This window comes from Pygocentrus nattereri, chromosome 23 (assembly GCF_015220715.1).
Source record: "Pygocentrus nattereri isolate fPygNat1 chromosome 23, fPygNat1.pri, whole genome shotgun sequence".
Classification (NCBI taxonomy): domain Eukaryota; kingdom Metazoa; phylum Chordata; class Actinopteri; order Characiformes; family Serrasalmidae; genus Pygocentrus; species Pygocentrus nattereri.
In genome coordinates this window covers 29,406,739-29,472,885 of record NC_051233.1, presented here as the reverse complement: position 1 = coordinate 29,472,885, position 66,147 = coordinate 29,406,739, and the positions used below count along the sequence as shown (strand labels likewise).

The following is a 66,147-nucleotide window of genomic DNA, read 5'->3' as shown; positions in this document are numbered from 1 at the left end:
CGTGTCACCACTAGACTGGACCGGGGCAAGTCTGCTGAAGGAGGAGGAGTTGAATGCTGTTATGAGGAAGCCTTGAATCTCCAGACTGGATATAATAACTTTATAATAGGAGGGAAAAAACAGTAGGCCTGCAACTAGATTTTTGAGATTATTCCCCATCATGCACCTGGTGGAAATTTACAAGCAGATAAACACTTTTCCCCGTCCACTCTATAGCGGTGCAGATGGGAAGACACGTTGGCCGGGTGTATAAAGATCTGGGGCTCAGCTCAGTTCACTGTAGAGCTGTATACTCTGGCAGATCATCGCCCAGAATCTTTTTAATGAACCTGTAAAACGTGCAGTGACGTTCTAAATTTGATATAAAGATTTACACATCAACACAACATGCAGAGATTCAGCATTGCTGATGGACTAAACCATAAAAAAACAAACCAAATAAGAAACCACTGAAACAGAAAGGAAAAAAAACACTGATGATTCTTCAATAATGCCACTCTTATAAAACTCTGTTACACTCGGTCAACCTGAAATATAAAAGCAGTCAGTTAACATTTTCAGTTCATTTGATTTTTGTATTAAAACCGGGCAAATTTGCAGCTTTTACAGAGATTTCAGGCACTCATGCCTGCATCTCTCTCTCACTCGCAAGCACTCATGGGCACCCTGGCCTGTCACTATTTGCATGGGCCAAGACTCAAAACTTACAATAATATTAAACATGTTTGATTTTGTCGCAGCGCCAGGACGAGAAAAGGACTTAACTGACACCACACACTAAACGAGAGAGATGACGCGAGCACAATACGACTCTCGTGATTTTATTCCGATGTTGGATATTTGTCTGCGACAGTGAAATCACTAGAAAAAGCTTGGTGTAAGGCCGGCATAAGACAGTTTAATAAGAACGGTTGGTGAATGAGGCCCAATGCTCTTCACTTGTAAGTTAATGTATATGATATGATGTTTCACACCAAGCATTTCTGGACCATTTCTATTGGTCCATTCTTAATGAAATACACAATATAAAGGACAGGAACACTCCAGATCAAAGGTCTTCCAATCTGGACCTTGAATCTAGTATCCAGTCCTGGATTTTGCAGCCACTCATAGGTATGACACACGGAGGCCAATTAGTTACATTAATAGTTCAATTATCTACTGTTGAATACAAAACACAGGAGCAGAAACTGGATTCGAAAACCTCTCCTCTACAGGAATCCGCTATTGCTGAGGTATTGAGGAATTGAGGAATTGAACTGCGGGCCTTTCATTCATTTTTACACGGTACTGGATTTTGTAATCACTATTAGGTGAGATACCAGACGGCCAATCAAGAACAAGAACACTGACTGTTAGGGGTGGGCAGTAATAAATAACTGTCGCATCCCCCCACTTTAAGGCACATGATGCCCGACATGTAACCAAAGCCCAGCAGTGAGGAGCTGAACTTTACCCTCCTCTGCTGTCCCTGCAGTCTGGCAGAGCGGCGCTAGGAGCTGTTAATGAAGTGATGCTCTGTTTATTTCCGGGTTGTTTCATTTCGTAGGGAAGATTTCAGCCACTACAACTGGTTACTCAGTTCCAAGGGGCAAGAGAGACACTTGAAAACAAGGGGTAGTAGGAAAAAGAAGAAATGAGATCGGGCCAGTTTTCATGTCAATCAGACAAGCTCCACCCACATTTTCAGGTGGGGGTTGGAAAAAGTTCCGATATGGTAATTATTAAAGTTCAGCTTCTTAGGCTTCTAATGATGACAGATTTGTGCAGATTCTGTGAAAACTCAGGAACTAGTTCACACTCAAAAATTGTAAAATCCGTAAAATCTATAGAGATTTTTAATATGGGCAAAATGGCTGTTTTGTGAGCCATGACATAAGTAATCAGGAGAAGGAATTTTGTCTCTACGACATATGGTACAGAATCACCTGCCGAAAAAGAAGAAGAAAAAGGAGAAGAAGGAGAAAAATCCTAAGAATTACAATAGGGTTCCAGCACTTTGTGCTTGGACCCCTAATGATAATGTTACTAATACATTTTTATTTTCAACACTTGTTGTCCAAAGATGCTTTGATGGCAGAAAACAAGAGACTTAAATCGACAATAAAGACAATATTCAACTTTTTGAGCTCACTAACTTAACGAATTCTGGTCTTTTGTCCCTAGAAATGATCCAGGTACTGTCCACAACAGGACGATTCTATTAATTATGTATGGTAGTGAGCATGTTTTACACTAATGTTTCTATTCTCTGGTGTATATCCATGACGGCTCATCGCCACTCTCAGAACCGTAGACGTCACTTTTAAAGTAATCTAAAAATACCAGCTGCTGTTTACATTGTGTGAACAACTGACAATAAACTGACCAATCAAAATTGCTCAAAATTGCATGAAATAAAGTCTCTTTAATTTAAAAGTTATGAACCTTGGTTCCTCCTGTGAAGTTAACACTTTGGAGATTTGAGCTTTGGTTCTGCCGGTGATGATACATGTATGTAGTGTGTATTTGTATAGTACCTGGTTGAACTCTGGCTGTAGGAGCTATAACAGGTTGGGGTGTATGTGGTGCGGGTATTTGGGGCAGATGGTGGTGGATGTAGAATGGGATGATGGCTGGAGCACTGGGCAGTGCCTGGATGTCCACATATGAAGGAGGGGGTTCATTCGGCTTCACCACAGAGTAATACGGAGGGGGATTTTCTTCACACTAAAAGGAAAACAAATCCATTTTTAAGATGTAATGTTTTCCTGCATGCTCTGTGTCCATCAATACAATACAACGTTCAAACGTGATTTTACCCCAATCTTACATTAGCAGTGTGGAGAGGGAATATTGCATGTAGGTTGCCAATGTAAAAAAAGCACGTATCATATTTCATTAATCCACGATGACGTGTTTCTGTCCTGCCATTACTGACATTGGCGTGCATGTCTGTTGTTACAAGTCCAGTCTTGATTTGGAAATAAACAAACCTGTATCATGTTCATTGCACTGATTCATCCTGAAGGTAAAGTGTATTTACAGTAACAACGTAAAAGGTGTGTTCAGAACATTTTGTGTTCACACACCCGGCATAATTACTGATTACAGTTTTTGACATAATTTGAAAATGCCTGTTCTTTATATTGTGTGTAAGTTTCATGATAAAAGGACTAAAAGAAACATCCCAAGATGATGATATAAAAACAGAAATTATATATATATATATATATATATAAAAGCAGTAATTAAGTTTTCATGTTCATCACTGATGTTGCCTTGCTGTAGGCGAACTGGTCTTGCACTTGGTTTCTGCATGGAAGTGTAGTGTTGCGTGTTGCATTGTTTGTAAGTTTAACATTTACACATCCAGAAAACTAATTTTGATGTGTTTGTGCAGTTCATTTTATACATTTTATGTTAACGTACAAATCAGTGTGGATAACAGATTCGCAAGAAACATACAGTATTAAACAAAAGAGACCAAGCATTGCTTCTTAATTTTTTTGTAAGCCAATCACATCAGACCTGTAAATTGTAATCCATTCATATCAGACCTTGTAAGTTGTAAGCCAGTCACATCAAATCTTGTAAAATGTAATCTAATCACAACAGACCTCATAAATTGTAAGCCCATCATATCAGACCTCATAAGCTGTAAGCCAATCATATCAGACCTTGCAAGCCAATCATATCAGATCTCGTAAGCCAATCACATCAGACCTCATAAATTGTAATCCAATCATATCAGACCTTGTAAGTTGTAAGCCAATCACATCAAATCTTGTAAAATGTAATCTAATCACAACAGACTTCATAAGTTGTAAGCCCATCATATCAGACCTCATAAGCTGTAAGCCAATCATATCAGACCTTGCAAGCCAATCACATCAAACACACATACCAGCTGTCATAGGTTGTAAGCCAATCATATTAGGCCTGGGGGATATCTGCTTTTATTTTCTGTGCAATTTATCTAACTTTGAGTTACATGCAAAGACACCAGTACTTGCCATATATGACATGACATATTCTTGTTTACAGTAATGTATTGTCAGTGAAAAGGTCATATATTGTTGATCATAACACAACCATATCTTCATATTCCTCAACTTGTTGATGGAAATTAAGAAGCAGCAGCTCCATCAAAGGCCAGTCAGATGATAAGATTTTTACCAGTTTAAAAATGAATCAACTGATCGCTCATTATTCCCTTGATTTCTTGTAAATCTGACTTTATTAAAGTTATTGTATCACTAAACACAAAGAGCTGAAGCAGACTGACAGGACTGAAGGAGCAGATCTGATGGAGGTTAGTGATCAAGACATAAGTGAGGGAGAGTTTTCTAAGCTTTCAGTTAAAATTAATACTAAAATCAACACGTATCACTATGAACATGAAGTCTGTCATCCAGCTTATTGAACATGTCAACACAGCAAAATGACACTCTAATTGTACCAACTATACTAAGGTACGATACTGTCACTGTGGTGGTACCTTCAGGAGTACATCCCAGTACCTTTAGTCAGGGAACATAATTGTACCAGAATCCTTTGAAATTATATTTTCTAAGTTTTATTGATTCCACACACCCCGTCTCATCTCCAGGCTTTTTTATTGTTCTGATTTAAAACATTTGGTTATGAAAAGGTACAGATATCTACTTTCCCACTGGGAAAAACTCATGTAAGGTTCACCGCTGGACCTTAAAACCACTGTTGTACCTTTGAGGGCACACTTACATTGTTTGTACCTTGATGAACGAATCATGTTACTGCATGGTACATTTATTTCTAACAGTGTAAGACTGAACTGAGCTATAATCTCTATATTTGAATAATATGATTAGCATCTTGCAGCTTATCTGAGAGAGAGGAGAGAGCAGTGCTTGACTTCAGCACCTTTGCTCAACCCGTAAGTGGACAGATATGGTGCTTAAGTCATCCTAGCTCTGCATTAAATACAAGCAACAAAGAGGCATGAAGTGGGCCAATTTGATCGTTTTTTGACACATTTTCTGGTTGTTGCTGCTCTAAAAGTTCATGATGACTAGACATGATGACTGCCAATAAAAAGGTTCTCCTGGGGAACATGCCTCTGGACCCTACGGTACAAGCTTAGCCCCCACCCCCAAGTGGACCCTCTGAACAGCATACGCATTTCAGCTGTTTCCAAGAGCCCAAGCATGACCTCCCAACAGTAATAACACAATAAAGAGTGAGATCTACCTGCACGTTGTGTGTCTGTGTGCCGTCCATCAGAGACTCAGATGAATAGAAGTTGAAGTTTGAATGTGCCGTGCCAAGAGTTACCTGCTCCGTCTCTCTCCGTCTCTGTTACTTTCCAATGTCACCCATCCCTGTTATCACTACAGCAAACCCAAACTTCCTTAATAACCCTGGTCACCTGGCCTCCTCTATCTGCGCGTCCCTATCCACCCCGTTCCTTCTCGTCCGACTGGTTTGACAGCCGCCACTTAGAGACAAAATTTGCTTCATAGTGCAAAAACAACAGATCATGTGCACATCTCTGCTCATATGCAGTGAAAGGTGATATTTTTGAGTGAACTGTTTTTCTTTCAAACACACAAGCAAGCATACATACCAGTATGATCTTTTATCCTGATTGACCTGTAGTTTTTCTGATGTCAGGTCAGTTTTGTGGCGTCTACCTGCTAAAACACATCATTCCATACCAACTCACCTAGCCCTCCCAGTTCAGGTCACGGATTTAAGAAAAAAATAGTGTAAAAACTTCTATGAAATCCACATAAGCTTGCAAAACCCTGTAGCTCTACTCCAAGTACTTTTTCAGTTATGAATTGTTTTGAAATTTGGCCTTTTTGCGATTTTTTGTACACGCCCTCCGAGCTTCACCAATCACTTCTTGTTCATCGGATTGGGTTGAAATTCGAACTGAACATCCAAGAACCCCTGAGGATAATTTGCAACATCCATATAAACAATTTTTGTTGAATATTTCAGTTTTCAAATTATAAAAGTAAATATTGTGCACCCAAACAAATAATCTGTCATTTTTTTTATTTAAATTTACTTTTCAAAAAGTAATATCTCCATTATTTTTTTACTTCCTTGCCACCAGATTTTGATTCAGTGTAGTATTAATGGAGCTCTCTCATTTCGGGACATTTGGTCCTGCATTGAAACTGCACACGACAGATCTTGCTAAATATAGCTTTAGAGCTGTTGCTATGGGGTGATGTTAATATTAATTGTAGATATATACACCTTTAAAGACATTATATTACTCCTATATCACTCAATTTATTGAAAATGGATCAATTTTCCTGTAATACCACATACAGCATACGTATTGCACAGGTGGATATTTGTATTATTGTTGTCTTTGAGGTTTTCTACCTCTGTGATACCTGACCTGGGTTCATTGGGTTGAGGAAATTGGCCAGTGACAGTTCTAGTGTCTTGATTTGTTTATATACTAGGTGATGTCATCTTGCATGTGCAAGGAGAAATGACCCAATGATAACGGCAGTCAGTGCTGCTTTCTTGTTCAGGCCTGACTGAAACCTCTATGTTCATTTTCCTAAACAGAGTCTACAAAACACTCTTTTTAACCTGGAGAGAGTAAGCAGAGTCCCTTAAAATGTCTTTGGTTCTTTTTACATTTTCTAACTTCCACAACAAAATTTTGAATGAATAATTAAAAAAAAAAACAAAAAAAAAAACAATAGATCAATCACAAAAATGGACACAAGGTTTTATTTCCAACAGCAGCGCTTTTCTCCATAGCTACTCAGCCGGGACCCCGTCTGAACAGGGGCGTTGCTGGAGTGTGTAATGACCCGCGGCTCAGGCCAGTTCACTGTAGGAATGTTTGGGTGTCTCCACTACCAGACTTTATGAATGATTAACCAGTAAAATGTGAATTTGTTTACTTTTTTTTAAGGAACATCAACCACACATGGAATTCAGCACTGATCATTATAAACAGTCAGAAAAAAAAACAAGGGAAGAGTGAAAGTACAGCTTGTGACGGGAAAAAAAAGTGTCAAAAACAGTAAAGTTTCTCTAATAATGCCCTTCATAAAACCCTCTCCCAACCAACCACCTCGTCTGCATGTCTCCTCTCAAACGTCTGCAAACAGAGAAACTACTTATCTAGATTTTTTACATATTTCACTGATACTTTAAGATGCTAGTCAATCAGTAAAGCTGCTAACAGCAAACTAGAAACAATATTTAAAAAATAAAAAGCATGGTAAAAAAAAATATATATATATATTCCATCTAGGTAAACTTTGGGCGTCTTGGTTTTACTTTACTTGCATGTGCCCCGTGTCTAAACTTGAGTAAATAAGGAAAAAATAAATTGGTGAACGAGTCACCTTAAGAAACAATCATATTTCACCAAATATCCTCTGAATCAGATTAATTTATGTTAAACTGATCTGAGATCAGTGCGCTTAACCTTGCAAGTATGAAACACACAAATCCAGGTGTACTGCCATCTGCTGGTGAGACGTTATACAGAACCAGGTCTCTAGGCAGCTTTTCCAGCCAACCTCTTTTTATGCATGGACACTGCAGTGCTGTCAGTCCACCGTTTTAAACAATATACCATTTTCTGGTAGCAAATCAGGGCCATTGACCATGACGGTTGTAAAACGAGGCAAGGATTCAAACAGGGACTTGTGTTTGGGAAACTGGCTTCCCAGTGGACCACAACCTGGTTGCAATACAAGCGAGTGTGGGCCAGGCTTAAAAGATCTAGAACTGGAAAAGTGAACAAAATTGAAGGGCCAATGTATTTGCAGTAGTATCTCTAGTGTCGACATGCAGATAGGTATTAGACATTTAGCTGATTGCAGTTCTGAGATTTCTTTTGCCTTTTAATATAAAGTCAGCAAACATGAAACTACACCTCAGGAGGAAAGCCTTAAACAAATACTGCATCTCCTATTGACAGTGCTGGACAAAGGACATAAACAACGTACTTAAGTTAAAGTAGAGATACTCAAGGTAAAATATTACTCCAGTAAAAGTAGAAGTTCCTCCCTTTAGACCTCCAATTGAGTAAAAGTATTTGCCTCCAAAATGTACTTAAGTGATACTTTTTAAATCCCACTAAACAGGGAAATTCCACCTATGCATTTAACCCATCTGTGAAGTGAAAACACCAAACACACTAGTGAATATATATACACACACACACACACACACACACACACACACACACACACACACACACACACACACACACACAGGGGCAGTGAGCAGCCCTATCACGGCACTGGGGAGCAATTGGGGGTTGGGTGTCTTGCTCAAGGACACCTCAGTCACAGACTGTCGGATCGAACTGGCAACCTTCCAGTCACAGGGCCAGTTCCCTAACCTCCAGCCCACGACTGCCCACCCAGGTATCAAAAGTAAAAGTACTAAAAGAGTAATTCTGGCTCTGATGTCCTGTTATCATTTTTATAACCAGACTGGCTTCATGAACTCATTTCAGGTGAAAGTCCTCCAGCGTCTCTCTTGGTAAACCAGTCTTTTAATAGAACGTCATTAATTAGTGACGCTGACGTCTATTAAAATGATCAGAAGCACAAAACACTGAAGGTAAACAGTTTCCATCAGGGAGAACCGAGTGGCTCTGAAATCACTTTTTACAAACAAGCAAAGTTTCAGTTTCAGATTTATTTACAACTTAGTTCCAAGTTTAAGTTGAATAAAAACTGGCTTTAAACTCAGGATCACAGATGAGCTCCTTTACTATGTTGATCTGTAGGCGTCTGTTCATAAACATAAACCAGCCCAAACTCATTTACTATAAAATGAAATGGTGTTTGTAGAAATTCAGAAAAAAGCCGCGTCAGTCTCGACTGCATATGTGGACATATTTCTATATTGAGCTCTATTTACACAAAGTTAGGTTAGTTCATCATTTATGTTGAACAGACTCTCCCAAAGTTTTACGCTGCTGCGCTGACGTTGAACCGCGTGCTGCACTGGGTCGGTATGACCAACAGGTCAAAACCAGCTCTAAACAAAGTGACCGCTGGGCCCTGATTGGTGCTCTGGCTTTGCGCTTCTTTCGTTTTGACATGTTACGTTTTTATACACACAGAAACCAAAAGGAACGACAGATTTCGTAAAATGTAGGAGGAAAAAGTCAGATATTAGACTCTGAAATGTAGGAGTGAAAGGAAAAAGTCGCCCAGAACGGAAAAACTTCAGTACAGATACACCAAAAATACTAAAGTACAGAAACTAATTACATTTACTTCATTACTGCCTACCACCGGTTATTGATGAATGAATCAAGCATGTTTTCAAAAGAACACTCACATTCATCATTTCATCTCTATCCTCGTAGAGAAATAAATATGAATCTGTAGCTAACACCAGCGGCTTATTTCATGGACCATTTGGGTGACAGATAAGTAAAGAAACCAATGCAAGCATGTTCTGGTAGGCCTCTAGTACTGAAACCGGCATAGAGAAAGCAAAAAACTAGCCTCAACAGTCTAAGAAAAACTCTGAGTAAAACATTTTCCGTTACCCAAACAACAGTTCTCTCACTTTTTCCTTTAAAACTACCCAAATCTTCACAACTGGACCACAAAAGGCAGAGAAACCCAGTTTACTTCACTTACACTTACATCACTGCTTTACTCCAACCACAGAACACAGAACCTGAGGCTTGTGTTTAAACCACCTCGAGCAATCAGAACTCATTCAGCTCAGCTGGGGAGGGTGATGTCATAGGCCATCTGTGTCTGCTCATTGGTCAGGAACGACGTTCAGGTCAGGAAGATAGATCCAGGTTCAATCTGTGATTCCAATGTTCTCAACTGACTGACACACAGGCTCAGCTACAGAAGGTGAGTGTGCTCTAGTGCAGTGTTTCTCTTCTGATGATCGGCTTTTCCTGCCTTAAACTCAGCCACTTTAACTCAATGATGGGCTGTCAATGAGCTGATTGGTTGGATCAAGTGTGCTGGGAGCAGAGAAGACACTAAAGTACTGGGCCTCCAGGACCAGGGCTGAGACACCATGTAGTACATACTAAGACACAAATGTATCAGTGCATCAATTTTTGAACATTGAATATCAGTAAATTAGACAATTGATGTTCACTGATGTTTTTAACAATCTAGTTGGTCCAGAGTTAAACGTGAGGCCAGAGCTCATTAGACTTGCCCTCCTTGTATGGACACTATTACAGATTTGACCTTCTGAACTTCACAGCCTTGACCAGTTTGACCTCCCTCCCCAGGCCGAGGCAGAGCAGCCATGCCCCTGAACTCGAGGAGGCTGCCGAAGTTACAGACGGAGAGGAGGGAGAGGCGGAGGCTGGCTCTGGTCACTGTGTGCTGTGTGCTGCTAACACTATCATTACTAGCAGTGGGTCTCTACTACAGTAAGCATGCTAACGGCTAATGCTAAGCAGCGTGTGAGCTGTAATAAGAGTCACCCAGCAGTTAGTGTGAGATGTCACTGCTTTAAAGAAAAGCATAAAACTTCAAATTTACTCTGTTGCCTCATGTTTTGTGTCTGATGTTTGCTTCTTCGGTTTTGCGCTGGAGCTACAATGCTATGCTAAGTAGCTACAATGCTAATGTAGGTTCTAAGTGCTGGAAGCTTAATGGATGCATTGTCCAGACTGCACAGGGGTGGGCAATATGATGATCTTGAGCATTATTGTGATGAATTGCATCATGATGTGCTTTTCTGATCATTGTGGATATAGTTAGTATTGAAAAATGCAACTTTTGTTTCATTTAGAGGCTTAATTTGTCCTGTTTAACTGGATTTAGTGCAGTATATGGAAGGCTGAGTATAAAAGCCATTGTATTCACTTTTTGATGGTAGTGTTTTTTTTTTTTGTTTTTTTTTTTTAAAGTGGCACTACTGGGGCTTTTTTGGGATCTATTTGAACTTCTCAAGCCTAGAAAAAAAATCTATATTGTGTATCAAGAATTCCTGAAGAATTTCATACATCGCTGTTGTCAGAATGAAACCTCATATCTCCATCTTTTGACGCAATTTGAAAAGACATGTTACCCTTTACATTGTGTGTAAATTTCCTGATGAGTTGACCCAAAATGACTTGGAGGGAGGAAAAAAGTCTGGTTCTGTTGACTTACACTCAACAGCCAATTTATTAGCTGGCCACAACTACATGCCTAAATGCATTGACAGGTGGTCAAGACAACTTTCACAACGGGGAAGAAAGGGGATTTAAGGGACTTTGAACGTGGCGTGGTTGTTGGTGCCAGACGGACTGGTCTGAGTATTTCAGAAACTGCTGATCTACCGGGATTTTCACACACAACCATCTCTAGGGTTTACAGAGAACGGTCCGAAAAAGAGGAGATATCCAGTGAGCGGTCAGTTGTGTGGACGAAAATGCCTTGTTGATGTGAGAGGTCAGAGGAGAATGGGCAGACTGGTTCCAGATGATGGAAAGGCAACAGGAACTCAAATCACCAACCAGAATCTCTGAGGAACATTTCCAACACCTTGTTGAAAGTCTGCCACGAAGAATTAAGACAGTTCTGAGGGCAAAAGGGGGTCCAACCTTTTACTAGCACAAAGTGAAGTGAGTGTGCATTACTCACACTGATGTCTGTATGCCTGTCCATGTAAGCAAGTCTACTTGAGACCTATTAGGAACTCCGCATAACTTGAGGCAAGATATGACGTCTTCGACACGCAGTCAGCACAATGGGTCTCGTTCACTAACCGTTCTTAAGTTTCTTCTTAAAACCCACGTTTTCACCAAGATTCTGATGCTCAACGCTTTTATTATTTGGGGGTTGTTCTTAAGTAAGAGCAGAATCTACACACACTCAACAGCACAAAGGTGTCATCAATCCTGCGGTTTAAAAACGGGTCATGACTCTGATGTAGACATCTTTAGGACGTTTCCCGAGAGCAGAATTAAGGAAAAACAGGAAGTGAATGAGACACATTGATGATCGATTGTACATAAGCTTCCATTACTTGCTGGCTACATTTGCCTCATAGCTGCAGTGCAATGCAAACTTCAGACTCCAAGTCTTGACTGACTGTTTCAATATGTCTGTATATTTGTGGGAAATGTTGACGTGTTTCTCGCTCTCGCTCTCTCTCGTGTCTCTCGCTCTCGCTCTCTCTCAGTAATCAGGCTGATAAGCACGAGGTTTTATTTCTGTTCTGGGTCTCTGAGCTTTGTTCCTGCACATAAAGCATGTGATGGGGAGGCTGATTGTGCTGATGCAGAGGATGAGCTCACCTGTGTGTCCAACCTGAGCATTAACGCTCCCTATCCAGGTGTGTACACACAAAAAAAAAACAACCAACCAGGTTGTGCACATACAAACTTAGAACTGTACCCAGCTTTTCATTTCCCTGTCTAAGCCTAAACAATCAGGGGAAAAATATTAAAGTGTGAGATTTTTTTTTTTTTTTTTTTTTTTTCTTCTGACCAATATTTTGACAGTAATTGCTCCCGGCCTCGTTTTTATGGTCACGAATGGCAGCATGTTCATGTTTTCTAGCTTGAATGCTGAACGTGCTGAGCCAGACTGCTTATAACTGTTATGTACACGACACGTGGGGATTTGGTTGCTTTTAGCTCCATATACAGGCAGTCCACAAGATCAGCATCGTTTCCCAATTAAAACCTGCTAAGGCAGTGTTGATAATGTGTCCTTTAAAAAGATGGTTCTTCAAGGGTTCTTTAGTAAAACACAATGGGCCTCATTCATCAACTGTTCTTAAGAAGAAACTTCTTAAAACCAGCTTGTGCAGGTTTCACATGTTCTATCTCCTAACAGAATCTACACACATCCAAGAGCACAAAGGTGAGAACAGTTCTGTGGTTTAGGAACACGTCGTAGTCTCACGTTTTCCTAGGACGTTTCTCAAGAATAAAATTAAGAAAAAGACATAGGAACATAATGGAGAATGAGGCCCCAAGGTTCCATATAGAACCACTTGCGTGCTTAAATGGTTCTTTGCATGGTGAAAAGGTTCTTCAGATCGATGGGACAATGTGTTGTATAGGGTTCTTGGTAGAACATTTATATAGCGCCAAAAATGGGTCTTCTATTCTTACAAGCTTGACATTGTAACAATAGAAGAACCCTCTATGTTAGGTAGAACTGTAAACACATGCAGTCTAAAGGACGGTTTGCATGCTTATATAGTTCTTTGCATTGTTAAAGGGTTTATAGGGTATTTATGGTTCTATATAAAACCATTGTTACTAAAGAACCCTTGAAAAAACATCTTTCTTTTTTAAGATTGTAGATTGTAAACTTTTTTTCTTTTTATATAAATATAAAACCAAAATGTTGTGCCTCACCACTACACTATCCAACATGTGCCTGTCTGCCTGTCTGTCTGTAGTGCGATTGGTGGGTGAGAGTTTAATCTTGCAGGTTTTTGATGACCACAAGTGGAGAACTGTGTGCGCGGACAACTGGAGAAGCCAGTACACCCGGGCAGCATGCCAGCAGCTGGGCTACACACAGTAAGTGCACACACATGCACCCATGTGTGCTGAATATTGTGTCCATCCAGCACACTTGGCTACACAATGCAACATCACCATCCATCTTCTGAGCGGGAGTGTTATGCCCTCAGAGCAGGCGTGTCAAACTGGGGACCTTCTGGGCCAAAGACGTTCATTAGAGAGAATTCTTCGTCATGTTTACGGAATTTTCCTTATATCCCAAATAAAGTTAATCAGCCAAAGACATGCTTGCTTCCTCAGTTTTACGCTGTAGCTAACAGGTAATGGAAACTTGGCGCACCAGTTCACTGAAACACTAGCTTATGTGGTTTCTGACACTGTGACACGCTGTTGTCTACAAACTTGGAGAAAAGCCTAGCATAGCTAAAAACAGAAGCTGTGAAATGTTGTCCACACTTTTTAATCCAAGTTTATAGGTGACAAATGCACTCATCAGGCATAACGTTATGACCAGTTCCTCATTTCTACGCTCATTGTCCAATTTATCAGCTCCACTTACTGTATAGCTGCACTTTGTAGCTCTACAGTTACAGACTGTAGTCCATCTGTTTCTCTGATACTTTGTTACCCTGTTCTTCAGTGGTCAGGACTCTCATGGACCCTCATAGAGTAGGTACTATTTTGGCAGTGTTGTGATGTGTGCTCTCTTGTAGCAGCCCACGGAGTGTTCAACTGCCTGTGAAGAGTCTACAGCCTGTCATAGGGACGACTTTTGCCGTTATCAGTACTGAAACTCAAGAAGCAAGTACCACCATTCAGAACGTACTCGATGTGAGGTAATACAAGTGTGTACAAATACATTAACGTGCCTGATCCTTCACTGCATACGCATGTTCAAAATGTGGTCACGCTCTTTCTTTCAAAATTTGTTCTTTCAGAGATCAGTGTTCGTCCGGCTCAGTAATCTCACTCTCTTGTTCAGGTAAATGAGCGGTCATTTTTCAATTTCCAGACTGGACAAAGACATGCATGAAACACAAAACTGTTACTTTGGATAAGTGAATGTTTGTCTTGGAGAAAGAAGATCCAGTGCCTGGCAGTTTGGGATAACTAAGCAAGCCCATTAGCTTACCATGATCATTAGCTACATTAGTTGGGTAACCAGCACAATACACTGTGCTGTGCAAAAGTCTGAGACCACGCTTTGTTCGTTTAATGCAGTTTGAACAGCGGTCAAAGTTCTTTAAATTTTCAGGAGATTTGAATGAAGAGATTGGATACAAGATAACCCACTGCACAAGAAAGGAGAAAGTCAAAGGAAAATAAGTGGGGAAAAAATGGGAGTTTCTGAAACTGAAACATTTATGCTAAAACACAAAGTGGACGTCTGAGTAAGATTTTATGGACTGTAAACTTTTTATGGATTCAATTTGCAACTGAGATCACTGTGATCATGAGCAGAAGGAAATGCAACCAACTTCTAAGACTGAACTTTGGAGGTTTGGAAAAATATCTCTACAGGTTTCTTTTGAAAAAACAAAGGGAGTCTCCTAAAAAGAACGGAAGGTGTAAATGAGGTAAAAAGTGGACACAAATATGGACAGAAAATAGATGGTTGGTTTAGTGTAGTGGTTAACACCTCTGCCTGGGGTTCACTCCCCCACCAGGGCAAGCACCCTACACTATACCAATAAGAGTCCTTGGGCAATACTCCTAACACCACCTTGGCCTACCTGTGTATTGTAAGTCGCTCTTGTAAGCGTCTGCCAAATGCTGTAAATGTAAAATGTAAATTATATTCAGTTGTTTTTGAGGGTTCTCACCAATAACCAATAACTCTAACAGCTGTTTTTACTTGATATTAAGTAACGTACTTATTAAGGTACTGCCCCTGCAACAATTTTTGCTTATTTGTTTAATATGGAGCAAGTGTGCTTGTTATTCTAAACTGACAGTTAAATGTAAGGAGTCGTTATTTAGCTAAGGTCAGGTTTGAAGCCATGAGAAGCATCTTTTTTTCTGTTTTTAAGTGTGTTCTTAAAAATAAATAAATAAGCTGAGTATAAATAAAAGTGCTAATAAAACGTATGTGTGCATGTTCAGACTGCGGAGAGGTGGCTGGCTTGAGTCGTATTGTAGGCGGAGTGGACACAGTAGCAGAGTTGTGGCCGTGGCAGGTCAGCGTGCAGCGGGACGGATACCACGTGTGTGGCGGAGCACTGATCTCCACACGATGGGTCATCAGCGCTGCTCACTGCTTTACTGGGTGAGTCTGTACACACGTTTGTGCTCATAGATGTGCAAAGATGCACCAAGTACTGTCTCATAAGTTTGGACATCCCTACTATGTTCCACATTTTATAAAGACACTGGGAACAGTCAACTGCTAAAGTTAACATAGTTTTACTGCTCGCTTGGACCACCCAAAGTATTAATACATGGGTTTTGTTTAAACTGTGGGGCTGACCACCCATTGTTTTGGCCTAAAGGTAGCAGCTAATCAGGCCAAGCTAACGGGATAAAGTTCTGCTTAATTAATATAGAGAGTGTTATTTGAATGTCTGACTGTGTTTCAATCCCCACCTGGGTAAAACACCCTACACTATACCAATAAGAGTCCTTGGGCAAGACTCCGAACACCACCTTGGCCTACCTGTGTAAAAAAAAAAAAAAGATCAAATTGTAAGTTGCTCTGGATAAGAGCGTCAGCCAAATCCTGTAAATGTAAACATAAGAAACCAGACAGAGGTGATGACAGAAATGATAGGGTGGGAATTGAGTGAGCAAGAACAACTAATCAAGTTTCTCCATTGGGCACAATCATTTGATATTTACATTATTACAAGGCAACAAACTAAAAAGAACTTGAACTGACTTCAATAGAAATTTTCAGCTGCATTGAAATATTTCCTAAAGAATTATCAAATCGTTGTGAAATCAAGAATTTAAACTCCTGCTGATTCTAGAAGGCGTGTCTGTCAGTCTGTCACTTTTTTTTTTTTCTACTTTTTTTTTTTCCCCTTCTTTCAGACGGACACGGGAAATCAGTGCATGGCGTGTAGTCCTAGGCCACACCTACCTGACATCATCAGGAGGCGTATCCTTGGAAACCATCATCCTTCATGAAGAGTACAACCATGTACATTACGACTACGACATCGCCATGCTCCGACTGGCTTGGGCCGTGACGCTTGGAGGTGCTTCAGACAAGTCATCCATTCATTCGTGCTAGAGTGAAGATGTTCATGACCTTGTCCGTCAAGTCGGTCCATTGTTTTAATTCCAGCTCCCATCCTACCTGAGTAGGTAATCGGTCGTCTCAATACCATTGATTACACTAAAGGTATCTAAAGGTACTGGGAGGAGAATTGGAACAAATGATAACTGGCTGGATGGTCCTCAAGGACGTTCTTCATCTGAGAAGTCTGATGGTTTTTGACTCCAGTCTTCTCACAAAGTTCCTGTTTCCATCTCCAGACTCCATTCACCCAGTCTGTCTACCTCCACACCAGCTACCAATCAAGGCAGGGGAGGAGCTTGTGGTGACTGGGTGGGGTGTGCTGAAGGAGAATGGTGAGTAGGTCGAAATAGGTAGTGGTTGAAAACCTTCTCTATGAAATGGGACCCTCAAATATTCATTAACAGCTACTAGTACTGCTCTGTAGGTGATCCTGCCCATCTGCAGCGACAGCAGAGGAGAAGTTCAGCACCTCACTGCTGGTCTTTGGTTACATTTAGGGTCTTCAAAGAGCGGGGCAATTATTTTGCAATTATTTTTTAAATAATCTGCTGGATTATTTAAGGTGGAACGGGAAATTCAGATAGCCACTGAGACATGACTATAATAATGAATTATTAGCAATTTTTTTATGCTTGTTATGCAGAAAAAGATCATAATACATTTAAATGATATTAAATGAAGATAAAACGGTGTAGCATCATTTTTAATGCAGAAAATGAACATTTGTGGGTTTCTTTGGCCTCTTGTTCAGCCCTCTTGCTGGCTTTTCTATTTTTCCATCGTAGCACTCGTGTTTGGACTGTGACTCTAAAAAGCCATGTAGCCCAAACACTTCACCCTACCCCTCTGTCTCAACAAAAATTGGGACAGCCCACCCCTACACGTGAACACCCCAAACGGAGAGCTATGTAGTAGGAGTTTGTTCATAACGTCGACTTCTGTTCTCCTGGGTTCTTCCCTTCGGCAAACGTGAAATGCTGAAATGCTCTTTGCAGCGCTCGTCGCCGATTGGGTGAAAACAGCAGCCATACAAACCTTTTTTGAATCTGTTCACTTTCTGTAGTTCCAGTATTGCTTGGCGTTGTTGTCTGTTCAGTGAATTCGGACACCGAGGATCTGATTTGTCAAAGAGAACGTGAATTTGAGGGGGAACTGAATCAGATACAACGCCAGTGTTGGCCGTGTTGATCGGCTGCATCTACAGGCTAGTAACTACAAAAGCATGTCAGCTGACGATCATTGACCTCAGTTGACAATGTGGTTTTGACAGGTAACACAGAACTAATCATGGAGATATTTTATAAATTTATTTTATACAAAAATATAAAATTTTGACCTAAAATGTAACACTGCCTCAGGTATCGGGCAACGCATTCAGAACTGTTTTGTGTTCTAACATAACGGGATTTAGCTTTTTAGACCCTTTAAATGCTTCGGACGTCTGGTTCCTAGTACTTATAATGGTGACCGACTCTGTAAATTTCTCTAGAATTCGCTTTTCACACCGAACGACTCAATTATTTATTTATTTTTTTAAAACATATTAACCATTCAATGATCTAAGTAATTTTGCTAAATTGGTGGAGTTCCCATTTAACACTATTGTCTCGCTCTTGAGCTTTAATGGTCTTTGACTTTTTTAAATTTCACCCCCGTCATGCTCTCAGGTCAGTTGTCATCTGTGCTAGAGAAAGCCACGGTACCTCTGATTGACCAGTCCGTGTGTTCAAATAAATCTGTCTACGGCTCTGCTATCACTCCCAGAATGCTATGCGCTGGCTACCTCCAAGGTGGAGTGGATTCCTGCCAGGTAAGAAGAGTTAAATTTGACACAGCTTCTTGTTGAACCTACTTTTATGCCTTTGTCAGATGGTCTTATCCTGAGAAAGTTGCAGGGTGTTTGAAGTATAACATGGGGTGGATCTGGTGATTTCTGGAGCTCTGTATAGATGGTAGCAATGGGGCCTTCTTGATGCAGGGCCCCTGAGCCCAACCTCTTATACTTAAAAAAAATCCTGCTGCACTTTTGTACTCTCACTAGCCAAGGGCCCCAGACTGGGTCAGGAACCACTGGTCTCTTACTTGCATGCATTTGATCTGGAGTGACCAAATGACTGTACTGTGTTTAGGTGCTTGTTTGTTTAAAATGATCCTTTGGTCCTTCCTTATGAAGGGCTATGAGGATATGTACAAAACATTTCCTAGCTAGCTTTTTGTGATTGCTTATTATTTTTATTCCTTTCTCTGTATGTAGGGGGATAGTGGGGGTCCGCTGGTCTACCTGTCATCTCGATGGCAGTTGGTGGGCATGGTGAGCTGGGGGGCAGGCTGTGCCCATACAGGAAAACCTGGAGTTTACACTGACATCAGGCAGCTACTCGACTGGATTTATACAGTAATGGAGGTTTGTTTTTATTTATTTATTTGTTTGTTTGTTTGTTTATTTATAATGATCGTGTCGCTGTTGTCGGAAACACAACCTCCTACACTATTGCCAAAAGTATTTGGTCATCTGCCTTCACATGCATGAAATAGTGACATCCCATTCTTAATCCATAAGGTTTAATATGATGTCGGCCCACCCTTTGCAGCTATAACAGCTTCAACTGTTTTGGGAAGGCTTTCCACAAGGTTTAGGAGTGTGTTTATGGGAATTTTCGACCATTCTTCCAATGCACATTGTGAGTGGACCTTGCTTTGTGCACTGGTGTGCAGTGATGGAACAGGAAGGGGCCGTCCCCAAACTGTTCCCACAAAGTTGGGAGCATGAAATTGTCCAAAATCTTTTGGTGCTGAAGCTTTAAGAGTTCCTTTCACTGGAACTAAGGGGCCGAGCCCAACTCCTGAAAAACAACCCCACACCATAATCCCCCCTCCACCAAACTTTACACTTGGCCCAATGCAGTCAGACAAGTACCGTTTTCCTGGCAGCTGCCAAACCCAGACTCGTCCATCGGATTGCCAGATGGAGAAGCGTGATTGGTCACTCCAGAGAACACGTCTCCACTGCTCTAGAGTCCAGTGGCGGCGCTTTACACCACTGCATTCAACGCTTTGCATTGCGCTTGGTGATGTAAGGCTTGGATGCAGTTGCTCTGCCATGGAAACTCTTTCCATGAAGTTCTCTACGCTGTTCTTCAACTGATCTGAAGGCCACATGAAGTTTGGAGGGCTGTAGTGATTGTGTCTGCAGAAAGTTGGTGACCTCTGCGCACTATGTGCCTCAGCATCCGCTGACCCCGCGCTGTCATTTTACGTGGCCGACCGCTTTGTGGCCGACTTGCTGTCGTTCCCAATCACTTCCACTTTGTTATAATCCCACTGAGAGTTGACTGTGGAACATGGAGAGGAAACTTCACGACTGGACTTGTTGCACAGGTGGCGTCCGATCACGGTACCACGCTGGAATTCACTGAGCTCCTGAGAGCGGCCCATTCTTTCACTAATGTCTGTAGAAGCAGTCTGCAGGCCTAGGGGCTTGGCTTTATACACCTGTGGCCATGGAAGTGACTGGAACACATGAATTCAATGATTTGGATGAGTGAGTGAATACCTTTGGAAATGGTGTCTCTCCAAATTGGTAACTTCACAGGAGAAGGGGAAAAAACCTACTTTACTTTTAATGCAAGTCAGTGGAACCAGACTTTTCTCCAAATCTCTCTTGGTTCATTCATCATTAAATTTACACACAATGTTAAAGGAAACACATTTTCAAATTTTATCAAACTGAAAAATTACGCATGGAGATAATGAGGTTTTCTTCCGACAGCAGAGACATGTTTAGACAGACTTATAAATACTGAAGTCGCTACGTTTTACATGAATATGCTTCAGTTAAAAACTGGAAAGACTGGTCATTTCTTGCTCATTTAAACTGATCAGGCATATTGAACATGTTGACCATTTCTCACTTTTCAGAAATACCTCTGAGAGTGTCTACAGTGACTCATGGGAAGTTGCCTCCATCAACAGCTGATCACCACTGTGTGACACAAGCATGATCTCATTTTTGTTGTGAATCCCCCCCTTGTAGAAGAGCAGAAAGCTCTTAGGAGTTAGGAGCTAACAAAATGTAAACGAAACAGCTGGTCTGTGCAGAGTATTTCTTTGTGCATATTTTGGGTGGAGTATTTGTTTATACATGTTTGTAATGTTTTTCAAAATATTAATTTTTTTTAATGTGTCGGCGTTGTGGTTCATAATAAAGTGCTGAAAGTTTTCTTTTCTACCAGATTTTAACATAAACACTGATGAAAATAAAGAATTTATGTATTATATTATCTGTTTGTTGGCATCAACAAAAGACACAACACAGAAACTTGGTATCCAAAATGTTTACTTTTTGTTTGTTTGTTTGTTTGTTTGTTTGTTTGTTTGTTTGTTTACAGTAAATAACAAATCAAATTCATATGCATGACAGCACACTATACTAGCCAGTACCGAATGGCTGCACATTCGCTTAAGGCAACAGAAGGGAACAAACCGTGTCTAACACAAAACGGACTACTTTGTGTTTTACATTCGTTTATATAGATACAGTAGAAGCCAAGATGGGTGAGGAGTCTAACTGTGCTACAAGGTACTTCCCCTAAAGATGCTAACATGGCTAATATGTTAGCATGAGCTAATGCAGCATTCGGTTGAAGCTTGTAAGTGGATTTTTCAGATCGCCAACGTTAGCTTGCTAGCTTGATGCTAACGATACTTGCTGTCAATGAGGCGCCCATAGTCATCTACTAGGTTTGATTCTTGGTTAGCAGTGTTAGCAAACTTGATGATGTGCTCCTAGGGAGAGCACAGCATTGCTGAAATGAAGCTGTGCTACATCTGAAACTTCAGTGCATTTCAGGCAGTTGTATTTGTGTGGGGCACTTTCCAGAATCCTCAACTTGGCTTTGCATGTATACATACATCTCTACAGCAGTCCAGCAGAAATCATATGTGTGTGTGTGTGTGTGTGTGTGTGTGTATTAGTAATAACTTTTTACATACAATTCAACACTGAAATACAATCATTCAGAGGCAAATTGAAGGCTGAAGCTCTTCCTTATAGATTCAAATCCAGATGTAAATTCTCACCGACACTGTGAACAAGACAGCAAGGATAACATCTACCTGATATGTCTTCATTCTTCTTCATGTAGCCATAACTTGCACATTCACCTCAGGAACAGAAGAGCAGTGGTCTTATTGACCTAAAGCCAAGAAGCTTTGCATAGTTCTAAACCAGAACAAAGGTATTTAACCCAGGCCTTGAAGACCGTTAACTGATCCACGCTTCTGATCTCTTCCATCACATGGAATCCTGATTTTTGGTGGTCTACGGTGTGATGGTAGAAGATAAGCATGGACACCATAACTGTCTGCATCGCATGGACTGAAAACCTCCATTCTAGAACATTCTTACTCTGATAAGTGCCTGGATGTTGAGCCCTTGACTCTGCCTAATGGGCAGCCAATCAGCACACAACTCGGGTCAATTACTCAGTTTCTCACACAACCTCACCAAGCCAGTCAGACACAGTTGACATAACCAAACATGTTCTTATATTTCACACCCAACGATTCATGTCATCCAGCAATACAATCAAGAAATGTACAGATTTTCCAGCAATTTCATCAGATAATTCCATCAAATATCAGTTTTATTTACAATGTGCATTCATACATTGGTTATGAAGTAAGCTTGGAGGTCTTATGGGTGTATCTCTTCTATTATCTCTGGTGACAGATGTGTTTGAAATAATGTAAACTGTCAAGTTTCTCTTGGGGTCTTAGGCCTAATCTCATTTCAGCCTTTGCCCCTAACACTTAGCCCCTACCCCCCTGTTTTTATGTCTAGGGGTAGGGTGTCCCAATTCTTGTTGAGACAGAGGCATAGGGCGAAGTGTTAGGGCTGCATGGCCCTCCAATCGGAGGTTTTCTTAGAGGCTCCAAGCAGAGTGTTATGAGAAAAAACCTGCACAAGCAACCAAATCCCACAAATGTGAGAATTTTCTCAGTTAAAAATGACGATAACTGTTGTATTGTCTTGGCTTAATGTCATTTCAGTGTATTATGGTCTTTTTCTTCATAACAAGTCTAAAAAAATTGCTAGTAGTAGCTAATATATCGGTAGCTAGGTTGCTACATTTCCAGTTCCACTATAAATGGTGCGGCAGTTACATTTCGGCCTCCGTTTAAGGTGGAACAGGAAAATTTGGCCAAGAAGCTGGCGAAGAGCTGCCTTCAGCTTCAGAGTGGCTTACAATTTAATCATATTGCAGGTGTCGGCAAATAATGCATCAAAAGTTTAGCTCAAGGACTCTTGTTGTAGTGTGGGATGGTTGCCTGGGTAGGGAATCAAACCCTAGGATGGAGGGCAGCAGTATAACCCACCACACTACAACAACTGACCTCAGCATTCTCAGTCAGACTATTGGTTCACGCGTAAAATACGATCTCATCACTCTTTATGTCATTCACACAGATAAAATCACAGGCCTACACAGTTCTCCTAGAGGTATGTTCAACTACCCTTTCTGTTTCGCATTTGGTTCAAAGCTACAGTACTGTAAGTTTATTGCTCAAATGTTGTCACAGTAACATGATCTCATCCTGGAGGTCGGAGCTGCTCACGTTTGCTTTGTTTAGCAGCCCCCCTCAGCAACCCGGCCAGTTCTAAAACTGTCAGTCCAATCAAATGTGGAGGAAACTAAAACGCTTAAGTTGAATGAGCATTTCATTTGAATAGGTCTAAAATAACCCAGAAGGCATGAGTGAAATGGTTTTCAACAAACATAAGGATGTAAACATAAACTGAAGAAATAGTGCGCATATATACAGTCATATGCAAAAGTTTTGGCACCCCTGGTCAAATTACATGTTTAGTTGGTTTTGATAATAAGTGAACACGTCCTCCACAGAGCACACACTTCTGCACATTTGAATGCACAATCACTGTTTATTTGCTGAATTTAGCATATTGGGGGGGGGGATAAAACATAAAACGTTGCCTGTGTAAAAGTCTTGGCACACTTATTTCCCTGATATGTTAAACTTGAGGAAAAATGGCAGCTATAAGATTGTTCCATGTTGACGCAGGTACTATTTGGGTGGTGGAACATTCTCAGCGCTGTAGTAACACTGACATGGTGGTGGTGCGTTAGTGTGTGCTGTGCTGGTACAAGTGGAACAGACACAGCAGGACTGCTGGAGTTGCACCTGTATGGTAAACATAGCTGATAAAATCTACAATGGGCGTAGAAACAGGGAGGTGGTCAGAATGTTATGCCTGATTGGTGTATATTCTTGTAGAAAATCAGCAAAACACGTAACACTTGACCACGGGTGTTCAAACTTTTGCATCTGACTGTATGTATATAGACATAATCCCTGAAATGATTTAAGGTTCAGACAGATGTAATGTTCTGAATTTAACATATTATAAAAGAAACTGTTTTTTGTTACAGCAATACATTGTCACGATACACTTTCCATAAATCATAATTCTAAACAGCCTCAACTGGGTTAAACACTCCAAAGCTTTGACACTTTGTGCACGGCTTTGTTTCTTCAAGACTGAACGACTGCAATGCTCTCTTCATAGGAAAACCCTGCCGAAGCCTACAGAAAGTGCAATAAGCTGAGACAGACCTGTCACAATCCTGCTGAGAGGGCAAAGACAGGATTACATCAGCCCTCGGCCTCCATCACTGCACCAGAATCCATCAACCGCACAATTTAAAAGCTAAAATTGATTTTAAAAACCTGGTGTTAACAGAATAATGAGGCCCCATTGTCCCAGGAAAGCCTTGCATACTTGCTGACCAGCACGGGCAGTCCAGTAATCTCATTTAATAAGTGGCCAAGACCAACCATTACAAAAAGATCTATAGTAATACTCTTAAGACACTGAAACAACCTGTACAAATTCCTGTAGTGCTGATTTATTCATTATACATGATATTTAAATACTTTCTCTTAGGAATCCTGTACGAATTCCTCTGGTATTTATATAAATCTTTCTCTTTAGAGAAGAATTTCACAAATTGTACTTTCCAAGCCAAGACTAAATGCGTACCCAATTCAAGATGAGGTATGTGGCTTTCCAATTGGTTGAACCTCCAGTGGTACAATGTGTAGAATTTCCAGTGCATCTATGAAGTATGAGCTTAATCCACTTTGGGCATCAAGTGTGGTAGCCAACTTCCGGATTATATGCATTAATATTAACCAAAATGCAAAGAATTCTCAGAATAAAAGAAAAACAGATGTAGTTCTAGAAAGTAGTCAGATTCAAATGTGGACTAAATTAAAATTTGTGTAGAATTGCCACTGAATTTTATTTAAAATAAGACTTACTGTATACGATTGCATGCAAAAGTTTGAACACCCCACTCATTTAAATATAGCATTTTCTGTTCATTTTAGTGCCCAATTTCTGTTTACTTTCCGAGTTTAACACCTTGTGAAAAAATAAAACACACAATATAAAATGTGCTATAACTTTTGAACATTTTAGATTTAGTTCAATTTAGCAAATTTTTTTTATTGTGCTGTTAAGTTAATGGAGTTATGGAATTACTGAAACTTGGTGGGGGTACTGAGTCTGAAACCCCTCCTGCTTCCAGTCTTCCAGTGTTACGCCTTACAAACTCCCATCTTACCATTCGTTTCCCAAGATGAAGTGTGCGCGATTCCCGCCACCAACCTCATCTCCTCCCTGTTCCTCAGTCCGGTGTTAATTCTACCACAGTTAAAAGGATGAGGTTGGGGGGAAGGGGTGGGAGGGGTGGGGACGGAGGGGATCAGAGAGGTGACCTTCAATCATACTACCACCATATTTTAAAGGCACAGTCCAAACTAGCAAACTTTCACTTCGAAAATCAAGAAAAAAGCAACTGACCGGAGCGCTCAAACTTATGCACATGACTATAGTGGAGTGCTGATTTATTTTTATTTTTTGTACATGCACTCAACTTGGATCTGTAGATGGTCTACCAGCTAAACATCCAAAAACAAGGCACCTGACTTTTTTCTTCAAACATATTTAAGTAATATACCTAAATAAACAGAAACTGGGCAGTTATACAGGAACAATACTGTATTTTGACTACACTGCCTGCTCTTATATTTCTGTTTGATGATGTCATTTTGATTTCACCTAAAAGGTTTTCCTCCGTCCTTATTTGAGCAGCATTGCTCTTTTAAACTACTTATTTATTCAATCGATAAATCAATTAAAACTACCGATTCAACATTTAAAAGACGTCCGAATTGGCCGTGACCTTGACCTGACATCAAACTGACCCTAAGTCAATCAAAGAGATGCCATTCCATTCATATACGATATATTTCCAAGTGTTTCTCATTCATACAGGACAATACATGTCCAGTATATCACAAAAAACAAGTCACAGCCACTCGTTGGTTTGTTAGTAAGCCTGTTTTGACATCATGCTTGTCAGCTTATTGCCTGAATATATTGCATTAGCTTGTTTGCATTGAGTGTTTAATTATACATTCAATGAGATGAGGACCAAAGTTCTTCGCTACCCTAAAGCTGATGCTGTTGATTAAAGAGGTGTATACTTTCTCATAATAAAAAACAGTATATTTCCTAGTCTTATAGTAGGCATCTCTAAAAACATTGGCTGTTAACATGCTAGAATGCATCGCTTAATAGTTTGAAGCAGCATTTTCAGTGTTTTCATTCAGGGTTTTTTGTTTATTTCTACGGGAATCTGGGTTCTAGGGATTGTCAAGTATTCATTCATGAACTTATGTCATCTATTAGGTGTTTTTTTTTTGTTTGTTTGTTGTTTTTCTTCATTTTTGCAGACTTTTTTGATTTGCATTATATTGTTTTGCATTTAGTCTTGTCCACCATTAGGTGGCGACAGAAGCGTTTACAGGCACCTGTGTTTCATCTCAAGCAAAAAGAAATACGTAACCATAATATTTTAATTAAAAAGTTGATGCTGGGCTGGACTCAAACTTGCATCACCCTGCAAATGCAACTGCGTCCAAAAACAAAATACATATGTTTTACATACTGAGTACAATAGGTTCATTATGAGCTTTGGATTTGCCTTCAACGGGAATAATAACCTCAGAACACATCTACCTATAATCCTCCAACACAGCAAACAGGCTCAGTGTAATTGCTTAGAGTATTCGTCCTCCTTCTCGCCCCAGCTCAGTTAAAAGAACAAACTAAAAATGAAAATATCTTACAGCACATTTATCCCTGTCACAAGCATCATGTGAATAGAATAAATATAGATTACTTTTTTCTGCATATCTAATAAAAACAGTCCAGTTTTGGCATTGGCCTATACCTTTTTTTTTTTAATCTAGGGAGATGAAAGTGTGCAGGAATTGGAAGCATATGTTAATATATGCATAAAATCAATAAGGCCCGCCCATCTCACTCACATCTCTGCTTATAAATTGAGTAAACAGAAAAGAATGTAAAAGATATGAATGTATTATGTCGGTCAAATCTACGTTCAGTTAGCACAAAACTCACCACCCTGCTGAAAAATCTATGAAAAAGTGTTTCTATTGGTTCCTTATGGGTTTGGGTCATTCTACAGAAACGTCCCCCTTTTCATCAATCCATAGGAGTCACTGGTGTTACTGATCGTTGATGGTTATACTGATGGTTTCCTGTCCTGAGCAAAAAAATACACGCAAAACTTCACATTGAGCTCAACGTTGGTGAGTTTCTACCACGCGAATACGCGTAGTTGTCCAATATCACGGTTCATTTGGCTGCAACGTGGAGGAAGCGCTAATTTTATCTGTGTCTCAGAGCTCCCCTTTAAACATTCCTGTCAGGCTACGTTTAGATGTTTCTGCTCACTAAAATACGTTTTCCACTCACTGAGATGCCGCTGAGTAACATGACTGAACATGACTTGGCCAAATTAAAAAGTCCGTCGTCCTCAGGGGACAGTTTGTGGTTTCTGTGATGGAAAAGAAGACACGCTTGCTTTAAACGCTGCTGCAACATAAGGTTCTGCTTGAGGTAGGCAAAGTCAGCTAATGCTGCTAGCTAGCTAACTAACAGCTAGCCTTATCGCTGACCCTGACGGTGTTTATTATTGACCGGACGTCTCAGCTAACCGGCTAACCGATGACACCCCAGTCAGATTAGCTTAAGCTACGAGGTGAAGTGGGAAATCTTAGCCAGTGTTAGCTAAACATTAGCTATTGAGGTAGCTAAGGGTTGGAAGAGCAGCTAGCGGAAATCTACTGTTTTATCTGCTTTCATTTATTTATATTTTTCCAGAGAAAGCATGTGCTTTCGTATTTAGGGTTTGTAGAGATGAGCTTTAGTACTTTTAATTTTGCCTTTGGATGCTTTTTCCACAACTGAGTACACAATGTACAGATTTTGGAATTGCTCTTAGTACTCGAACACCTCTGAAAGGGGATCTTTGTTTTTTGAGTGAGAGTACTATTTAAACTATTTCTACTTTATTTTACACCACAGAGCCTTTTTTGAGTGAAATAAAGTCAGAGAAGTGGATATGCTGACCTCTAAGACCGCTACAATAAACAGCCCACAAGCTCCCACAGCTAATCTCCATCTAGCACTACTGCACCTCTCAGCACACTGGAGATAATGAACACGATTATTTGGCTCGAATGTACTGGAGCTGAGGTAGAGCTGGCTAGAAAGCTCTGGCTTGGATGCTGGAAACGGAACAGCTCAACTGATCCTGGATCAGGGTAACTAACCAACCCATAAGCCAGTCATACACTGTCGCTTATGTAACGCTGTTCTGTCAGTTCCTTGAGGAAAAGAGTGGTGAGTCGTGTAAAAGAATACGAAGTGAATATGCAGAATGAATAAGTAGATTTTGTAAACAGAGATGTGAACTGACAGGACGGGCCCAGCATGGTGGCTGATGAGCGGGCGCATATGATATCAGTCTCATGCTTTCTTTGGTGTGGGCTTGGGTGTGGTTTTGGAGCCTGACAGACCATTTTCCGTGTTGTCGATCCCTGAGGAGGAGACAAGGCACTCCTTACTGCGGAACAGAGAGAGAAAGAGAGATTTTATTAGTGCTGCTATTTGGCCTCTGCGTATATCAGGGATACGCAGAACAACTTCAGTATGCCTCCACATAGTCTCTGAAACTGTGCTGTAGAAATGGAACACTATTCATCCTCAACACATCGGTCGAAATCCTGGTTTTAAAATCTGATCAGTTGGTTTGGGATCTGGGCGGCATGGTAGCGCTGTCGCCTCACAGCAAGGAGGGGCCTGGGTTCGATTCCCTGGCCAGGTGACCGGGGTTCTCTCTGTTTTCTCCCCGTGTCTGCGTGGGTTTCCTCCGGGTTCCTCCCACAGTCCAAGGACATGCAGTCAGGCCGATTGGACATGCTAAATTGCCCCTGTGTGTGAGTGACTGTCTGTGTCTGTCTGTCTGCCCTGTAATGGACTGGCGACCTGTCCAGGGTGTATCCTGCCTTCCGCCCGATGACCACTGGGATAGGCTCCTGCGACCCTGAGGGTGAAGTGGCTTAGAAAATGGATGGATGGATGGTTTGGGATCTGGTCAGTGTGAAGGCCTCATACTCATTAAGGCATTCACTGACCCCTTTGCGCCCTGTGGAGGGTCCTGGAAGAGACCACTTCCCTCAGTACGTTTTATCATAGGGTAAAAGTGATCAGTCAGCATAACTTTAGTATGGCTTGGCAGTGACGCTTCCCTTTGCTGCCATTCTTAAGGCCCCCTAGTGGCCACTCCACCACAATTACCACAATAAAAACCAGAATAAAACACTTTCGTAACGCTGACTTACTTGCACACCAGTGAACATGGAAGTCATGTTCATCTAAATATTTTCCATCAATGTTATCAAATTAAAATTTTGTAGTTTGAGGGACTTCCAGAAGGAAAAAGGCTTGAAGGCCGAGGTCAAATGGAGTTTGGCAGGATGTTAACTGGTTTTTTTTTTTTGTCTGGAAGTATCTGCACTTGTGATGTTTCTCCACCCATTTATTCAGGCTTCTCCTTTGTCAATTTGTCATCTGTCTTGATCAGACATAACACCATGACCACCTCCTTGTTTCTACATTCATTCTCCATTTTATCAGCTCCACTTACTATACAGGTGCACTTTGTAGTTCTACAGTTACAGACTGTAGTCCATCTGTTTCTCTGATACTTTTTTACCACCTTTTACACTGTTCTTAAGTGGTCAGGACCCCCATGGACCCTCACAGAGCAGTGCAGTAACACTGACATGGTGGTGGTGTGTTAGTGTGTGTTGTGCTGGTGTGAGTGGATCAGACACAGCAGTGCTGCTGGAGGTTTTAAACACCCCATTGTCACTGCTAGACTGAGAATAGTCCACCAACCAAAAATATCCATCGAACTGTGACCACTGATGAAGGACTAGAGGGTGACCATCTACAAGGTGCACTGACTAGGTAGGAGTGTCTAATAGAGTGGACACAGTGTTAAAAACTCCAGCAGCACTGCTGTGTCTGATCCACTCGTACCAGCACAACACACATTAACACATCACCACCTCATCAGTGTTACTGCAATGCTGAGAATGATCCACCACCACCACCACAGTACCTGCTCTGTGAGGGTCCATGGGGGTCCTGACCACTGAAGAACAGGGTAAAAGGGGGCTAACAAAGTATCAGAGAAACAGATGGACTACAGTCTATAACTGTAGAACTACAAAGTGCAGCTATACAGTAAGTGGAGCTGATAAAATGGACAATGAGCACAGAAACAAGGAGGTGGTCATGATGTTATGCCTGTTATCCACAAATTTGAAATGTTGAATACATCATATAAAATGCTTTTGTATTTAAATTGTATGTTATTATTGCAAATAAATGAACAAACCAACTCACTTTTTCTCTTCAATCTTAGCGAGGACGAAGAGTGTGAAGTTCTTGAGCAGCATGAAGATCACCAGCAGGGCTATACAGCCTCCCACACAGGAGACGATGATGATGGTCAGAGTGTTATCCACGACCCTCACTGAGAAGGAGAGAATACTAACGATGAAAACACTGACAATGTACTGAGAACCTCCATAAACACAACATGACCACTGAGTGTCCTCACAGCACACATAGCACTGTTCATGCTCTACCTTCTATTTTAGTAGTGTTGGCTGAATACACTGTCATAAATGTATTCAGTAACATATTCAGAACATAGTAGAGCACATTTAGAATACAACTTTTTTAATTTTAGCTCTCATCTCTTGCTTTAGTCCACAAAAAAGTCCATCTCACAATTTGAGCAAACAATTCAGCATATGTCAAAAGCAAAATCTTGCAAATCTGACTTTAATGTGGGTAAAGTCATGGGGCAGTCGTGGGCTGGAGGTTAGGGATCTGGCCCTGTGACCGGAAGGTCGCCGCTTCGATCCCCAGGGCCGACAGTCCATGACTGAGGTGTCCTTGAGCAAGACACCTAACCCCCCAACTGCTCCCCGGGCGCCGTGGATAGGGCTGCCCACTGCTCCGGGCAAGTGTGCTCACTGCCCCCTAGTGTGTGTGTTCACTAGTGTGTTTGTGGTGTCTCACTTCACGGATGGGTTAAATGCGGAGGTGGAATTTCCCCGGTTGTGGGATTAAAAAAGTATCACTTAACTTAAATATGTGATGTCCAGTTCAGTTTAGTCCAGGTAGGTGTTTCTAATAAAAAGTGGCCAGTGAGTGAAAGAACGAGGTGTTTCTAATAAAGTGGCAAATGAGTAGACGTAAAAGGTGTTTCTAATAAAGTGGCAAATGAGTGGAAGTAAAAGGTGTTTCTAATAAAATGGCCAGTGAGTGGAAGTACAAGGTGTTTCTAATAAAGTGACCAGCGAGTGGAAGTACAACCCCAATTCCAATGAAGTTGGGACTTTGTGTAAAACATAAATAAAAACAGAAGACGATGATTTGCAAATCCTTTTCAACCTATATTCAATTGAATGCACTACAAAGACGAGATATTTAATGTTCAAACTTTATTGTTTTTTGCAAATATTCACTCATTTTGAATTTGATGCCTGCAACACGTTCCAGAGAAGTTGGGACAGGGGCATGTTTACCACTGTGTTACATCACCTTTCCTTTTAACAACACTCAATAAGCGTTTGGGAACTAAGGACACTAATTGTTGAAGCTTTGTAGGTGGAATTCTTTCCCATTCTTGCTTGATGTACAACCTCAGCTGCTCAACAGTCGGGGGTCTCTGTTGTCGTATTTTGCACTTCATTATGCGCCACACATTTTCAATGGGAGACAGGTCTGGACTGCAGGCAGGCCAGTCTAGTACCCGCACTCTTTTACTACGAAGCCACGCTGTTGTAACATGTGCAGAATGTGGCTTGGCACTGTCTTCCTGAAATAAGCAGGACATCCCTGAAAAAGACGCTGCTTGGATGGCAGCAGATGTTGCTCCAAAACCTGTATGTACCTTTCAGCATTAATGGTGCCTTCACAGATGTGCGAGTTACCCATGCCATGGGCACTAACACACCCCATACCATCAGAGATGCTGGCTTTTGAACTTTGTGCTGATAGCAATCCAGACAGTCCTTTTCTTCTTTGGCCCGGAGGACATGACATCCATGATTTTCAAAAACAATTTGAAATGTGGACTCGTCAGACCACAGGACACTTTTCCACTTTGCGTCAGTCCATCTCAGATGAGCTCGGGCCCAGAGAAGCTGGCAGTGTTTCTGGGTGTTGTTGATATCTGGCTTTCGCTTTGCATGGCAGAGTTTTAACTTGCACTTGTAGATGGAGCGACGAACTGAGTTCACTGAGTGGTTTTCTGAAGTGTTCCTGAGCCCATGTGGGAATATCCGTTACAGAATGATCTCAGTTTTTAATGAAGTGCCACCTGAGGTCACAGGCATTCAATGTTGGTTTTCTGCCTTGCCGCTTACTTGCAGAGATTTCTCCAGATTCTCTGAATCTTTTGATGATATTATGGACTGTAGATGATGAAATCCCTAAATTCCTTGCAATTGCACGTTGAGAAACGTTCTTAAACTGTTGGACTATTTGCTCACGCAATTGTGCACTTCTGCTCCCTTTCAGGGACACTCCCTTTATACTCAATCATGACACTCACCTGTTTCCAATTAATCTGTTCACCTGTAGAATGTTCCAAACTTCCAACAGGTGTTTTTTGAGCATTTCTCAACTTTTCTAGTCTTTTGTTGCCCCTGTCCCAACTTCTTTGGAACGTGTTGCAGGCATCAAATTCAAAATGAGTGAATATTTGCAAAAAACAATAAAGTTTATCTGTTTGAACATTAAATATCTTGTCTTTGTAGTGTAGTCAATTCAATATAGGTTGAAAAGGATTTGCAAATCATCGTATTCTGTTTTTATTTATGTTTTACACAACGTCCCAACTTCACTGGAATTGGGGTTGTTTCTAATAAAGTGGACAGTGAGTGGTGTTTCTAATAAAATGGACAGTGAGTGGAAGTACAAGGTGTTTCTAATAAAATGGACAGTGAGTGCAAGTATAAGGTGTTTCTAATAAAGTGGCCGGTGAATTGAAGTACAAAGTAGGGGTTTATAATTAAGAGGCCAGTAAAGTGGAAGGACCAAGTAAATGTGCCAGATGAAGTGGACAGTGAGTGTATGTTTAATTACAGAAATACGAGATGTAGTGTACGGCAAAATCTCTTTTTTTAATATATAGTTCTTTCTCACTCACATTCGTCCACCACATATAGGGTGAAGATGGCGCTGTGGTTCTTATCCTTCTCTTTAGGGTTCTTGCCAAAGCACGTGTACTCCCCTGCATCCTCAAAAGTCACGTTCCAGAGCACTATGGACAGGTTATTCGTTTTGCTAGATCCCACGAAATCCACCCTTTCCCGGTAAATATTGACGGTTGATGGTTCCACGTGGTCAGTTGGGATCACTGAGTCGATCACCTGATCAGACAACAAAACAGTCAGTAGTAGACACTGTCATTTGATTGGATGGAAGACCCATCACATACACTATTGGTCAATAGACTGGAATCAAGCTGTATAGCATCAAGAATTAAGTTATAGTAAAATTTATGCTCAGAATGCTGCAAAGATTACAATGTATTACCCTTAAAGAAGTCGTTATTGTTCTCCTAAATGCTGGAAATGTTGAATAAAACATCTCAGATGTCTTCAGTGTATACTGTATTGGCCACAAAGGCCAATCTTCAGAAGCAATTTTATTGATTTACAGGATTCTGAACTATCAGCAGCAGCAAAAAGCTTGAGAAAGCATGTTAAATAGAGATAAAATTCATGAGACTGACCTTCAGCATGGTGCCATTGTCGTTAAACTCCCATTTGAAGTAAAGGTCTTTGATGCCGATGCAGCTGGCGTAGGTGCACGGCAGCAGGACATCACTTCCATTCACTGCTTCCAGAAAGGGGATCTTACCTGTGGACATCTCTAGTGCTTGAATGCCACACATACCTAAGAGGGAGAGCGAGAAACTGTTATAAACCTCTTCCAGCTGATCTTTCTTGTACTGTTTTTATTTTTGGGACTCAACTTGGACTCGTGTTTCTGACACTCAAGACTCATCTCAGACTCTCACCCCAGAGATCTGTGACTCGATTTAGACTCCCACCCCAGAGACTCGAAACTTGTTTTGCACACCAGAGACTTGAGACTCGATTAAGGCTCACATCCCAGAGACGTAAGACTCAATTTGGACTTACATGCAAGAGACTTAAGACGCAACTTGGACTTACATACCAGAGACTTAAGACTCAACTTCGACTCATTCACCAGAGACTTGAGACTTGACTAAGGCGCGCATCCCAGAGCCTTGAGACTCCACTCAGACTCAACTTGGACTTACATACCAGAGAGTTAAGAGTCAACTTTGACTCATTCACCAGAGACTTGAGACTTGACTAAGGCGCGCATCCCAGAGCCTTGAGACTCCACTCAGACTCAACTTGGACTTACATACCAGAGAGTTAAGAGTCAACTTTGACTCATTCACCAGAGACTTGAGACTTGACTAAGACTCGCATGCCAAGGATTCGAGACTTGACTCAGAGTTGCACTCCATAGACTAAAGATCCTTTTCAGACTCATGAACCAGTGACTCGAGACTTGACTCAGACTTATACCCCAGAGAATCGAAACTAGACTCAAGCACACACCTCAGAGACCTGAGATGGACTCACAACCCAGAGACTCAAGAGTGTGCACTTACACACCAATTATTCAAAACTCAACTTGGACAGCAGACTTGATTCAGACACACACACCAGAGACTTGAGACTTGATACAGACTCACTCCCCAGTGACTTGAGTCGCATTCCAGAGACTCGAGACTCAACTCAGTCTGGCTCCCCAGAAATTTGAAAACTCACAGCCCAGAGACTCCAGACTCGACTTTTTTGTGCCACAAAGACTTGATTTGGACTCACATCATGGAGGCTAAACTTGGAATCAAACCCTTGAGACTTGAGACTTGACTAGCACTTGCACCTTGGAGACTTGAGACTTACGCAAAGCAGCTTCTCTGTGTTAGAGCCAGGGCTGTTTCTTTCAATAAGTGGAATAAGCAGTTGCTTTAAATCCCCTGCCACCAGGGGGCTCCACAAGCATGGCAAATATACACCGATCAGGCATCATGACCACCTCCTTGTTTCTGTGCTCATTGTCCATTTTATCAGCTCCACTTACTGTATAGCTGCACTTTGTAGTTCTACAGTTACAGACTGTAGTCCATCTGTTTCTCTGATACGTTGTTAGCCCCCTTTTACCCTGTTCTTCAGTGGTCAGGACCCCCATGGACCCTCACAGAGCAGGTACTGTTTGGGTGGTGGATCATTCTCAGCACTGCAGTAACACTGACGTAGTGGTGATGTGTTAGTGTGTGTTGTGCTGAGTGAATCAGACACAGCAGTGATGCTGGATTTTTTAACACTGTGTCCACTCACTGTCCACACACTGTCCACTCACTGTCCACTCTATCAGACACTCCTACCTTGTCAGTCCACCTTGTAGATGTAAAGTCAGAGATGATAGCTCATCTGCTGCTGCACAGTTTGTGCTGGTCATCCTCTAGTCCTTCATCCGTGGTCACAGGACGCTGTTGGCTGGATATTTTTGCTAGGTGGACTATTCTCAGTCCAGCAGCGACACTGAGGTGTTTAAACGCTCCAGCAGCACTGCTGTGTCTGATCCACTCATAACAGCACAACACACACTAACAAACCAGCACGTCAGTGTTACTGCAGTGCTGAGAATGATCCACCACCACAGTACCTGCTCTGTGAGGGTCCATGGGGGTCCTGACCACTGAAGAACAGGGTAAAAGGGGCTAACAATGTATCAGAGAAACAGATGGACTACAGTCTGTAACTGTAGAACTACAAAGTGCACCTGTACAGTAAGTACAGTAAGCTGATAAAATGGACATTTTATCCAATGCCTGTTTGGTGTATATTGGCTGATAAATGAGCGAGATGGGGACCTCCAGCATGTATGAGGCTGTTTTTTTAGACAGGTACTGTCACAGGAGCACATACTTGCACAAATACACACAGACTGGTAGTAGCTAGAAATACAAAAAGCTATCAGTGTTTTATCTGCCATCAATCCCACTTAATGCAGCTTAGTGTTACCTCAGTCTCCTCAATCTCCTTTACTTCTTTATATTCCTTTTCTCTTGCTCTTTGTTTCTCTGCCTTTCATTCAGTCTCTTTTTCTCCCCCTCCCTCACTTTCTTGCAGCAATGATGCTGCAAAAACTCATTCACAAAACGAGCTGCTGCATTTCTCTCTCTCTCTCTCTCTCTCTCTCTCTCTCTCTCTCTCTGCAGTCAGGGCATGACTCTGGGAGGACACTGATTACTTTCAGCTCTATCTGCAAGGCTGTAACTCCATTAGAGTTATGAAGTGAAGCTCTAAAAGTGCAAAATAATGGTAAAGCCACACAAAAGCATTCTAAGCTATTAAAACTCTGTGACTGAGAGTGATAATGAATGGAGAACCAGAATTAAGCAGTTCAGCGGTTCAGAACCACTAAACTGCCTACAGGGTTTGATCAGAAGATGGATGCTAGTAGGGTCAACCCAGTGCACCAGGCCTGCAGGTCCACTTCTGAACACCCGATAGATCAGGAAGAGCGAAGGAGTCATTTGTTTGATGGAAATGTACTGAAGAGGCTGTAACAGAATACAGCAGGTCAGGAAGATTGATATTTCAATTTGTAACTGAAGCGTTTTTGCCTGCATAAGCATAGTTGATGCAATGGGTTGAAGAACCAGAAATTTCTTGATGGATTTAGAGGATGGACAGTTAGGCACAAAATACTGGAGTGCCTCACTCTTTAAGGAAGCTGTGTTTTTACCTTACTGTTTAATTAACTGTCTCGGTTTCCCTTATTATGAAGGTTAACGGTCTTAAAAGCACAGCAAACATCAGACAAAATGAACACCAGTCCCAACCCTTACTCAAGAGTAATCCAAGAGTTCTCTAAATAAATGCTCTTAAAATTGTTCCTGTTGTCAACAGAAGGAATCTAGGCAGCAACTGATCAGCCTCAAGGTAACACGAGTAAGACAGTTTTCAACATAGTCATTTCCGACCACGAAATGAGCTTCCAAGTGGCACAAACATCTAAGTGTTGGCCGTAACATCAGGAGATCATATTTCAGTCCCGATGCCACAAGTAACCATGACAGCATTACCCATGTCAGCCTCAAAGTCAAGTGTCAAGTACGTCAAATACGGGAGGTGTAAGGGAAAGAGAGCACAGCAGCACAGTCTCCTGGGTTGAATGTCAGGTGTAGTGCATTAGTTCCACTGCAGAACAAGAGGTGGGACTGACACCACCTCTCGTGGCTCTCGTGGCATCCAGGGATCGGGCACCTGGCACACACACCTTGCTTCAAAATCAGCAAACGAAACAACTGAATGTCTTTTACTGAATCTATGAAATCATTTTGAGCTGTGGTGCAGTACAGTCTGCAGTAGTTATTACAGTGTGACTAGCTGTACTGATCAGTCTTGGTATGTTTTCACTTCAAATATAAACCTATAGTTTGATTATGACCTGGATGGTGAGTTGTAGTTATTAGTTCTGAATTCTGAACGGGGCGGTCGTGGGTTGGAGGTTAGGGAACCGGCCTTGTGACTGGAAGGTTGCCGGTTTGATCCCCAGAGCCGACAGCACATGACTGAGGTGTCCTTGAGCAAGACACCTAACCCCCAGTTGCTCACCAGGTGCTGTGGATAGGCCTGCCCACTGCTCCGGGCAAGTGTGCTCACTGCCCCCTAGTGTGTGTGTCTATTCACTAGTGTGTATGTGGTGTTTCACTTCACGGATGGGTTAAATGCGGAGTACTAATAAGAGTCACTTAATTAATATTAACCTCTCAAAATCCCTGGCTTATTACATACTACGGTTTCAGTAACTACAGGGACTTCAATGCAACCTGGCTGAGCTATTCGTAAGTTATAGAAGTGTGTAATAAAACGTTGGGCCTGCTGACAGGACCTGTCCATTGAAGGGGTTAACGGGGTTAACTTCTGCAATGATTTCCCAGAATTTCTGCATGATGAAATAGTGACGATGAAACCGGAGATGACTTGTAGAGTGAAATTACTCAAAATTGTTCACAATGGTGGTGATGGGACCCAGACATCTGAAAAATGTAATGCCTCTACAAGTTCCTTCAGACAAAAATGATTACATGAAAGTTTTTCAGAAGGTTTTGACTCAAAACTGAAATTTAAAATACTGTGGCATTCACAAACTATTAGAAAGGCACGGCTTTTGCACAAGTCATGGTGCTTTATTTTCCAGCTGTTGTCAGCCACAGCCACGGCGTACATAAGAGGGGCCTTTTTACTCTCTAACAGCTTGTTCTCTAACCCAGCTCATCCCTCTCGCTCTCCCTTCTCTCTCTCTCTCACCCTCTCTCTCCCTCTACAAACACCTCCACACACTCCTGGGGCGGTACTTAGTTCTCCTTCTCCAATCGGAGGTCATAATGAAACAAGTGCAACAAATACTGGAGAAAACTAACATTCCAGAACATTTCTTGAACATGCTATAACACATTTGTGGTGGAGAGATACATGCAGAGTGTTGTAAAATAGTAAAATAGTCCCGGAAGAAAAATTTTACCATCAACAATGTTCCAGTTAAGTTCACTGGTGGTTTTGTACAGTAAATACAATGAATTGAATTCAGGACCATTAAAACACCCACATGCATACACACTGGTGAACACACACACTAAGGGGCAGCGAGCACAATTGCCTGAAGCAGTGGGCAGCCCTATCCACGGTGGTCAGGGAGCAGTCGCGGATTAAGCGCTTGCTCAAGGGCACTACACTCGTGTACTGTCAGCCAAAGGGATCGAGCTGGCGACCTTCCGGTCACAAGGCTGGACCCCTAAACACCAGCCCATGACTGCCCTTGGCTATATTTGTGTTGTAGTCATGGTAACTCCTGGTTCCTATCACCACCACTGTACAGAAATCTGTTCATTTCTCTACAATGAACCATTTAATTTTTCATCTTTACATCTCAACTACTAAACTATGCAGAAATGTTGGTTGCAGCTCACTAGGATCCGTGATGAACTATGCAAGCAGGACTCTCTCAGAGACCTTTTCACTGCTGCTTTTACATTCTTTTCTGGCCAACTTTAATAAAGTTTAATAAATGGACTTTCTCATGCTGTATAAAGAAGCTGAATCAGGGTCTATTGCCCCAAACACCTGGTCATTACGTGCACCTGGCCGAACTGACGTCAAGCGTCTAGCCGCTCGTGTCTGGTTGCGCTTGGCAGTGAGCGTGAGAGTAGGAGGCGTGAAAGTGCTGCGTTTACACAGCTGCTGGACTCATCAAGGCACTCTGGCCGTGATGATGACCGTTCCAATGACCTGGACCCCACTGTACGCTTCCTTCTCACTGCTGATATTTCAGACTCAGAGTTCCGTGTGAACATGGTGTACCCAGCATAAATCAGACGCCAGCTCAGATTACCCAACACTTCCGCACAGAAGAGACCACAAAAGGCCCACCGAGCCAACGGCGTTCAGATCCAGCACATACAGTCTCTGAACAACCCTGGTCAATGACGTGCTCTGCTGATTTTCTAAGCCAAAGTAATGGAACAAACCCTTTACAGAGAGCACACTTAGATTTGAGATGTTTTAGTGCCTGATTTTTACTCATTTGTCTTTATATGAATTTGTAGTAAATTCAGCAGATAAACAGTAACCGTGCATTAAAATGTGTAGAAGTGTGTTCTCTGTAAGGTATGTGTTCAGGTATTTTCCCAACATAATGTGGACTTCAGTTTGATATCTAATCTAATTTAATTTGCACTGACATTCATTTTCACTTAAAACCCACAGATATACACATCGCGACAAATGCACATGAATAAACTCTTCCTAGCAGCTCATCTCTTTCATTTAATTATAAATCACTTGTCTGCAGCCCAGTACCCAATGAAACATGAGCTCACTGCACAGCTGAACCTGCCCAGCTCATCATCCAGCACTGAGACTGAGTGTATGTGTGTGTGTGTGTGTGTGTGTGTGTGTGCGTGCGTGCGTGCGTGTGTGTGTGTGTGTGTGTGTGTGTGTGTGTGTGTGTGTTAAAAAGCCAGAGCTGCACTGCAATTTAACCGTCTGTTTTAGGGGGCTGCAGATAATGCCCCACTTACAGCAGTGCTCACTTCACTCCTCCCAGCAAAAACTCTTAACACTGGGCGTAGTAACTGAGTCAAGGTGCTGACAGATACATTATTATTAGTAGTAGTAAATTAGAAACATTTTATAATAAATATACATAGCAAGTTAACCATAATTATTAGTTAATTAATATTATAAATATTATATATATATATATATATATATATATATATATATATATATAATCATAATTAGGCCCAAAAAAAACAATAATATTGATGTTTATATTATACATTAAATTGAATAGTTTATATATATATATATATATATATATATATATATAAACTATTTAATTTTTATATATATAAACTATTTAATAATAACTAGCCAGCCTAAATTAATCAACAAATTTAAAACTGTCACTGACAATTTATTATTTATTAGTTATTATGAAGTGTTTTATGCAGCTGAGTAAATGCTTAATATTTGATATCATATATGAGCATCAAATGCTACCATTTATTAATGCATGTGTTAGTATTATAGCATTAATTAACAGTCACTGAGAAGCTGTTGCCTTTTATAAGGCCTGTTATAAATTATTATTATTATTATGGACCTTTATATTACTCTATTTACTACAATATTCATATTTTTATTATCTTTAAAGGGTTTGTTATAGTTTATAGTTTGTTATATTTTACATTCATCTGAGCTCAATGTTTTTGTGACAACACAAAACAAACAACACATTTACATATGGCTCATTAATTCAACCTTTAGCCCCGCCTATTCACTGAACTTATAAGGAGCATTTTAGCCTGGACTGCTTTTTAAATGATGCAACAATACAGAGCAATGAGAACAGAGCTCATTTACGCATCAGTCCTAAAGGCGCAGTAACAAAAACAGCCTGTTTGGACTGATAAAGATGAAAAATGATCATGTAAGAATGAATTATGACTGATTTTTGTCTGTAAAGCTACATGTTATAAGTAGACTTCAGGATAAATGCAGGAAATTCAGCCTTTAAATATAAAATATATTTATAATATAAAGTATAATAAACACTTCAAACACAGACTGAAACATCATGTTTGTTGCTTCCACTGATTCCAACATCAGTGTGCTGATTCAAAAAGGAGCAACTGACCCCAATTAAGTGAGGAAAAGCGAGTGAACGCCTATAAAAATAGACTTACTGAAGGTGAGGATCAGCAGAAGGAAAGTGAAGCTTCTTTCCAAGACAAAGCTTCGTCCTCGTTGCGTCTCCATCTCTCCGTCTCTGTGCTGAGACTCGACAAAGTTGTGCTCCGTCTGCAGCACCTGATCTTTCGGTGCCCCGGTATTCCCTCCGTCAGCTGCAGTCCACTCTCACTTCCCCCTTGGCACTTTGGCTGAGGTCAGTTTTCCAAGACTTCCATGTACTTCAGAGTCTGTCTATCAGACGTTCTGTCTTCCTTGGAAGAATTCCAGGCCGGTGCGTGTCACCTTGGTTCAGTACCAGATTGATAATTGCTCTCCAGCTGACTCAGCTGGCTCTGTTTGGCTAAGAACACTGTCTGGCCCAAAATTCCGTCTGGTCCAGAGTCCTGCACGGCTCAGACTTCCATTAGGCTCAGTTCTGTGTGTCTGAATGCGAGCAATAAAAATTGAGAGACAAAATAATGCAGAGAAAGTTAGTTAACACTAAAAAAGTGAGATGTCATATGACCAGTAATGACATAATAATGAGGAATAAAGGAATACTTCACCTAATCTCCCGGTCTAATCTCAGTGTAGCTGTATTTGTATCTTACATTTACCACACACACAACATTTCACTCGTACTTCAGCAGCTGCCCATTGGATTCTGCTGTAAGTTTGGGGCAGTGGCCCTGTGACCGGAAGGTTGCCGGTTCGATCCTAAGGGCCGACAGTCCATGACTGAGGTGTCCTTGAGCAAGACACCTAACCCCCAACTGCTCCCCGTGCGCCGTGGATAGGGCTGCCCACCGTTCCGGGGCAAGTGTGTGCTCACTGCCCTCTAGTGTGTGTGTTCACTAGTGTGTATGTGGTGTTTCACTTCACGGATGGGTTAAATGCAGAGGTGGAATTTCCCCAGTTGTGGGATCAAAAAAAGTATCAACTTAAGTATTAACTTAACTTAAGTTTGTATCGTGTCAACCGTTTTCAGATCTTCTCCAAGCGCAAGGAAACATATTAACCATCCTCAGTAATCAACATTACACTACAGACGCAATGAATAGAGTTTTATTTGAAACAATATTGGAGGATTTCTTTAACCTGAGTTTACAGGGCCTAGATTATTATTGAATAATTAGTATGATATATTGTATATACTTACACATATGCCAGTGAAGAAACGTGTGCAGACCTATAAGCCTTAATGCCCAGTTCTAGAATCAGTAGTGATTCACCTTGGAAAAAAGTCCAGTCTTAATTTATTAGTCTATTTTTGGGCTGCCCCCTAGTGGCCATTCCGCCAGAATGGAAATTAACTCCAAATTTCTTCCCCTAATTTTCTCTCCAATTTAGACGTGTCCAACTCCACCCACTAGTTACGACTCCCCCAGTCACACAAAGCTACCAGTGCTAGGAGGGTGAACATTAGCACAGGCTTCCTCCGAGACTCACCATGTCTTTTCGAACTGTTGATAATGAAGATATTTTAAAAGAACCAAATCAAATCAAATATTTTCCACAGTCAGATTAACTAGGACACTGTCGTCTCTCTGACTGTGAAGTGTTGTGACTCTGTGTTGAGCTGTTAGCGAGCAATGAGCGGTGAGCGGTGGACGGACTGTGAAAACAATTCACACCACCAGATAAAATGAACAGCAGCTGCAGCTTCCTTGATATCGCAAGAAAATCATACACATCTCAAACAGGTTACTAGCTAAAACAGACTTAAGCTAAAACTGTGACAGTGACAAATAAAAAGATATTGCAAATTCATCACGTCTTTATTTCCTCATAAAGACTGCATTTATAAGACAGAGCTACAATCCTGGCTGCTATAGCAACATACGTTGCACACGAAGTTGAGCTTTAACCTGATCAAACTGTCGCCACCTACTGGACATATTTCGAACTGCGATACTGAACACACTTAGAATTATGAAATCTAAGCATTACGGTGTACAAGTGTGATGTGTATTCAAGTACTCATTCCAAAGCGATTAATCAAAGCCTGTATGCTATATGTTCCAGCACTACACATGTCCATCTAAATATATTCCATCAAAAACATAAACGCACAGAACAAATGGACCAGAGGCTGAAACAGCATTTTATGGCTACTGTGAAAAAGGTTCAATCTTAAGATCAATAGCGAAACCAAAAGCCTGCAGTTTAAAAGGTTAACTAACTTTAGAAGATGAGGATGAGTATGTGAAACACTTTGTGGAGGTAAGTCACAGTGTGTATGTGTGTGGGAGCAGAGAGACTGCCGAGTGTGTCCTACCTCGTCTGCTGCGCAGGTAACTCTGCGTGTGTCCTATAGAGAGAATTCCAGAGGGCAGTACCATCCAGTGTGTCCACAGGATATAAATACACAGATTCACAGTCTCGCTATGCTGTTCTGGTCCTGATGCTGCTCCAGTACCTTCACTCATGCACGGAACATGCTGTCCATCCCGGGACAGAAGAACAGTTCTTTTACTGCAGCTGTAAGACCAGAGTCTCTCTCCCTCTCTCTCCCTCTCTATCTCTCTCTCTCTCCCTCTCCCTCTCTCTCTCTCTCTCTCTCTGCTGAAAAGAATCTGGCTCTCACTCAACTTTTCTTGGGCTGCTGACTTTGTCCCCCCCTCTCTTCCCCATGCCCTCCCCCATCCCTCCCACTCTCTCTCACCCCCCCCCCTCTCTCTCTTCTTCCTCCATCCTCGCTCTCTCCCTGTGTGAGTTAGAGTTGTGTTAAGTCTTCTTCAGGCTAGTTTTTTTAAACTGAAATCACCACACACAGAATCTGATCTGAGAGCAGTCCACTGCACTTTGTACAGAGCCTCAATCCAAATACAGACCATTTATTCAACTGGTAGAGAAAATTATAGGGATCCAAGCACCTCTTTCTTTTTTTGTTGTTGTGGTTGCATGTGTCAAACACAAGGCCCGCCTCACAATCCTATCTGGCACGCAATAGTGTTTTAATTTTCATGTCCAGGCTTGTGGCCTAGTCAATCTCCATTACCACTGTAAGATGTGTCCCGGTTCATGGCCTAGTCAAACTCTGCTATCACTATGAGAAGTGTCCTGGCTCATGGCCTAGTCAAACTCTGCTACCACTCTGAGAAGTGTCCTGGCTCATGGCCTAGTCAAACTCCACTACCTTGGTTAGAAGTGTCCAGGCTTATGGCCTAGTCAGTCTCCATTACCACTGTAAGATGTGTCCCGGCTCATTGCCTAGTCAAACTCCACAACCTTGGTTAGGAGTGTCCAGGCTTGTGGCCTAGTCAATCTCCATTGCCACTGTAAGATGTGTCCCGGCTCATAGCCTAGTCAAAGTCTGCTATCACTGTGAGAAGTGTCCTGGCTCAAGGCCTAGTCAAACTCTACTACCACTGTGAGAAGTGTCCTGGCTCAAGGCCTAGTCAAACTCTACTACCACTGTGAGAAGTGTCCCGGGTCAAGGCCTAGTCAAACTCTACTACCACTGTGAGAAGTGTCCCGGCTCAAGGCCTAGTCAAACTCTACTACCACTGTGAGAAGTGTCCCGGCTCATGGCCTAGTCAAACTCTACTACCACTGTGAGAAATGTCCCGGCTCATGGCCTAGTCAAACTCTACTACTACTGTGAGAAGTGTCCCAGCTCATGGTCTAGTCAAACTCTGCTACCACTGTGAGAAGTGTCCTGGCTCAAGGCCTAGTCAAACTCTACTACCACTGTGAGAAGTGTCCCGGGTCAAGGCCTAGTCAAACTCTACTACCACTGTGAGAAGTGTCCCGGCTCAAGGCCTAGTCAAACTCTACTACCACTGTGAGAAGTGTCCCGGCTCATGGCCTAGTCAAACTCTACTACCACTGTGAGAAATGTCCCGGCTCATGGCCTAGTCAAACTCTACTACTACTGTGAGAAGTGTCCCAGCTCATGGTCTAGTCAAACTCTGCTACCACTGTGAGAAGTGTCCCAGCTCATGATCTAGTCAAACTCTGCTACCACTAAACGTGTTTCCTCCTCAGACTAACAGATTTGAACTTCTTATGACTGCATTTCTCCTGTCCCTCACCCCCTCCTCCAGCAGTGTCAGGTTCTCCTGTGTCCACATGGTCATCTGAGTCTCAGTGAGTTCTCTCTGTGTGTTTAGGTCATACACTGAAATCCTGTACATATGACTTCTGTGTGCCATTTCTCAGGTTTTTCCCACCACCTAGCATCACATGATACTTTCATAACTGTGTGTGTGTTACATACCTTTTCAGGGCCAAACTGATCCTGTCCTGACTTACTAGGTTAAAATTAGAGTTAGGTGTACAATTTCCTCACATATAGACACACATAGAGTATCTACAGAGTATCTATAGAGTAATCCCAAACACATTCAGTGGTGCTGAGGTCTGAACTCTGGGGCGGTCAGTCCATCATTCAGCTTCTTTGTTTGATGTGTCCGTCTCCTTCTCTCAGTGAGGCTTCCTGACAGCTACACATCCTTTCAGACCCACAGTGCTGAGTCATCTTCTCGCAGTGGAAGGATGAACAGAAACACCTGTGGTATAAACAGGTTTTTCCATTTGGCATAAAAAATAATTAACATTGAAATTTTACCATCATTTACTTACTAATTGTTTAATTTTAATATATGTGTACAAGATGATGGAAACATTTAACAACACTTAAAATGATGTACATTTCAGAAAGATACAATTTTATGAAAATGGAACTGTTAGGCCAACTTGGAGATATAATCCCTCCAGGGTGTCCTAGCACGACCCCAGGGTCTTGTCCCGGGAGGCTGTGCCTGGTACACCCCGACCGGAAGGTGTCCAGGGGGTATCCGGATCAGATGCCCGAACCACCTCAGCTGGCTCCTCTCATTGTGGAGGAGTAGCGGCTCTACTCTGAGCCCCTCCCGGTTGACTGAGCTCCTCACCCTATCAAATAGAGTGTAGCCCGCCACCCTGCAAAGAAAGCTCATTTCCACAGCTTGTGTGTGTGTATATATATATATATATATATATATATATATATACATAAAATTGTGTTGCGTGCAAAAGTTTTGGCACTTATTCAGTACTTAGTACCACCCGCTTTGGCAGATTTGACTTTTGTATCATTTGTAAGCTTCCCTGTATGTAGTGTGTGAGCTGTATGGTGGGTCTCACACTGCCAAGTTGTTCCAAAGTTCAGAGTAACTGCTTTGATTCCCAGCATGCTCTTCTCTCTCCTCTCTCTCCAGCACAGCTCATAAAGCCTCTTTTTGCTGTCCTTGCAGTTTGGCTGCACCGCAAATTTATTATTAATAGCCAGGGCAACTTCCTGTTGGTGGCGCTATTTATGGAAAAGCTCTGTTGGTGAAGTTTAAGACTAATCACATTTGCAGGTGGTCCAGAGCGCTGAGTCATGGTGATGAGTGTTCCGTTAGTGCCCCTGTGTGTCCGACCGCTCTTACTCTTACCACTGTTTTACACAGCATCTGCGGTGCTTGACTGGACCTATGAGCCTGATCAAAGACATGCGATGTGTCCGTTTATTTGAGAGCCGTGCATGCTGTTTGAGAAGCATTTCTCAGATAACTTTGGTCATGGGTTTAGGTGTGGAAATGCTCTTGCACACCTGGCTTAGCTTAACAGATAACAAGCAAAGCCAAGAAAAGGGAAAAGCCTTGCTTGTTAAAACATGTACCATGTTTTCCTGTAATTAGTCAACCCCTTAAATATCCAGGGCCTGCTGGTGGGGTTAAAAGTATATTGCACACTTCTATAACTGAAGAAGAGCTCAGCCAGTTTGCTACAAGTCCCAGTAGTCACTGAATAGTAAGCCTTAGTATGTAAGCCTGGGATTTTAGGGCGTTAAATAACAGAAAATGTGCTGTAAACCTAATTATAATGGAAGCCAGTGGGCAGTTCCTCCAGGATCTGGACGTTAGTTTCTATTATTGATCTGCTTTGAGTTAATATTCTTTCTGTGCTTTTACTAATTACACAGAAACATGTATCTATTATTTATAGTCCATGTGGCTCATCAATCGTTATATCAGATACGGGTGATAGACATTTCACAATAGCCAGTTTTGGACTTCCTTTAGTTCTAGCACTGATTTTTTTTTCTTTTTTCAATAATGTTGATAAAATATATTCTGATGAAAATGTGTATGCATTACTAAACCAGGGGTGAACTGCATTTTCATCTTTATAGGTGAGCAAGCAAATCAACCCTTACAAAAGTGGTTTTATTGCCTTGAAAAGCTATTATTTGTGCCAGAGGGGGCGCCAAAACCTTAAACAACCAAACATTCAATTATGCCAAAAATAGGGATACAAGGTTTTGCTCTGCCTGTATGAAAACGTAACCCGTGTTCCACACAGTGTCCCAATTTGAGGATGTGAAATCTGGTGATCCTGTCCTGCTGTACTGTTTGGGACAGTATAAGGAAGGGAGGGTGCGTGTGGCGGTGGGGGCGGTGGGGAGGGGGTGTTGGGGGAACTGCAGTGGTGCAGTTAAAGGCAGTGTTTTGGGGCTTCTGAGTTCATCTGCAGCAAACACTCTCTCTCTCTATCTCTCTCTCTCTCTCTCTCTCTCTCTCTCTCTCTCTGCTGCACTGAGAAGACCTGCTTTTTTCCCGCTTTGCTGGATCAGTTCCAATCAATGCTGCATTTCTTTCCCCAATGCGCTCACACACACACCCACACACACACACACCCACACACACACAGATGCACACACACAGCGGTGGTGTCCTCTGCTGGTGCAGCAAAGTGTCTGGCAGGGGACGAGCCTCCCTCAGCACTACCGGATATACTGCAGTGTGAGGGTGCGCGCACACACACACACACACACACACACACACACACACACACACACACACACTACTTTGAGCACGTATCAATTCATATAAATACACCCTCTCTCTCTCTGAACTTGCTCATCCATCACTGTGTGACACACCATCACAGTTATGCGGCATACAGCTTACATTAAACTGTCTGCCTCATTAAATACATGCAGCTTGTACTGTTCAAATGTCTGGAATCTCTGTTTCATCGACGAAAAGAATGAATAACATTTCAACAGGTAAAGCAGCTGCAGAACACAGGTGACTGTTTTGGATAACTTGAGTTTAAATTGCAAGTGGCTATCTTGTTGCTGCAAGGTTGCAATAGTATTCCAGCTTGTAGTTAGGGTGTTGTTTGGTGGTTGTCAGATGGCTGCTATGATGTTGCTAGGCTGTTGTATCCCAGGTGGCTGCTAAGGTGTTCTTAGGCCATTTCTAGGGTATTCCAGGTGGTTGCTAAGGTGTTGCTAGACCATTTCTATAATATCCTAGGTAGTTACTAGTGTGCTGCTAGGCCATATCCATGGAATTAAAGGGGTTGCTAAGGTATTGCTAGGCCAATGCTATGGCATCCCAGGTGGTTGGTAAGGTATTGGAGTCCAGCTGGTGTCAACCCGTATAAATAAAAATAACACCCACACCACAGTGTCCACACCATATTAACGTATGGGACCAAGATCCTAATGCGAGCCCATGATTTAGTAAGGCATAGGGATGAGATAATTGAGTCGTAGCCACAACTTAGTAAGGCATGAGAACAAGATAATGCCTTATTAGGCTGTGGTCAAGGCTTAACTATCTTATTCCCTTGCCTTTCTAAATTGTGGCCACACATTGTTTTTATTTATAGAGGATGTCACCAGCAGGGCTCCATAGAAATGTATGGCTAGGCTGTTGCTCATGTGTCTCTGGTAGTTGCAAAGGTGTTGCTAGGCCAATGCTAGGGTATCCCATGTGGTTGGTAATGCATTGTTGTGCTGTTGCTAAGGTATCCCAGGTGGTTGTGAAGGTGTTGCAGGTATATGTAAGTGGAGTGTCTAAAAACATTTGACTACAGAGTGTATCCTGACTGTGGTGGAACAAAAAGTAGAGCTATAAATGTTACATATTATATAAGTATTATATAAATGTCCCTAATGTCCCAATGTGCAAACACTGTAGGTCAAATCGGTTAAAGAAACCCAAGCCCTCTATTCATGGATGGGCTTTATGGTCCTGCCGGTGTTGTAATTGTAGCCTGAAAACTGTAGGAGGACTAATGTTGCAAATATTTGACCCAGGATAATAGTAACAGCAAGAATAACACAATATAAAACCAACTTGGATGCAAATACATGATGCAAATATTCTACAGGTTTCAAACTAAATTCAGATGTTTTTGAGGATGAACAAAGCTGTGGGTGTTTCCTAATTTACATACAATATAACATATAGAACTATCATATCATACATGTAGCTTTCACACAGGCCACATTTTATGGTTTTTCTTTCCAGTAAATTAAATAAAATTTATAATATAATATTATAATATTTTTATGTTATTTTTTTATCATTTTCTTGAATTGGGAGTCAGGCTTTTTACTCAGACTTTATCCTGAATATTTATAAATCAGTAACAGACAGCCAGTATAATAGACCTTAATTCACCTTATTTGACACTCCTAGTCACCAGTACCTGGTCACTACTTTTGGAATTTACAGTGGCATGAAGCACAGAACAACTCTTTAGCAAATAAAGAGCAAGGACTTCATCCAAAACCTCATAATACCACACTAAACAGTATATCAAAAACAGTACACCACCAACAGACGTCCACTCAATAGTGTAGTTTGGTACTACGTGGTTTTGGACTGATTTATTTCCCATTTAACCATCAGACGACATGAGCTGGAAACAGTGAAGTAAAACAGCTGCGGCCACAACAATGCAAAGGTGAGCATGTCCTAACCTGTACGTGGACAGTGCGCTCCTGCATTAGGCACAGCATTTATCATGTGGTCCAACAAGAAAAGCTGGATTTTATTTAAAATACACCCAGAATCTGTCATTTAGTTCCTCAGACACAAAACACACTCTTCTAAAACAAAGCTACTCAATTATTTATTCAATTTAAACAGCAATTTATACATTCTGTAACCATTTTTGTAGAAGAAATAAGACAGAAATTACACAATAACATCAAAACAAGTTAATATGTCTTTATATACAGTGCATAATGATAGACAGTCTGTCATATAAAAACAACATGAAAGAAGTATGTAACAGACACAGGCTCTCTCAGGCCTGCTGTGGTAGCATACAGGCGGTTAGTGTAGCGGGACTGTGTGTGTAGATGTATACAGTTGTATGCAAAAGTTTGAGCACCTCTGGTTTTGTTGATTTGAATGTTTATTTGTTGAATGAAAAGACAAAAAGTGGCCTCTGCAAAGTTACAGCAGGGTTTATATTTCATGCTTAATCTTTTTTTTTAATGTTAAATTTAGCAGACGAACAGAAATTGTGCTCTAAAAACCGCCCTATTTAAGTGACTTCTCTGTATGTATTTACCTGTTTTCACATGATATTTGACTGGGGTTTTCAAATTCTGCATACGAATGTACTTACATTGCTGAGCAAAGTCAGAGCACAACCTTCATTGATTTAATTTACAGCCAAAAACAGCCTTTAAGCACAATTTATTCCATTTTCACACGATATTTCTGAAAGGGTCAGACTGAAGGTGATCACGCAAGATCCTGGTAGACACTAAACCTGTCCTCTTCAGATAAACAGCAACGAAAGCTTTCGTCTTTGATAGAGAGGAGAAAATCAGGCCGCTTCAGATCTGAAAACATCCACAGGCGTTTCTGTCCCGAGCAAAGGAGACGGACACGTCAGAGTCCAGACCTCAACATCACCGCATGTGTTCGATTACTTGGACTGTGAGAAGCTAGAAATGCTAAACCAACTTCTACGACTGAACTTTCTTTGGAAAACTGAAAGGGAGCCTCCTGAAAAGAACGGAAGCTGAAGGAAATCAAGTTACAGGGCTGTGTCCGATCAGGCCTCGCGTCTTTGAAAAGCTTTTTTTAACAGCTTCCTGCTAGCGTTGAACTCTTGTGTCAGCATCTTGTTCGGAGAATCTAGACCGGTCAGTGTGGTGGACAGTAGGAGTGTTGGTCATCCAGCTGTCATTACTGTTAATAGCATGTGATTAACCCCCTTCACCCCCTGAAACCTGGGCCTGTTTATCAGTAGCTATTAGTATGAAGGTTAATGTGGATGTTCTGCATTTACAAGAGTGAGGAACTGAAATGTGGGTCACATTCAGACCTTCAAGCTAGACTCACATTACAAGCCTCATTGCTTAAATCCAATCTCTCTGACGCGATCGTTCACACTCGTTTAGGGAAGTGATTCAAGTCTGTCGTTAATGTGAACGAACTGAAATGACCCTCATGCACACGTCCTACTCAGTAACGAGCAGAACAAGCTTCGCTGAGAAGATTGTTAACTCTGATCAGCTCTCAGCTTCATCATTAGAGCGAGACGAAGGAGAAAAAGGTGAGATGAGCTGCTTTTCCACAGGCTTTACAGGCTTTAACTTCTGTTAACTTCTGTTGCCGTGGTAACGCTGAACGATGGCACACATGCAGTGGGGAAAAAAGCACATGAATTCCGATCTGCGCATCACATTAAGGTCACGTGGCCACGAATCGGATACGTAGCCGATCTAGGACCACATATGAAGTGACTCAGGTCAGATTTGAACAGATGAGATGTGTGTCCACACAGCCCTGAAAACATCAGATCCGAGTCACATTAGGGCCAAAGATCAGATTTGTGTCCACACAGCCCTGAAAACATCAGATCTGAGTCACATTAGGGCCAAAGATCAGATTTGTGTCCACACAGCCCTGAAAACATCAGATTCGAGTCACATTAGGGCCAAAGATCAGATTTGTGTCCACACAGCCCTGAAAACATCAGATCCGAGTCACATTAGGGCCAAAGATCAGATTTGTGTCCACACAGCCCTGAAAACATCAGATCTGAGTCACATTAGGGCCAAAGATCAGATTTGTGTCCACACAGCCCTGAAAACATCAGATCCGAGTCACGTTAGGGCCAAAGATCAGATTTGTGCCACTTCAGCCTGGTAATGTGAACGTAACCTAAGGCCCTTTTGTGAAAATGGATTACATCTAGACTTGGACTATACTATATATCAACCGTCAAATAACATCAGCATTAGCAAGACAGATGTTAACCCGTATTTTGAACCAACTTATGATGCATTTATTGTATTCTGAAACAGCGGCGTCAGGCTACTTGGGTAATATTGTTTTCTTTTTACAGTATTTGTAATGCTAACTGTTCATGCATCGGAAAAAAGAGAGGTGTAAGTGAAAAATACTGGATATCGGAATCAGCCCACAATTCCTATATCGGTGCACAAACTCCTCTGATTCCCTGATGTGTGCAGACACACAAGTAATCAGACACACAATGTACACACAACCATGCACCACAAACACAAGAACGAAGTAGATAAACATAAAATTCACATCAACAGAAAGTGACTCATTTCTTTCTGCTCTCGGTTTTCTCATGAACGTGTAAACACAGACGAAAAATCAGGCAGTTCAGAATTTCCTCTAACCTTTAACAAGACATCTTAACCTTTTCAACTCCTTGGGAGCGCCGGTGGTTCCAAAACGCACTCGGCCATATTCTTCATAACTTGCATATTTCATAAGCTACATTCAAAGACTTCTCTCCAGTCAAATAGACGGTGATGTCGTTTTAAACCCTTATAATAAAAGAAGCTGAACTCACAATTTTTTTCCTACTGAAAGTCGAGCCGTTTTTCCACAAATCTGGGCTTTAAACTATAAACTGACGGCGTCTCTTCAGCGATCTGCTCTGTAAAAATGATTTTTATAGTATAATACAAAGAGCGTCTAAGATTTTTGGCATTCAGCAGCAAATTGTAAGCATATAGCGATACGTGTGATCATAAAACACGTTCTGTTAACTTGAGGGAAGCTTTTAAAATAAATAAAATAAAAATTTACATTCACTTCATGCAGCTACTGAATAATTTGCCTTATGATTTACTTATGCAAATACAGATGGAAAAAAACAAAACATACCCTGAAGAATAAGAGGTAAAATCATTAAATCACCAGGCCCTGCGCAATAAACTCAACCCTCACCAAGTAATTTTGCACTGATTAGCGAGACCCACAGGCTCAAGTTCAAATTAGGCTTATGCCATGACCTTAGGCTGGAAGGATGACTAGATAGAGGGATTCTGTATGGATTTCCAAGTGATTTCAGCAAATTAAATATGCTGTCAGGTAGTCGGGCACAGTTAGCACTGCTCTATTTAACATTTGGCAGTATTGGCTCTGTAATACTCAGAACACTGAAGGCACGCTAGCACTGCTTTTCTTAACACAATACAAAGTCTCCTACCTAGTGAAGCCTAGTGAGACGTTTACGTCTTACTTGCTCTATTGCCTCAGGTTATTGCTTCAGCTAACTTGCTAGCTTAGCTGGCTTCTGCTAGGTTGCTATGAACAAATGGTATTATCTTAGTTATTTAGGTTTCCCAGCTATGTGGGGTGGTCCTGGATAATTGGGTAGGATTCTAAGTTTTCATTGCTCTTATCTGTTGACAGCTACTCAGCTAGCAGGCTTAACAAATAAAATTGTAGTTGAGGATTATTAACATTGGGAAACTTTAAACATGTAGACTTGGCAGGTTTCCGCCACTGTTTGATTTTAGCCCACACATGCTGACATCACCAAAGTCTGTATATGCCAACTTTAACCTGTTTGACTGACCAGACTTGCGAGTTGATCGTATACAATGCTCTACTATATGTACAGAGTGAGTTACCTAAAGTCGCAGTGTGTACCTGGTTTTAGAAGACATTCAGCCACAGCTCCACCAGCTTAATCAATGCAGTCCAACAAGACGTAAAACTCCACAAGTGAATTTTTGAATGCATTCGCCTCGGATGAGATTGCTGCTGTCACTGTGCTACAAAGACTGTTGTTAAAAGAGACAGACGAGGATCAAAAAACTACGAAACATACTGTACTTACAGTTGTACAGAAGCACTTTTCTGGTGTGGAACAAAACCGGCTCTTCTCCACTGCAACGCTACATGAACCAAGGCAATTAATAATGCATAGCTAGCTAATGAACCCTGTGCAAACTTCGATTTTAGCGTTTTAACAGTGCCAAGTACTAAAAACATGTACTCATACTTGGTCTGAAAAAAATAACGATGCATCCGCTTGCGAATATCGAAATTAATCCTAATAAATCTGTATTACAAAACTAATGTATTAATCTCTAAGCCAGAGCACTTATTGTTCAAGAAACGAATGAATGCTCAGTTAAAAATAATTTCTGCTCTAGGACTGGGCTTAATCTGAAACAGGAAAATCATTCCTTGTTGGTTACTGTGCATTTAAACCTTTAACAACTGGTATTATACCATAAACCCCATGCTAGTAAACATACACTCACTGGCCACTTTATTAGGTACAGTAAAAGGTTGGACCCCCTTTTGCCTTCAGAACTGTCTTAATTCTTCGTGGCAGGCTTTCAACAAGGTGTTAGAAACGTTCCTCAGAGATTCTGGTTGGTTATTTGAGTTCCTGTTGCCTTTCTATCATCTGGAACCAGTCTGCCCATTCTCCTCTGACCTCTCACATCAACAAGGCACAACTGACCGCTCACTGGATATTTCCTCTTTTTCGGACCGTTCTCTGTGAACCCTGGAGATGGTTGTGCGTGAAAATCCCAGTAGATCAGCAGTTTCTGAAATACTCAGACCAGCCCATCTGGCACCAACAACCACGCCACGTTCAAAGTCACTGAAATCACCTTTCTTCCCCGTTCTGATGTTCGGTCTGCACTTCAGCAAGTTGTCTTGACCACCTCTACATGCCTAAATGCACTGAGTTGCAGCCGTGTGATTGGCTGATTAGCTATTTGTGTTAACAAGCAATTGAACCTAATAAAGTGGCCAGTGAGTGTATGTGCTGCTAACCATGCAGCATTGCAGTTTGTAAATGACCATAATAAAGTGTACATGGAGATCCACTGGAATAAGGCACTTGGTAGAATCCCAATCAATGAAACATGAAGTAAAACAGTAAATCACCAATATGAAGAAACAAGCATACAACAGAAAAAAACAAGAAGCTAACATTTTAAACAGGACAGTAGTTTAAAAAATATTCTTTCTAAAGAATCTCAGATTATTTATATATATACTACATGTTCAGGCTTTACAAAAGATATCAAAAAATATAAAAACTTTATTTAAAGAGAAAAACGTTTTGGCCCTAATTTCAGTTCAAATCTCCAATTAACAGTTTCGTCCTCTTCATTTTTCAGTTGCACCACAACATAAAAAGCATCAGTCTTTTAAGGAATTCAGGAAGATGATACACACGGCTTTGTCGGAAAAACACGCCACCTTCTGGACGTCCTGACGCAGATATGAAGTGAAGAAGCAAAGCTCCGCCTCTTTCTCAATAAATGCTTTCCTGCTTAAACTCTGTGTTTTCCAGCTCCACGCCTGTGTCCTCACGCTTTCTTTGGCAGTATCGCACAGTCAGGAAGATGGAGAGGATGAGGAGGACGAGCAGGATGGCTCCGCCCACAGCTGCTGCCAGGATGCCTATCTCAGAAAGCTTGACTGAGAGAGATTGACAGAAAGACAGAACAAAAACAGAGCAGGTGAAAGAATATACTGGGCAGTGCACAAACGCTGGACAATCTGAGGGAACATGATAAAAGAGCACCCACATTTTGTTTTATCTGCCACGCAATCAATGTTGTTCTGACCCACACTCATCTGTCGGTCATTGTTTTCCCATTCCTCATTTCTCCTTTAGCGGATCATTCATTTTCGCCCCCACAAAATCTCTGATTTCCTCACCCAACAGCTCCCAAACTGCATGTACTCACTTAGGGCAGATCCCCAAGCTCTAATCCACAACTATACTGACAGGCACTCCTTTATGTGTCATTTTTCCAACCCTCATGCATCCCATAGACTCCCATTCACTTTTGTCCAAATACAAGACTTATTTTCATTGTCAGATAGCCGCCAAACTGCATGCACTCACTTAGGGCAGGTCCCCAACCACTAATCCACAGCCATACTGACCCACACTCCTTGATTTTTTCATCACTTCTTCCTCCCATAAACCATGTTTACATGCAGCCTAATCGTTAATAATTTAACTAATAGCTCAATCGGAATAGAATACGTCCATGTATACACTTCAATTGGAATAGTGTAGTCCGATTGAGGCCATTCAGAATACAATTTCTCTCTCATTGAACAAGGTGGGTAATCCTGTAAATAATCTGTTAAATAGAAGAATAATATCAGTGTTAACGCCTGTATCCGATTACATTCCCTATCGGAAAGTTGGCAAGTTGGCAAAAATCTTAGGATGTAAACACAGCCTTAGAGTTCTGTTCATTTTCAGCCACACCCAAGTACTACTAGTCTCAATGCCCGACAGCCGCCAAACTGCATGTACCTACTCAGCACTCACTTCAAGCCACCGCCATACTGACCCGCACTCCTCTATGTGTTGTTTTTTCATTCTTCATTCCTCCGTTAGACTCCTTTTCATTTTTAACAATAGCTAGACACCACTTGACAGCTCTCTAACAACCACTCAGTAAACACCCCATATAGGGTTATATGACCATAGCTGCCCAAAACCTGTTTGCTATAGAAAAAAGGAAGCATGCAAGCAAGTTTTCTTTGCTTTTTTAGTTATTTAGTTTTTATTTTCATAATGAAACTTACTAAAATTAAAGGAAGGTTCTGGGTAAGTGATTAGAAACTTTTTTACTTTTTTCTTTTTAGCCGTTTACCTCCATTCACCCCGATTCATTGAGGACTCGCTCGCGGATGCCCTCTGTTGCTTTGCAGTTCTGTTTTTGATATAACGGTGAAAATAGGAAGTGGTCAGGCTCCTCAGGTTTACCATGAACCAGCTTTATAAAGGTGTAATCAATAAATTTAAGATCCAATATTAAAATACAAATTATGTTCATAAAACAGTAAACAATCAACATTGTAGGCAACCAAATTAAAATAGCAACGTAGCCAGTACAGTGTAGTACTGTTGCAATGTAGTGAAAACCTCCACCTCCTCAGCTCAAGGACAGAAATATCTAATCTATCAGTGGCAGACAGAAAAAGAGAAGCAGATCAGTCTGTTTGCTTAACCTTCATCTACACTGTATCTGCCCTGCGAGACGTAACAGGGACACCCAGAGACAAGAATAATCGCTGCTGTACACAAGGATGACCCGACCAAGGAGAAAGAGGGGAAAGAGAAACGTTCCTCAAACTCAGCTCTTTATCAGTCACTGAAAGTCTCTTTAAGGTCAATCAGAAATCAAAACCGATCTTTTTCAGAATGTTAGTTCACATTCCTGATCACATTAAAGCAACATTAACACACAATATCTTATCATTAACATACAAAACCCATTGATTGATTGTTTCTATGCACCACACTGTGAACCAGTGGGTGGGGCAAAATTGTATTAACCCATAATGTCATGCTCCACCTCCCTCTCCCAGCCTAATCAATCAACGGGAGAAAGTGTGTTATGATTTATGTTTCACTGTGATTTTTTTTTTCTTTTTTTCTGTTCAGGAAGCTGGCCTCACCTGATTGGACGACCTGGAGGTTGATCTCGCTAGTTAAGCTGTGGACGTCAGGGGGGTTAGCCACAAAGCAGCTGTAAGTCCCATTAAAACCAAACTGGACGTCCTGTAACGTGATGGAAGCGTCGTTCTTCAAAACGTTCCCGGACCATGTCACATGACCTTTGAACCGGCCACTAGGAAGAGGGTACGGGTTTTTCTGATAATAGAACACCTGAAGACATGAAGAGAAGAGAAGATGAGAAGAGAGAAGGATGAGAGAAGAGAGAAAAAGAGAAGAGAAAAGAAAATGAGGTGAGAGGAGAGTAGGAGAAGAGAAGAGAAGAGAAAAGAGAAAATGGAAGAAAGAAGAGAGAAGAGGAAAGGAGGTCAGAAGAGAGAAGGAGAAGAGAAGGAGGAGAGAGAAGAGAAGGTGAGAAGAGAAGGATGAGAGAAAAAGCAGAGAAGAGGAGGTGAGAAGAGAGAACAAGGAAGGAGGAGAGAGAAGAGAAGGATGAAAGAAAAAGAAAAGAGAAGAGGAGGTGTGAAGAGATGAGGAGAGAGAAGAAGAGAGAAGAGAAGGTGAGAAGATAAGAGAAGGATGAGAGAGAAAGAAAAGAAGAGGAGGAGAGAGAAGAAAAGAGCAGAGAAGAGGAGGTGAGAAGAGAGAACAGAAGAGAAGGTGATAAGATAAGGATGAGAGAAAAAGAGAAGAGAAGAGGAGGTGAGAAGAGAGGAGGAGAGAGAGAAAAAGAGAAGGTGAGAAGGTTGTTCATTTCAATCAATGTTCATTTCTCTCACCGATTCCTCGGTGGTCTGGCCGAGGGGTCTGAATCTCCAGTTGACGGACAATAAGATGTCGTTGATGGGATGGGTGGACTTAAAGGTGCACTTTAGCAGCACGCTTGTCCCATTGACCGCCGTCACCTCTTTGGGTGTAGTCACCTCCATCGCCGCAGAACGATAAGCACCTGGTCACCACGAACACCAGCCAGTCAGGAATACGTACAGTACTGTTCAAGCATTTGCTACCAATGGCCTGTAATTACAAAGCTTCTCAGAACAGGAGTGCTGGTCTAGGATCTGTCCCTGTCAGTGATGTCCAGTAAGTAAGACAGGAATCTGATCGTGGACCAGCCCTCACACATGGAGAGGCCTGGTGAATACAGGCCAATGCTTTTAATACACACAACCAATCTGGGTGGAGAAAGAGATTTTGATAAGCTCGTCCTGCGCAACTTCATGCACTTCATATCATTAATAAGAAGTTAGAAACCTCAAGGCTGAGGAGCTCCAGAGTGGTGCAGCTACACAAGAAGAGAAGAGAAGGTGAAACTAGGGAAGGAGAAGAGAAGAGAAAATGAGGAGATGGAGGAGAAGAGAGTGTGAGAAGTGACATGGAGAAGAGAACAGAAGAAGAGAAGGTGAGAAGAGAAAAGGAGAAGAGATGAGAACAGAAAGTGAGAAGAGAGATGGAGAAGAGAAGCAAACAGAAGGTGAGAAGAGAAGGTGAGAAGAGAGAAGGAGAAGGAGAGGGAGAAGAGAAGGTGAGAAGAGAAAAGGAGAAGACAAAGTGAGAAGAGAGATGGAGAAGAGAAGAGAAGGTGAGAAGAGAGAAGGAGAAGAGAACAGAAGGTGAGAAGAGAAGGTGAGAAAAGAGAAGGAGAAGAGATGAGAACAGAAGGTGAGAAGAGAGAAGGAGAAGGAGAGGGAGAAGAGGTGAGAAGAGAAGGTGAGAAGAGAAAAGGAGAAGAGAAGGTGAGAAGAGAGATGGAGAAGAGAACAGAAGGTGAGAAGAGAAGGTGAGAAGAGAGAAGAAGGAGAAGAGAAGGTGAGAAGAGAGAAGAGAACAGAAGGTGAGAAGAGAAAAGGAGAAGAGATGAGAACAGAAAGTGAGAAGAGAGATGGAGAAGAGAAGCAAACAGAAGGTGAGAAGAGAAGGTGAGAAGAGAGAAGGAGAAGGAGAGGGAGAAGAGAAGGTGAGAAGAGAGATGAAGAAGAGAAGAGAAGGTGAGAAGAGAAGAGAAGAGAAGGTGAAAAGAGAGAAGGAGAAGAGAACAGAAGGTGAGAAGAGAAGGTGAGAAGAGAGAAGGAGAAGAGAAGGAGAGAAGAGAGAAGGAGAAGAGAAGGAGAGAAGAGAGAAGGAGAAGAGAAGGAGAGAAGAGAGAAGGAGAGAAGAGAGAAGGAGAAGAGAAGAGAAGGAGAGAAGAGAGAAGGAGAAGAGAAGAAAAGGAGAGAACTGAAGGTGAGAAGAGAAGAGAAGAGAGAAGGAGAAGAGAACAGAAGGTGAGAAGAGAAGGAGAGAAGAGAGAAGGAGAAGAGAAGAGAAGGAGAGAAGAGAGAAGGAGAAGAGAAGGAGAGAAGAGAGAAGGAAAGAGGAGAAAGAGATTCTGATAAGCTCGTCCTGCACAACTCCATACACTTCAAACTATTAATAAGAAATCTCAAGGCTGAGGAGCTCCTGAGTGGTGGAGCCATTTAAGAACTGGTGAGTTTGATCTCCAGTGGTGCCACAGCCATCCGTGGGCAGGAGTCCAAGATAGCACAGCTCTGCTCTCTCTGTGGGTGGGTAGGATTCCCCTCCCTCTCCCTCATCATCACTCAGCACAATACCAACAAATGAAGGCATGCGTTAGCTCACCTAACAGAGTTAGCAGTTAGCACTTTCCTCCTAGTGTGTGAGCCGTCCAATAAACTTGCACAGTAATGTAAAACTAGATATGATTCGTGATAAACAATATCACTGCAATCAACTGCGAAGTACCACATGTGAACGTTATAGAGCCTTGGGCTGGCTTTACACGATCCATAAACATCCATACAACTTTAGTTGAAAGCTACACAATATGGACACAATAAGTCATTGAATTCTGGTGGTTTATTCAGTTGTATTAGCGCAGATGTATATAACCAAGCCCCTAGCCATGCAGTCTGACTTTACACACATTTGTGATATTATGGGTCATTCTAAAGAGCTCACTGAATCCGGGTGTAGTACTGTAATAGGATGCTGGTCTTGCAACAAGTCCGTTTGTGAAATTTCTTCCCTCCTGAATATTCCATGATCAGCTGTGAGTGGACTGAAAAGTGGAAGCGTTTAGGAACCACGGCAATTCGCCATGAAGTGTCCAACCACGTAAAGTTACAGAACGGGTCGCCGAGTGCTGAGGAGCATAGAGAATAAAAGTCACCAACACTCTGCTGATCAATAACTGCAGAGTTAAAACCTCCTCTGGCATCAAAATCAGCAAAAGACTGTGTGCCGAGAGCTTCATGGCAGGGTTCCCATTACTGAGCAGGTGCATGCAAGCCTTACATCACCAAGCATAATGGCAGGAGTTGCATGGAGTGGTGTAAAGAATGTCACCACTGCACTCTGGAGCAGTGGAAAAGCATTATGAGGAGTGACGAAACACGATTCTCGCTCTGGAAGTCTGATGGATGAGTCTGGGTTTGGCGAATGCCAGGAGAACGTTACCTGCCTGACTGCTGCATTGTGTTGACTATAAAGTTTGGTGGAGGAGGGATAATTATATAAATGTTATGGGGTTGTTTTTCAGGGGTTGGTCTAGACCCCTTAGTTCCAGTGAAGGGAAATCTTCATGCTTTAGCAGACCAAGACATTCTGGATGACTGTACCCTTCCAACTTTGTGGGAACATTTTTGGGAAGTTTTCTGTTCCAGTACGACTGAGCCCCAGTGCACAAAGCAAGGTCCATAAAGGTCTGGCTGGCTAAATTTGGTACGAAAAAACTTGACTGGCCTGCACAGAGTCCTGACCTCAACCCCTTCCAACAACTTTGAGATATACTAGAACAGAGATTGTGATCCAGGCCCTCTCGTCTAACATCTGTGTCTGACTTCACAAATGCGCTTCTGGGTGAATGGACAAAAGTCCCACAGACACACAGCAAAATCTTGTAGAAAGCTTGCCAGAAGAGTGGAAGCTGTTAGAGCTGCAAAGGGGACCAACTCCATATTAATACATATGGATTTAGAATGGGATGCCATTAAATGATGGTGGTGTGTTAGTGTGTGTTGTGCTGGTCTGAGTGGATCAAACCCAGCAGTGCTGCTGGAGTGCTGCTAACATGGTGGTGGTGGTGTTAGTGTGTGCTGTGCTGGTCTGAGTGGATCAGACACAGAAGTGCTGCTTGAGTTTTTAAACACCTCAGCGTCGCTGTTGGACTGAGAATAGTCCACCAACCAAAAACATCCAGAGTCCTGTGGGCAGCATCCTGTGGCCACTGATGAAGGACTACAGGGTGACCGACACAAACTGTGCAGCATCAGATGAGCTGTCGTCTCTGACTTCACATCTACAAGGTGGACCGACAAGGTGGGAGTGTCTAATAGAGTGGACAGTGAGTGGACACAGTGTTTGAAAACTCCAGCAGCACTGCTGTATCTGATCCACTCAGACCAGCACAGCACACACTAACACCACCACCACCGTGTTAGTGTTACTGCAATGCTGAGAATGATCCACCACCCAAATAGTACCTGCTCAGTGAGGGTCCATGGGGGTCCTGACCACTGGAGAACAGGGTAAAAGGGGGTAACAGAGTATCAGAGAAACAGATGGACTACAGTCTGTAACTGTAGAACTACAAAGTGCAGCTATACAGTAATTTTGAATTGCTTTGAAATTTTTAACAAAGTACATGTGTGTAGTTAAATCATCTGTATAGCCAATAATGAAGAGCATTCCCTTATAATCTACACCTCTGTTCACCACACCCACACACACACACACACACACACACACACACACACACACACACACACACACACACACACACACACACTCCTATGACTGTGAAGCAGAAGTATGCACTCTTACGCAGGTCATTCTTGGTATGGCCTGGCAGCTGGTGTGTGTGTGTGTGAGTGTGTGAGTGTGTGTGAGTGTGTGTTTGCATTTCTTCAGCATAAACTTGGCGGTGTGCAGAAGTAAACACTCTGTGACCTCCACTCACACACAGCTCACACTTTCCACCTGCTTTAGAGCTTCAGCAACACCAGCTAAAGACACAGCTCCTCTAAACTGACCAAGACGGACAATAAGCCTGACCACTTTGGTAGTGTGTTCCTGTTTGCAGAGGCATCAAGGTAGATTTTGTCAGTTGATGTGCAACAATCTTATTAATGTAAGGTTTTTAACATTTCCTTATTCAAAGCACCGCCTCACTGTTTTTGCCACTCAATCGTGTATATTACAATTTACTTAAACTGTAGACAGAATTTACACGTGATAAACATGTTTCTATAATTCAGGCCACAAAGGATCAATTCTATCCACACAATTCACTGACTTCATCTTGCACTTGTAGATATCTGTGGTCTGCTAAGTAGTATTAGTAGTGGACAGTATAGAAATAGCTTCAGTAATAGCAACATTAGAGTAATACAAAGCCTTTAATAGTAATAACAGTAGTATTACAAAGTAATACAAACAGCTTTAGTAGTAGTATTAATGCTGGTAGTATTAATTGTATTAATACAATAACTTATTAGTAATAGTACTAATATTACAGAGTAATACAAATATCCATGATTACTTAGAAGTAGTATTGGAGAGAAATAAAAATAACATAGCAATAATAGTGCAGCAGTAATAATTTACATATATAAAACATAATAACTTATTAGTAATAAAAGAGTCATATAGTAACAAAATAACAAGTAATTTATTACTTTAAGACTACTACATTTTCATTATTATATAATATCATTACTACTGAGTTATTACTCAGTAGTAATAATTACTTAGTAGTAATAAATAACATAGTAGTAATAACAATAGCATCATATAGTAGCAAAAATAACTTAGTATTTGCTTTGTAGTAGAAATAGTAGTATTATATAGAGCTATATGTAATATAAAAATATATGGCACAGTGCTAATAAAATTACATAGTAGTAATAACAGTAGTAGTATAATATAGTAACGTGGTAATAATAGTATTATATAGTAATAGTACAAGTATTAGAGTACTAAAAATAATGGTAGGACTTTATTTGGTGTGGGCCTTTGGAGATGATTAATAAACTCTTAAGTCAGTAACACATTAACAACATATCAGTGAAGTCGCAGTAGTGAAGTAATCTGCAGCAGTAATACTGAGAAATACAATAAAATGAATAACAACGGTACTAAATGGTAATAACATAGAACTATTACAGTCAGAGTCAGTGACCATCACCTTCACTGCGCTGCTCAGAGAATTGATTACAGAACTATTGTTTGTATTTGGGGCGGCGCCATCGCCTCACAGCAAAATCGGCCAGGTGACCAGGATCCTCTCAGTGTGGTGCACGTTCTCCTCATTCAGTCCAGAGACATGCAGTCCGGCCAGCTGGACACCCTGAATTGCCCCTAGGCATGAGTGTGTGTGTGAATGTGTCTGTCTGTCTGTCCAGTGACTGCTGGGATAGCCTGCAGGTCTCCCCGTGACCCAGAAGGATCCACGGCTTGGAGAGTGTGTGTGTCAAGATTATCGTGCTGTATTCAATTTAAATGAGAGGATATCCGTCACTGCGTGCGCTTACATGTGTTTGTGACATGAGTAATCAGTTTATCACAGTTCAACGCTTGTGAAACATGTTTTTAATCCACCTGCAAGAAAACAAGCTGCTCCATGTTCAACCACTAAAACCACCCGACTCGGTCTACCTTCTCTACGCCTCCCACTGAGGCTGATTCCTCAACAGCTTCACTTAGGAAGTCGTCTTCATCGTCGGCATCGCGGTCTTATTAAAAACCTGTATGCGAGTTTTCTTTATTGGATTTAAGTGTTTTCAAAAGTACATTAAACCATGGCACGTTCTACCAACACAGTTCCACCGAACATCAAAGGATCCTGTTAACCTTTTTAACTCCTTGAGACCACCGGTGCTTCCAAAACGCCTTTATAGCTTTCATATTTCATGAGCTCCATTCAGAAGCTGGGCGTCGTGTGAGGCTGTAGCTCTTCTCTCCAGTCTAATAGACGGTGATGTTTTAAACCCTTATAATAAAAGAAGCTGAACTCACAATTTTTTTCCTACTGAAATTTGAGCTGTTTTTCCCCAAATCTGGGCTCTAAACTATAAACAGACGGCGTCTCTTCAGTGATCTGCTCTGGAAACATTACTACACTACTGTGCACTGACCTGACATATGACTGGAAAACTCACCAAAACACCCCAAACAAACCAGAAAGCTTTGTAAATAGTGGTAGTTCAGCTGCTTTGGCAGATTTAGGCTGCAGGTTGAGTAGCTGGTGTTTTTCATAATCCAACGATTATGAAAACGAGGTCGGGGGCTGCTCTATGTCGCACTACGCATACTTTGACTCCTAAAGAACGTTGTAATTCTGGACGAGTTGAAAATGTATGTAGGACAAAATGTATCCGCTTTGGAGCATTTCTGTTTTGCCATGCAGAAAATCTGGACTCGGAATTCCTAATTTGGGAATGACACCGACTACAGAGTAACATGACATCTAACAGATGTCTATCGCTGCAGTCAGGCTCTTTATTTCTAGTATGTTCACTGATTTACACCACTTCTGAAAAAGCCCACCTTATAAACAAACAATAAGTAAGACCTGCAGCACAAAATGTAATGCTTTCTTATGAGTGACCGTCATTTTATCCTTTCCATCTATAAACTCATCAACTCTCCTTGATCTGCTAATACAGATGCACCTTGCAGTGCTTCTTCAGGTCATTTCTGACTTGCTTGGTCAGCAAAACAAACACTTAAAAGTCAAAAATATTTAATGTGCCCATGTAATGTAACTCATTATGCAAGTATTACATTACATTACATTTACGGCATTTGGCAGACGCTCTTATCCAGAGCGACTTAGAGCTTGATTGCTAAGAGTCTTGCCCAAGGACTCATATTGGTAGTGGAGGGCTCTTACCCAGGTGAAGATTGAACAACATATACACAATTAAGTCTATAAGGAACCAGCAAAACAGGTTCATCTGATCACTAGAATGATTAGTTTTAATGCAGAAAAATGGTTCTTTAAAGAACCAGCCACTGAAAGCTTCTTAAAGGAGCCAAAAGTAGTGACTCGCCCAGCCAAACTCACATACTGCCTCGCTTGGACGAGATACAGACATAAGGATGTGACCAGTGCACCCTTAAAAGCAGA

At 41.6% G+C, this 66,147-nt stretch overlaps 4 protein-coding genes across 7 annotated transcripts in view; 1 reads left to right on the top strand and 3 right to left on the bottom strand.

Moving 5' to 3' along the window:
* tmprss13b (transmembrane serine protease 13b) overlaps window positions 1-5,330 on the bottom strand; it is a 16,825-nt gene extending 11,495 nt beyond the window's left edge. The window contains exons 1-3 of one of the 2 annotated variants that reach the window (XM_017713860.2): window positions 5,212-5,330; window positions 2,520-2,709; window positions 1-34 (exon numbers count right to left, since the gene is read on the bottom strand). The exon at window positions 1-34 is cut by the window's left edge and continues 83 nt beyond it. In XM_017713860.2, coding sequence (XP_017569349.1) covers window positions 1-34; window positions 2,520-2,709; window positions 5,212-5,241 — 254 coding nt within the window. In that variant the 5' untranslated portion in view covers window positions 5,242-5,330. The remainder of the gene's footprint in view (window positions 35-2,519; window positions 2,710-5,211) is intronic. The other variant, XM_017713861.2, reaches the window with a different exon arrangement.
* A 4,378-nt stretch (window positions 5,331-9,708) lies between these two features.
* tmprss4b (transmembrane serine protease 4b) lies at window positions 9,709-20,944 on the top strand. 3 transcript variants are annotated; one of them, XM_017713863.2, is made up of 12 exons: window positions 9,709-9,845; window positions 10,213-10,384; window positions 12,127-12,279; window positions 13,360-13,483; window positions 14,140-14,262; window positions 14,365-14,408; window positions 15,530-15,692; window positions 16,457-16,623; window positions 16,904-16,999; window positions 18,335-18,477; window positions 18,922-19,071; window positions 20,586-20,944. In XM_017713863.2, the coding sequence occupies exons 2-12, from the start codon at window positions 10,258-10,260 to the stop codon at window positions 20,595-20,597; spliced, it is 1,302 nt and encodes a 433-aa protein (XP_017569352.1). In that variant the 5' UTR covers window positions 9,709-9,845; window positions 10,213-10,257; the 3' UTR covers window positions 20,598-20,944. The 3 variants fall into 3 exon arrangements, with proteins under 3 accessions (XP_017569352.1, XP_017569353.1, XP_017569351.1); XM_017713864.2 differs by having other exon boundaries at window positions 9,715-9,845; window positions 10,241-10,384; window positions 14,143-14,262; XM_017713862.2 differs by having other exon boundaries at window positions 9,717-9,845; window positions 10,241-10,384.
* A 5,476-nt stretch (window positions 20,945-26,420) lies between these two features.
* On the bottom strand, window positions 26,421-44,016 carry scn4bb (sodium channel, voltage-gated, type IV, beta b). The gene is made up of 6 exons (XM_017713850.2): window positions 43,786-44,016; window positions 41,522-41,951; window positions 33,950-34,113; window positions 33,362-33,584; window positions 30,541-30,670; window positions 26,421-28,690 (listed from the first exon to the last, which is right to left on the bottom strand). Exons 2-6 carry the CDS (start codon window positions 41,592-41,594, stop codon window positions 28,594-28,596), a joined length of 687 nt encoding a protein of 228 aa, XP_017569339.1. The 5' UTR covers window positions 41,595-41,951; window positions 43,786-44,016; the 3' UTR covers window positions 26,421-28,593.
* Window positions 44,017-55,613: 11,597 nt separating this feature from the next.
* Window positions 55,614-66,147, bottom strand: part of mpzl2b (myelin protein zero-like 2b) — a 16,509-nt gene continuing 5,975 nt past the window's right edge. Inside the window, exons 2-4 of the mRNA XM_017713851.2 lie at window positions 58,799-58,968; window positions 58,022-58,232; window positions 55,614-56,014 (exon numbers count right to left, since the gene is read on the bottom strand). Of these exons, the coding sequence (XP_017569340.1) occupies window positions 55,848-56,014; window positions 58,022-58,232; window positions 58,799-58,968 (548 nt within the window). The 3' untranslated portion in view covers window positions 55,614-55,847. The remainder of the gene's footprint in view (window positions 56,015-58,021; window positions 58,233-58,798; window positions 58,969-66,147) is intronic.

Excerpts from the sequence above, each read along its gene's own strand:
- tmprss4b (XM_017713863.2), top strand. The coding sequence starts at position 10,258 with ATGCCCCTGAACTCGAGGAGGCTGCCGAAGTTACAGACGGAGAGGAGG. Across the intron at positions 14,263-14,364 it reads CAGAACGTACTCGATGTGAG|AGATCAGTGTTCGTCCGGCT; the intron begins GTAATACAAGTG and ends TTGTTCTTTCAG. Across the intron at positions 16,624-16,903 it reads TTGGGCCGTGACGCTTGGAG|ACTCCATTCACCCAGTCTGT; the intron begins GTGCTTCAGACA and ends TTCCATCTCCAG.
- scn4bb (XM_017713850.2), bottom strand. The coding sequence starts at position 41,594 with ATGGAGACGCAACGAGGACGAAGCTTTGTCTTGGAAAGAAGCTTCACT. Across the intron at positions 34,114-41,521 it reads TCTGCTGATCCTCACCTTCA|GTATGTGTGGCATTCAAGCA; the intron begins GTAAGTCTATTT and ends TCTCCCTCTTAG. Across the intron at positions 33,585-33,949 it reads ACAATGGCACCATGCTGAAG|GTGATCGACTCAGTGATCCC; the intron begins GTCAGTCTCATG and ends TTGTCTGATCAG.